The sequence below is a fragment of the Amphibalanus amphitrite genome, unplaced genomic scaffold, assembly GCF_019059575.1.
Source record: "Amphibalanus amphitrite isolate SeventyFive unplaced genomic scaffold, NRLGWU_Aamphi_draft 000009F_arrow, whole genome shotgun sequence".
Classification (NCBI taxonomy): domain Eukaryota; kingdom Metazoa; phylum Arthropoda; class Thecostraca; order Balanomorpha; family Balanidae; genus Amphibalanus; species Amphibalanus amphitrite.
Window position 1 is genome coordinate 1,550,361 of NW_024881505.1, and position 72,089 is coordinate 1,622,449.

General features: G+C 48.5%; 2 protein-coding genes across 2 annotated transcripts; both read right to left on the bottom strand.

Annotated features, from left to right (window-relative positions):
* Positions 1-12,111: 12,111 nt before the first annotated feature.
* LOC122380423 (pro-resilin-like) lies at positions 12,112-20,568 on the bottom strand. Its single transcript, XM_043363577.1, has 4 exons — positions 20,292-20,568; positions 14,351-14,437; positions 13,329-14,069; positions 12,112-12,965 (listed from the first exon to the last, which is right to left on the bottom strand). Exons 1-4 carry the CDS (start codon positions 20,496-20,498, stop codon positions 12,792-12,794), a joined length of 1,209 nt encoding a protein of 402 aa, XP_043219512.1. The 5' UTR covers positions 20,499-20,568; the 3' UTR covers positions 12,112-12,791.
* Positions 20,569-25,974: 5,406 nt separating this feature from the next.
* On the bottom strand, positions 25,975-35,707 carry LOC122380432. The gene is made up of 3 exons (XM_043363588.1): positions 35,517-35,707; positions 34,084-34,221; positions 25,975-27,610 (listed from the first exon to the last, which is right to left on the bottom strand). The coding sequence occupies exons 1-3, from the start codon at positions 35,526-35,528 to the stop codon at positions 26,810-26,812; spliced, it is 951 nt and encodes a 316-aa protein (XP_043219523.1). The 5' UTR covers positions 35,529-35,707; the 3' UTR covers positions 25,975-26,809.
* Positions 35,708-72,089: the final 36,382 nt, after the last annotated feature.

Here is a 72,089-nt window from a genome sequence, read left to right on the forward strand (position 1 = left end):
CTGACCTGAGGTGACCTGTGACCTGAAATTTGGTGTGAAGGTGTCGAATTGATGCCCGGTAAGGTATGTACCTAAAATTTGGCGGCGCTGCGCGCCGCCGTTTTTTCGCTATTTAAGAAAAACCACAGGGGGGGGGGGGCAAAATGCCCCCCCCCCCATCAGGGCGCGGGTTAACACAAATTTTGATTTAGTAGCAGCATCTTAATTGACAATGAGGTATTCTGCGCAATCTTTGTCTATATTCACTTTAGACATCTGACAGCCTCTTCGAAAAAGCTGTGAATGTTTATCGTGAACAGCGTCAGCAATCGTCAGTCGATGAGCCATCAGTCGATTTCAAGCTTTAACACTATGGAGAATAGGGCTCCGTAGCTTTTATCAGTCGATGAGGAGCTAGTGTTGAGTGAACGAGGAGCCACCGACTCTTCTACTATTGGCGGCTCACTGTATTACCGTCTAGTTTTAGAACACGAATGATGCACACATTTGGTCTTTATTATTTGTGAGTTCTCGTGCAAGGCCGCGCGTGTCGTGCTGGTTGCGATTCAGAGTGATTGGATCTGAATATTTCTGTACAATTTTGGTATGCCTACTTTTTGTTGTGACGGATTTATTTCTTTTTGCATGTTCTCTGCGAGTTAAAGGTGCTCTTCTTCTCTCCAGTGTGTACATCAGGGTAGCAATATCATAAGCCGCATAGGTAGATATCTCAATCTAATTATAATATATTGATGTAGACATTAGTTTGGCTAGTTTTGATTTTTTATACATAACTCAGGCAGCTCATGATTTTCAAAATTATTTGCCCGCCATCCTATTATACTTATTTCTTGCATTAGTTACTGAATTTTTGCTTAACCCGCGCCCCAGTGGCGGTCTCAGCCAACTTCGCCCTAGTGGGGGGGGGGGGGCATATGTTACCACCCACCTCTAACTCAAAAACTAAGAGGGCTAGAAAGACGCGGTAAAAAGCAATCGATACCTCTCAATGCGTACGTTTGAAAGTATTTTTTTGTCATTTTTCATCTTAGAGCAATATTGGGGTCACTGGAGGTCATCAAAGGTCAAAATTTGCCAAATGTCATTATATTTTTCCGAAAACATGCATTTATCTCAGGAACTATGATATTAGGAAAAACCAATTGAAAAGCAATCGATAGCTCTTGAACTCTTCTTTCGACAAGGTTATCATCAAAATTGACCTCAGGTCAACGGTTTAGCCTCCAGAGGGCAAAAAACTCCAAAAATAGCTGTTTTTACGAAAAGTGTTTTTTGACAATAACTTTTGACTAAAAAACGCCACGACATTTATATTGCCAGAATCGTGTTCCTGTCGCCGAGACGCATCGAATGAACTATAATTTGACCTTGCAAGGTCAACTTGAAAATTTGACCTCAGGTCAAGGTCATGACCTGACCGGAAAAGGTCATGTTGCATATCAGTCGATGCGTCTCGGCAAGACAAACACAATGAGACCATCTCCAGCGTTCTATCTCTTTCCAATCGAGAGTTATTGTCAAAAATATGTTTTTAGCCTCAAATGACCTCGGATGACCTCTCTAGAGGCTATCAGCAAAACGACACCTTGGTCGTCACGGGTGGTCCAAATCATTGTGATTCTGAAATACTTGGACTGTTCCTATGCGTACACACGGATCTAGAGGCATTTTCATTTTTCTCCATTGACTTATAATGGTAAGGTCACGCCACTGACCTGACCTTAGGTCATGGATATAAAAAATCCGAGATATACAAATTGTAGGTGCCCATAACATCATGCAATCCACCAAGTTTAAAACCTTTCTGACAAACACTGCAGGCTGGACATGATTGCAAACTTTTTTCAGGCTTGGTCAATTAACTTGACCTGGTGACCTGACCTGACATGACCTGGGGTAAAAAAATTTCACACATTGTCCAAAATTGATGTGCGAAAAGCTACCCTAAGCGGGGCGGCGCTACGCGCCGTGTTTTTTTTTATTCACACGCGAAAAACGCGACAGGGTGGTAACATATGCCCCCCCCCCCCCACTGGGGCGAAGGTTAATTGATTAATGTTTCCCATTTCAATTTTTTTGTGTGTCAAGCTCAAATTTGAAAATAGGATAGCCTATTTATGTAAGCTATCATGATATCTTTTCAGAAATTTTGTAACAGAAGTAAATGTTGGACTGATAATGCCCTTGGTGCTTGAGTTCCGAGCTCAGTACAACATCAGCATGGATATATTAGATGTTGAAGAATATGACTGACCAGGGGAAGAACCCTTTGCTGGTGGGAGAGATGATAACATTTCCTCTGTTGGTAAGTCAAAATTATTATTTATATACCCCAATTTTTTCTGACTGTCATCAACCAACTTAGACAAAATTAGAAACGTCGTCTACATCTTTTTTTTGTGTATGTGTGTTTGAGGCGAGCCAAAGTCCCACATTGAGGCTTCATCAGTGAGCTAAAAAAAAAATTGATGATGTTTAAACTGATGCCAAAAAGAATGTCTACGCCGCTTTTTCCAGCTCATTCTGTAAGGAGCCACTTTTCATCCAGGAAAATTTGGTCAGAGCCACCAAAACCATTTTTACCAGCCCTGCTCACGGAACGGTCCGGCTAGAGGGAAATCGCAGAGGCTGAACCCAACCTCTCTGCCACCACTGCCTTCCCAGAGCTGTCGCCGACGGAGTCCTGACCTCGGTGCAGCTGGTAGGTGGCACCTGACACGATAGGTCGACCCTTCCCAGAGAGGCGCAGCGCTGGCAACAAGAACAATGGGGTCGACGACATCGGCCGGCGCCAGCAGCCGGCGCTCCCAGGGTCATAAATCGGAGTCACCAGCCGCGGCCACCTGCCCCCCCGGCCTTTACGAGCCGACAGACAGACTAGCTCAGTCTGTCTCTTGGCGGAGATGGAGTCGGAGATGGAGAGAGGAGAGAGGGAAGAAGGGATAGTTGGAGAGACGGGGAGATGGAGAGACGGAGAAATGGAGAGACTGAGTGGAGAGACGGATAGATGTAACGACAGAAGGACGGAAAAAACGGGGTGGAGAGACGGATGGATGAAGAGAATAATAGAATGACAGACGTAGAGACGATAGAGGAGACATAGGCACGATACAGATGAAGACTGAAATTGAGCAGTGCAAATGTCATATAAACCATTTTTTCATTATAGAGACTAGTTGATGGCGATTATAGAGACAGAAGTGGAGAGGTACCGAGTAGTGGAGACAAACGAGGATACGATTTAGAGACGTTGCTGCTCGGATATGTTCAGTATGAGCGAGGCCAGTGCGGTGTGTCAGTGTAATTAGCATGTAATGATTGGTGTCGTTGTTGTTCCTAACAAATTAGCAATGCATTGCTCGCGTCGTTATTTGACAAGCGTGATGTCGCTTGTTTGCCTACCGCTTATAACTTGACGTATGTAAGCCCGTTGGCTGCCAAATTTGACTGGTCCGAGGTGACAAATCTTTGATCGGCGTTCATTGATCTTTTTTTTATTGATGTCATTGGTGGTCAGTCAGTCAGTGGTCAATGATCAGTTGCCAATGATCAGTGGTCGGTAGTCAGTGATCGTTGATCAGTGATGATGATCAGGGTCAGTGGTCATTGGTCCCCGGTCTCTGCAGTCCCTGTGAACTGTCACCCAATACCGCTCGACCGAAGGGCCGTCCGTCTGTGCTCCGTGTCCACTGTCCAGTATCCAGGGCTCCGGCATCCCGGGGGAGGGCGAGGGGGCAGAGGGGGAGGGGTGACCTCGCTGGCCAGCCGGCTCTGGCCACTGTCAAAAGGTCAGCCGCACCGCGCCGCCTTCTAATGAGACGCTGCAGGGATCTGGTGACATCCACGAGCCGCGCGGAGCAGACGGGGATCGGCCGCCCCGCGACGGGACGAGATGGGACGGCTGACGGGACGGGACGGCTGACGGGACGGGACGGGACGGCTGACGGGACGGGACGGGACGGCTGACGGGACGGGGCTGGCGGGGAGGGACGGAGGCAGGGAGGGACGTGGGGTGACGGGCGGGTAGGGACAAGACAGGGTGGGGTGGAAAGGAAGGGATTGGACAGGATGGGATAAGACGGAATGGGATGGGACGAGGAGACAGGATAGGATGAGATGGGACGGGACGGGACGGGGCTAGCGGAGAGGGGCGGGGCGATGTTGGGACGGTGCGGGACGGGATGACATGGCACGGTATGGGATAAGACGAGATGGGACGGGGTAGAACAGAATGGGACGGGACTGCGGTGGAGGGACTGGCGGGACGAGACGGTATACGAGAAGTAACGGGCTTTCAACGCATTTATCACTTGTTAACCCGCGCCCCGTAGGGCTACCGGCGGACCCTACCACCCGTAGGGGGGGGGGGGCCGTTTCGGCCCCCCCTAAGATCTCGGAAAGTTACCGGCCGATTTTCAAAATTCAAACGGCGTTCGATAGCCCCACCCGGGAACTACCTTGTGACCAAATTTCATTGACCTAGGTCAAACCGATGACGTCACAGGTCAGGTCAAAGGTCAGATTTTCACCGTTCGGGCACAGGCAATTCAAGAAATGTGCTGTGAAAGCGAGTAAATTGGTAATTTATTGAAAACCATCGATGGTACATTGTTCGTCAAACACATACTTTGCTATCTGAGGTCACTGATACCAGGTCAGGTCACAGCGAGGTCAGGTCACCGGGGGTCACAATATGAATGTGTCGTGTGATACATGTTTTATGGTCCATTTTACATGACAAATGCGATTATGTGGGTTAGGCAGCCTTTGGGGCCAGCCTAGGTCACGTTTTGGTGAAGTTCAGGTCAAGGTCAGGTCAAATTAGGTCAAATTTCAAAGTTGATATTTTTGCATAAAATGGGTATCGATTCGATGCAGCTCGTCACGGGGAGTCTAATGGTGGTCTTCGTTTTGCTCTACGAGTTCTAGAATTGCCAAAAATTGAGTTTGAAAATTTGACGTCATCATTTTTGAACAGTTTTTTCGCTATAACTTGGCCAAAAAACGAGGTATCGATCTGAAATTTGGTATGTAGATAGAAGACGTTAGGCACTATCACATATATTCAGTTTTTTTCGAAACTCAAAAAACTTTTTGGATTTTTTGGCGAATATATCCAAAAAAATGCTTTTTTGATTTTTGGGGGTCAAAACTCAGAAATTTCAAAAATTCGAGATAGCAGTTTTGTAGCCCTGTCAATTCTACACCTTTTATGTCTTGATCATTTTTCAGTATCTTCAAAGCTGTAGTCCTGACAGGTCTTCTCGCAAAGGTCTTTTTTCGGTCGAAAATGACAGAACATGACGTCACTCTGACGTCATTTGTGGCCAACCAATCATAGCCTCTGGAAAAAATTTTGGTCACAATGTGTAAAATTGATGCCCGGAGGGGTCCTGAAAGTTTGGTGGCGATATCTCCAGCCGTTTAGGAGATATCGACCGAAAAGGACAGGGGGGGCCGTTTCGGCCCCCCCCCCCTACGGGGCGCGGGTTAACACTCATGCTATACCTGTTACGTCTTGGCTTTTTGCAATAACATGCATGCATTCACACCGCATTTTATTCGCATTTTATATGCATTTTATCACATGCATTTTATCCGCATATAGAAGCATTTCACCTGGGGTCACTTAAATTCAGCATTCGATCACCTAGTTGGACAGGTCCTGAACAAATATAACGTTACATTACAAAAATGCCTGGGAAGAACTACGGAAAGAATGTTTGCAATGCAATCCATTATACTGTGCGACTTTTTTGTCTTCCCGAGGTCAGAACGAAATATTTTTAGGTAGGTACCTACTTTCATTGGTCATTAGTCATTACTGCAGTAAAGCTGAAAGTTGTCTGGAAGGAAAGGCATCAACAAGATTCACATGCATTTCAACTAACTAACTAGTACCTATCTGACACAGAATACTCATAAAATACACTGAATGCAAATTGCAACCGTAGCCAACACTGTGGCTGTGGCCTGGCCGCCCCAGCCGGAGAGCTGCCGAAGGCTCCTCCCGCCCGATGGCGCTACCGGCGGTATGGTAGATGGCGCTGCCCACCAGCGGTGGCTCTCGAGCCTGTGCACTGCACAGTGCATAGTGCACACTGCACACTGCACAGCCACACACACTGGCACTGAAAAGATGCGAAATAAACAGGGTTGTATACCAATCAAGTTGATTGAATTGATTGATTTGTTTCAACGCGTATTTTGAGTTGATTGGATTGAGTCGATTGACTTTTCGAGATGACTGGTTGACTGACTCGTTTGACTTTAGCGACTGGTTGACTGATTTGATTCCCGAAAATTAGAGTGACTCGTATGATTGAGTCGATTGAATGGAAAGTTCAAATAAGTTTTAGTTGACGAAAAATAATGACAATAATTGATGACATCATAGATCACAAAACTACACTGAAAACTGCTTGTCATCACAACTGCAATATGGGGTAGATGGCCAAATAAAGAACAGGGCCTAAACATGAACAGCCAACTTTGACTTTCAACAGCAATAACTGCTCCAATCCAAATCCTGGTGATAGAACCTGGCGATGCACCTACCTCCCTGTCTGCACTCAGCAGGAAACGTTTTTTTTTTAATCCAGATGATAAAGTGCAAGGCCCTATATACTAATAAAGTGTGATTAATTAATAATTCACATCTCCACATCTCCTCAGAAACAACCCACTGAACTCTACAAATGTCTGAAACCCCTACAAAAATAACTGAAACAAAAGCGCCGTTTTTGTCTCGCTAATTATGTTTACGTAACTAATTAATCTAATTTGCTGCATTGTTTAATTTGCAGCAGAACGTTTGTTGATCCTTTTCTCCTGAGAGCCTAAGCATAACATATTTAATATATTTCATTTTCCTTAAAATATTTTACGGAATATTATTAAGTGGTTTTATTTCAAATGAAATAAGAATTAAAACGAAATTGGTGTTGTACAACCGATTTATTTTATGATGATCTACCATACTACATGATAATCAATGACGTCATCTTACCAAAAAATCAAAAGACGTCACAAATTATAAGCTTTTATAAGGATTTATAAAAGCTTAGCCCCATCCCACGTCTCAAATTTTGTGTGGAGAGATTTTTCAGGCTGCCCGTCAGTCTCTGTCTAACCGAAACCGTCAGATGCAGGTAATATATTTATTTCTATTTCCCTATGGTTACTATGTTATTGATGCATATTATCCATTAAAATAGACATAGTGTAGGGTAAATGGCCAAATCACGAACACTGCCAAAGTCCGAGCAGCCAACTTTCAACTGCAATATCTGATATTTAGTGTAAATGGAGTTGGAATATGGCCAAAATTAAATTGACAACTTTTAGGTGAAAGGTGGTGATTTGGGTTAAGGGGCGAGTCAACTACTGGGTTATTTTGCACCCATTAAATGAAACTTCTGCTCCAATTCTACCCATTGAACCTCAATATCATGATCCACCTGTCCATCGCTAGGTATCCTTCCTTATTACATATGTAGAAGCTTTGAATGGTATGGCAATTTATAATTTTAAATGACAATATTTTTATGTTTCTTCTGTAGGTAGGTAGGTTGGTAGGTACACCAGACTGCTATGGACACTTTTCCAAGTTGGTGGGGCAAAAAACCTAATGTATGTCTTGGTTTGAGTCGTTTGATTGAGTTGATTGATTCCTTTCATTGTCGCGTTTGAGTCGATTGAATCAATTCCCGAAAACTGCTCTGACTTGATTGATTTGATTGGTTTCCCAAATTTGTCGTGATTGAATTGATTGCTATTGATTGAGTCGTATACAACCCTGGAAATAAACTATTTGCTCCTCACGAGCCGTGGTGGAACATACCAAAGGTCGAAGACTAAAAAAAAGGTCGAAGACTAAAAGCTGCGATCAGATCAAAGTGAAACGGATCGTGCCGTGGTTGTCTACCAAAGATTACCTTACTTTATCGGTACTACTGTTATCTTATTAGTTGATTAGTTGATCTTCGAATGAAATTTTCCTCGATATCTATTTAAATCGCAGTTAAAGGTGAACATTTTATTTCCTTGGCAAATATTCGAAGTTCGAACAGTAGTTCATCAATCTAGTTAAAAATTGACACGTTTTTCGCAGTGTTCCTCCAATGTTTCTCGAATGTTTGCAATGCTCATAAAAAGATGTTTCCCGTGAGAACACTCCGTATATTTCATCAAATATATGTACCTAACTTCGACTGAGTGGAAGTGTGCCACTGCCAATCTCTTCCTAATCTTTGCCTGTTCTTGAGTCCTCTTGATTGGTGTAGGTATGTATCAGTGCCCACTGCCCAGTGGAAAGTTGCTAAGTGAATGATGAAGGGCTCAGCTCAGTAAGCACATAGGTCTGGTCATTGATTCAAGGCAGTTTTTCGACACACGTCCAATTTTAGAGCCGCGGCAACCGAAGGACTTATTGCGTTTCTTCTAATTCCACCAATTGTCTATGCCTGAAACCGCGGAATCATATATGTCGTAATATATGTCGTAGACTATATTGAATTGTATTGTATTGTGTTGACATCGCGGCTCATCCACTAGTGTGGCTTTTCATGAGAACAGGTACAGATATAAAATGTTAACATGGATGAGTGGGAACAAAATCACATCACACTAACTATGCACTCCATTGACACACATGATGTTCAAACATTCGGTCAATCTAGCATCCCTTGTGATTGTACCAAGTGTTCTTTCAGACGTCTTTTAGACCCCCCACGAACAGACTGGGGCAGCACATTGTACGCGGAGACAGTCCTGTACATACATAAACTGCCGCCGGCCAGTTTCTGTTCTGATCACCGGCGGTCGCAACTGTTGCTGATAACTGGCACGTGTGCTCCTGTCGTGGACCTGGCTGGTGGTCGTGATCGACTGGGCGATTGTGGCTGGCTCGCCGATGACCAGTGCTTGACGCAGCAAGCAGATACAGCGGTACATACATAGGCTGTGAGCGGAAAGCCAGCCTGACTGTGAGAGCACGTCACTAATGTGATCGTGTTTGCTGCGCCCAGATAAAACTCGGGCACAGAAATTCATAACCTTCTGAATGACATGCATGGCCTGCTTTGGAGCGCTGCCATAGACGGGAGTACAGTATCGAATGATGTATGTATATTCCGTGCTAAAACTGTCAGTCACGCGTAGTTTCAGCACACGTGCCAGCTTTGATGGCTTGAAAAGTTATTTTGAGCATTATGCTTATGTTTGTGACAGATGATAGCCTTGCGCTCATGTCTAAAGGGGGTCTAAAAACAAAATTTGCAGGACATTTTTGTTGCCTGACCATTTTTTGTATATAGGCAGTAAGCACAAAGCTATCATTCATAGCCCATAGGTGTCTGTCACACCCATCGGCTATTTCAAAAGAGTTTATTTTTGTTATTTGTTTTATTATCATATATTTATAGTTTATTTTTATCAATGTCATAAGAGCTTTCAATTTAATGGCAAAATCATTGCAAAGATATAATTTCCACACAATGCACGGTTGATATATACAAGAGGCTGCAGACGTTGTTTGCATTCCTGCTGCAATTCAGCCAGCAGGTGACGTCACAGGTGGTCGGTAACTCAGTCTATGTGACGTCATAAGACCACCTCGGTAGCGGCGAGGAGGATCGAATACGGCCGCTCCTCCGGTCACTGCGGGATGGCGACATCGGCCCGCTCACTTTCATTCGATTCCAAGGACTATCGGCGGCAGCCAGTCATGGGAAAAGAGGTCAAATATTTGAAAATGAGATAATCGATTCTTGGCCAAAATAAAACAAATAGTGGTAAGTGCTAGTAAAGATCGTTTTAACAACCAGTAAAACGCCTTTTGGGCGAAGAACGAGCGAGCGAGATAGTGAGCCCTGCACGTGCGCAAGGGCGAGAGGGTACTTCCAACGGGCTTGTGCAAAGCACCCTTCTAACCGGTCGCTAGCGTTGTGCCAAATTTGAACGCAATCGGCCCAGCCGTTCCTGAGATCTGGAAGCGGCATTCTGCACGTGCGCACGTGCAAGCGGGGTCCAAACTGACTTTTGCACGGCACCCTGCTAACTGGTCCCCAACCGTGTACCAAATTTGAGCGCAATCGGCCCAGCCGTTCTCGAGATCTGGGAGCGCCCCCTGCACGTGCGCACGTGCTGTAGCACCCCAACCTTAACACATGCAGATGAATTATCTGATGGAGACCTAACTGTGTACCGAGTTTCAATTCAATCGGCCCAACCGTTGTGCCGTTATTGAGGTTGCAATTTTGGGGGTTCTTAAAAAATGTCCAACTTTACCACGCGCCACGCAGGCGCGTAACCACGAGTCTGAGGTTACTGGGGACCACATGGAGGGCCGCGAAGACCAAATATTAGGTATATTTCAGGATCAGCGTTCGCCTGAGGGGGGAGAGGGGGCGTTTTTGGCCAGACCTGCCAGTTTTTCTGCGCGTGTAAGGAAAACCGCGGCGCGCACCGCCACGAAACTTGGTATATGGTTATGATACCTCAATTTCGCATCGTCTGTGAAAATTGTTACCCCAGGTCACCTATGGTCAGGTCACCAGAGGTCAGCTATACTAACAGAAAAATAGCCGCCTGACGCAATTTTTCTATATAAAAAACTCTGACGAGTTTCACCAATCAGGCGAAAAATATCCGCCGGCGTGAAAAAAATATCAGCCAGAAAAATAGCCAACGAGTTTCACTAACGGCAAATGCGGCATTAATGAAACGCTAGCCTGGAAGCTAAGTCGTTGACCTTAGGTCAAAGTTAAGAGCATTACTCAGATAGGCATTTGAAACAGCTACCGAATGCGCTTTCCCGCAGCACTGCAGCTCTATTGGTTCCTGACTTATGCGCCGATTTGTGTGAACAGTTGTCAAAATTGGGAACAAAAGTTCGTGAAAAGTTTACCTTTAGTGACCTCCAGTGACCTCAGCGATGACCTGATAAAACATGACATAGGTAATTCTTGAAAGATACTGTAGTGAGCTCTCTGTTGCTTTTTACCGCGTCTTTCTAGCTTGCTTACTTCCCGAGATAATCTGGTGTGGCCAAAAAGCCCCCCAACCCCCATGGCGAAATTGGCTAAGGGGCCCACCCGGGCGTTGGCTAAACAAAACATCCATTGTGTTGTTTCCGTTGACTACACATTACTCTTCACGTCGATTTAGAGACAATATTTGGCTATTTACGCAAACTGAGGAGGTCATCGGTTTTACTGGGGACGGTCCCCAGTAACCCAAAAGTTACTGGGGACCGGTCCCCAGTGTCCCCAGTGGTGGTTACGCGCCTGGCGCCACGTGCAGTGGTTGGCAAGAACGCATGGTGGCCATCACACCACAGAACTTTTACGTCCAAGTGACATTCAGTAAAGAAGACCGCTTGTCAATCGGATGTCCCGTTCCTAAGATATTAGCTTTTGAAGAGCGTCCCCACGGCCGGCCGGCCGGCCGGCCGCTCATACTCAGGATTTTCCCTTAATTCAGTATGAACTCGCTCGCTCGCTGCGCTCGCTCGCTCGTAATAATGAATGTTGTTTAGTTGCTGTTAGCTTCCTTTCATAAAGGACGCCTAAGTTCTCAAACATTTACAAAGCGGAATGTCAACGAAATTGACTTTGGTCTATTGGAATTGATTATGGAAAGTGTACAAGAAATAGACAAAAATGTTAGGTTACCTAAGAAAATTTGGCGTATGTATTCTAAAGTAGTTTACAGCATTAAGTTTGTTAGATCTTTCATCTCAATTACAACACATAGCAACCCAGCATGTACAAATGCATATAGGTCGCAGAGGACAATATGCAATCGCAGAAGAAAATACATAACTTAGGTCACATATGTAGATAACATGTCGAATTGTTGGGATCATGAGCGAAGACTTATAGACTGCAAAAGCCGAAGGATGGTCAGATAGCTCTAACGATGGATGTATGGAGTTCATGACAGGCATGGTTTGCGATTGGTGTGATCAGCCACAGAGAATGAAGTAAAGGGTGTGAAACGTGTCAAAATAAACAATTTCTTAAATTCCTTTCACATATCAGCTTAGGCGAAATCCTATCGGGTAAAGTAATGCATGGTGCCGAATCGGCTGCCATGAAAAGGAAACGGTAGTAGATAATGCATGTATTCATGAAAACATTCCAGAAACAACACTTTTTTGCAAACAACATACATTGTAAGAAAATCACGATCAACCACACTCATTCCTGACTAAATTAGATGAAAGATCATGAAGTGATGGTCTAGTGCGAACTACGTTTTGCATGGTAAATAGTCTTAAAAACGCCGGACAAGTAACAAAGGCATGAGTTCGGATGTTATTATGAACGAAAATCGATCTTCCAATGATAGCCGCTCCACTTTGTAACGTTCTTGCACCATACATGATGATATTTTATCAGAAGCAAAAATACACACTCCAAAGCTCGCTAATCCTCCCAGAACACTCAAATGATCACAACTCAAGCCAGGGTGCCCATTGCCCAGTCTTTCTCCGTCAGTTATACTCGTGACATGCAGTCTCCTTCTTTCACACACCGATCACCCGTGACAAAAATCTTCGATCACCATCAAGTGAGTATTACGCCAGGCGCCAGCACTTCTTCCTTCACCGACGGCACGCACCATTTATACCTCTCACCCCAACTTATTCTCAACACAGCTACCGCAGGTCCAGACAGCTCCAGACAGCCTCACCCGCTCTCATCGCACGGCCCGGGGGCTGCCCAGCACGGGCCTGACTTCGCACATCACAGATATAGTGGCGTTTTTTGGCGCCCCTTTCGACCTCAGGGCAGATGACCCGCCGACCGCCGGGTCCGACCGCCGTGCGTGTTGAACTCCACGGCGTGGCCGATGATTTTCTCCTTCACCTCGAAACGGTTCGGCTCCGTTCGCTGGATGCTGAACGTGAAGGCGGGGCCGTGGAACTCGAAGGGTTTAAACTCTTCTGGCTTGGCGGCCTGTGGAAAATAACACAAGGTTAGAATGATGTGCTTGCAGCCTAACCGCTCTTTGTGACATTTGCTGTTACTTGCATTAGTAAGACCGAGTGTCAGGCTGTAATCGTAAGTATTGCTCCGTTGCATGATGCGACGTTTATAGCGCTGATCTGCTTTCGAGCGAAATCACAGGCCGATTAACTACCGAATGCAATGAAATTACCGCTAAATAAAGTTACCACCCGCGCCAAATAAGGTAACCCTGACATAAATCTCCAGATTTAACGACCAGTTTCTGTTTAATTGGACCATAAATGCCAGCTGGGCTTACGTGTTGTTCCATTATAAGCTGCCATCTGCCCACACCGCTATGCATTCACTGACCTGAGAGGTGATGGGTCCAATCGAACCTCCAGCTGACCCGGATCCCGAAGCACCACCGCCTGCTCCTGATGAAGACGCAGAGCCTCCCGCTGAAGAGCCGTCTTCAGAAGAGCTTCCTCCGAGGGAATCTCCCTCTGAATCACTGCCACTGCCTGCTTCTGAGGAACTTCCACCATCTAAGAAGATGACTCCACCATCGCTCGATGTGAACTGGGCATTGCTTGACAAGAAACCGTCGGACGCAACGATCACCTCGCTATCTCCGTCACCAAATCCTGCCTGGAGGCCGCCGGAGTCGTCTCCGAACCGGCTGCCGCCTCCGGCCGAATTACTACCATCCAGCAGTCCTTGGCTCGACCCATCGTCTCCGAACTGCCCGGCGCCTTCAGCCGAGGACTGGTCGAAGAACAGACCACCCTGACCGGCTCCGGCACCTCCGTCAGAAGTTGACCCAGCATCTCCTTCGCTGACACCTCCCTGGGAGAGGTCGCCGTCCGCCGACTGCCGTCCGCTGTACGTCGAAGGGTCGGGCGGAGGAGGCGCGAAACCGACCATCACCTGCTGGTCGGTGATGACGAAGCCGCTGTTGCCCTCGACGCGGTAGAACAGCTTACGGAGGTCGCCGTTGGGGTCGACCACCTGGAAGTTGCCGACCACCACTCCTGCGTCGTCCCGCTGTTCCGTGTGGGACTTCTGGTCGCCCGTTTCCGGAACGTTCACATCGTACTGGTACTCGTACGGCTGTACGGAATTGGGGGTAATGAGCGTCAGCAAGCTATCAAGTCTATCGTTACGTTGATGGCATGTTAAAGCTTCGATTTTTCAATGAAATAGCATTGTGTGAAATGGAAAATACTTCATTCATGTCACAAGCATAGATTTGATTGTTCAATTGCCGAGCATTTGGTGAACAAGGGTTCTAAAAATGCGAAATATCCTTGAATCCGGGTTAACGCGGGATGTCCTTGAAGAGATATGTCAGCCTCACTTCCAAAGTCTATGAGCACATCAACTGTATTTACCTGCAGGCTGCCCGGGTCAGACACGGCATCTTGGGGTGCCGGTCGGGCCCATCCGAGGGCGGCCGTTACGACCAGCAGCACCAGGACCTGCCGGGGAGGACTCGGGCTCAGACTCAAACTCAGACTCAGACTCCTGTGGAATTTCCTGAACGGGCTGTGACAGCGGAAATGCGATACCGATGTCTTATGTCGGACAAAAATGAAGCTATGCAGAACTATTAATCAATCGATGTTTAGCTATCACATAGCTGGAATTTAGGCCATTCGATTGTTTCGTACCCGACTTCGAGAGTGCTTCAAACAGACATGATCTGTGTTGTCAATGACATGTCAGATATTTTTTTGCTGTCTATTTTTGTTGATCAAATCTCTTTGATCTTATTGTCCTATTAGACATGTTGCAGTATACAATTTACATCAAGTTCCACCAGCGCATCTGACACACAAACCTCTCCTGTTCCAAACCTCTTGCTCATTCCTTGCTTGACCTGAATGGACAATCCTCAGACGCATCGCGGTTACAGAGTAAAATAGAGGCAGTATTGCATACGGCAGCTGTGGAAACTCCTACAGCCACCTCAGATACTATCTGGTTTGTTTCCACATATCACGTCTAAACCCCACCCCTTGCCCGACGTCCGAGGCTACCGCTGTGCCTGTCACGACACGGATTGTCAATGCATAGCCAAACCCCATCTGTAGCTGGAAAGATCAATATCAAACATATATCTTACCCTGCTGTCAGTCTCGCAACTGCTAACATCTTGTGGTTTTCCAAGATAAAACGTAGTAAACGTGAGCTATTTGCGTGCAATCTGTCTCAGAAATGAGCCATTTCTGTGACTTATCCGGGTAATGAAATCAAAGTATGGTTTTAGATGGCCGATAAGCTTTTGCGGATGACCGATTTTTACATGCAAGCGTTGTGTATTAGATGGATTTTGTTTATATTTCAGAGCACTGGGTGGAAAGATAGCCCATGGAAGTTTCCCATATGTAGGGGAGGATGGGGTAATTTGGACGCTTTTTTTAGAAAACGATGTAACTTAAAATTGACGACACATTTCTGCATTTTCTCAACGCTGGCAGGTGTCGCATACATTTTACTTTACTGGACAGTGAACTTGAAATAATAGAGTAATAATTACTTATATTGAACTTGTGACGGATTACAAAGGTCCGCAAGGCGGCCAAATTGCCCCACTAGCAGGGTTATTTGGCCGGGGGTGTGGGGCAATTTGGCCGGTGTTAGTTTGCGGTCGGGATTTTCTGTTATATTGCGAGTCAGCCTCAGATTCAGCAATGACGTGTGACCTATGACGCATTTGCCGCATTTTGAAGGTTGACTCAGGGGTCACAGGGGTCAAAATAGCCAAATTAGCGGCTCTAGATGCGAAGACAGTTTTTTACGAATAACTTTTGAAGTAATCAAGCTAGGCCAAAACTTCGAGTACCATCGTAATTCTCTCGTCAGTCCGCATCGAAACATATATGTGTTGACCTCGAGAAGTCAAGGTCAAAGGTTGACCTCAGGCACGTTACCTCAGGTCGCTTGACCTTAACCCGCGCCCTGATGGGGGGGGCCATTTTGGCCCCCCCCCCCTGTGGTTTTTCTGAAATAGCGAGAAAACGGCGGCGCGCAGCGCCGCCAAATTTTGGGTACCTTACCGGACATCAATTTGACACCTTCACACAAAATTTCAAGTCACAGGTCACCTCAGGTCAGGAGTTATTGAGGTCAAACTGAGGTCATGTTCGAGTAAAAATGAGCAAAAAACATGACATCTTGAAACGCTCACCAATTCTACAGTTAACAAGCAATTTTAAAGTTCTTGATGTGGTTGTGTAGACAAAAAACGGCGCTACAAAACTGCTATCTCGGATTTTCGAAATTTTGGGATTTTGACCCCCAAAAATCAAAAAAAATTGATTTTTTTAGAAAAACTCAAAAAATTTCCAAAAATTTTTAGAATTTCGAAAAAAACCGGAATATATGTGATAGTCCTTGCGCTCTTCGATATACATACCAAATTTTAGATCGATACCTCTTTTTTTGGCCAAGTTATAGCGAAAAAAACTGTTAAAAATTGATGACGTCAAATTTTTGAACTCAATTTTTAGCAATTCTAGACCTCGTAGCGCAAAACGGAGACCACCATTGAACTCCCCGTGACGAGCTGCATCGAATCGATACCCATTTTATGCAAAAATATCAACTTTGAAATTTGACCTAATTTGACCTGACCTTGACCTGACCTTGACCTGACCTTGACCAAAACGTGACCTAAGCTGGCCCTAAAGTCTGTCTGACCCACATAATCGCATTTGTCATGTAAAATGGACCATAAAACATGTATCACACGACACTTTCATATTGTGACCCCCCAGTGACCTGACCTCTGTGACCTGACCTGGTATCAGTGACCTCAAATAGCAAAATATGTGTTTGAAGAACATTTCCCCATCGATGATTTTCAATGAAATGCATTTTACACGATTTTACAACGCATTTCTTGAAATGCCTGTAAACGGTGAAAATTCGACCTTTGACCTGACCTGTGACGTCATCGGTTTGACCGAGGTCAATGAAATTGGGTCACAAGGTAGTTCCCCGTTGGGGCTATCCAACACCGTTTACCGCTTGTCGCTATGTTGCGTGGTTCTCGAGATCTGAGGGGGGGGGCCAAAATGGCCCCCCCCCCCATCAGACCGCGTTGCTCGGCAGACCCCATCTGGGCGCGGGTTAAGGTCACGTGATTTTAAGGTCATCATGCATATCATTCGATGCGCCTTGGCGAGCTGAACAGAATGAGACCATTTGTGCGGCTGTACCATTTTTATATAAGGATTTATTAGCAAAAAACGTTTGGTAACCTTTGATGACGTCACATGCTCTTACAGTTGACCAATCGGAAGTAAGGCATCAAAGTAGTCAAAGTTGGTCATGAATCATGTCATTTATGGTACAACTGACCATGAAAACTCGGCCGTCCCAGCATAGTGACCATGAGCGCACCAGCCAAGTTGCCCCGCTAGTCCCGGCCAAATTACCCCATATTGCCATTCTGAAAATGTTTGTCTATAAAGTCATCACGGCTATATGGAATTAGATGAAATTGGTCTTGGAACCGCTGAACACCCCCAAGAATGGCGCTATAATGTCTGAATTCGTTTTTAGCCCAAATACTACATGTTATACAACTTTGTAAATAGAAGTAAAACTTACCATTTTCTAATGAAATTAACGTTTTATTAATTTTGAATAAAACTACGAGGGGCAAAGTTTTGGCATTTGTCCTCCATTTATTTCTACCCATGACAAATGAATAGAGACTAGAGTTGTTTCATTCACTTTTATTAGACATCGTACAGGTGGGGGCGGCCAATTTACACCACCGGCCAAATTACCCCACTCTCCCCTACCTTTCTGAATGATGATTTTGCGTGGTGAAGAGTCATGAGCACGTATAAAAAGTCCCATGCTTTTAAATACTTGTATGACTGCCTACCTAAACACCTTTGCGAATGGCTGGTTTCACTTAAACCGTCGTTGATTAACGGTATCTGTAAAATTGATTTTGATTATATTGAACACTGATGTTGCCTTAATTCTTGTCTTAACCCTCGCCCTGGCAGGGGGGGTCGATGCGACCCCCCCCCCTAAGGTTTTTCGAAGATAGCGTAAAAACGGCGGCGCGCAGCGCCGCCAAATTTGGCACAGCCTATGGGGCAACCTTTTTACATATAACCTGAAAATTTCAGGTCCGGGTGACCTTGGGTCAGGTCACCAGGTCAGAAAAACCGGTACAAGGTCATGGTCAACTTTCAATTTTCTGTTTGCACCTGTCCAACTCACAGTTCTTGACTGATTTCCATCAAACTTTCAGGGTGTGCTAAGTTCACCGAGTTGTATAACATATAGTTCGGGTTTTTTGAGGTCACTGACCTGAGGTCAGTTAGAGGTCATTACGTCATAATGTTAAGCCTATGGGAAAATACTAAATTCGGAAAATACTGGAGATATCCGCTTCTTTCTATCACTTTTGTGCTTCGAAACCACAGTACTTAACAGCAGGTCACTTGGTGCTTCTTTGTTTGGTGTACTTATCCATGGGTCAGGTCAAATGAGGTCAACCGAGGTCAAATGACGTTTTTGCCAATAACTTGGCACATAATGAAGCTAGAGCTTAAAAAATGGTGTCATTGTGTTCCTTGTGATCAGCCGAATCGAATGATATGCCATATGATGCAATTTGGTTAAGTTGAACTTAATTAATCAATTAAAGTTCACTTACAATTTAAGAAAAACTTTAAGTACACTTAAGCAAGCTAAAAAGTATGCCATTCGACGCGCCTTGACGTGCTGAGTTCACTGGTGCTTTTCGTTTTGCTCTATCTTAAATAGATCAAAAGTTATAAGCGGAAAACTTTTGACATGTTTTTAGCGAAATTTTTACATTTATACCCCCCAAAACCCCCCTAAATATTGACCCAGAGCAACCAAATTTGCACAGGGGCGAGAACTCCAGGGGGCCCACCTACCTACCAAATTTGGTGTTTCTAGGTGCCATAGGAGCCAATCGCGAGGGGGGGGGGTCGCATCGACCCCCCCCCCTGCCAGGCCGTGTTATGAAAAATGCCCTGCCAGGGCGAGGGTTAACCCTCGCCGGCCGATAGGGGTGTTGCCCCCCCCCCATATTTTTTCACGATAGCTCAGAACGCGCCGGTGATAGGGAGCTGAAACTTGGCATGCTTGACCTTTGATCCAAGCCGGATCTACGGACCTACACTGCCAAGTCAGGTCACTGACCTATGACGTCATAAGTGAACCTCTGCACGGTCCTAAAATGTTGCAATTTCTCAACGCCCCCAGTGCCAGAGAAGCCTTCACAAGAAGATAAAGCTTCCAGGACCTATGATCATACAGAGGTCTCACATCTTGTACATCTCAGATTTTTCATTAACGTCACATGAGGTCAGGTCTTTCACGTGACCGCATTATTATCAGTCAATGGGGAAGCATGGATATTGTTATTTTGGCGACGGGAATAATCTAAACCTAGCTCAAAGATATGGGATCGTGATTTCAGCACTACTTGCAAGGTCCAATGCTTCACTTGTGCATCGTTGACCTTGCGTGACGTGATTTATGACGTCACTAGGGTCATAAGAGTTTTTCCTCAATAATTCCCAATCGAATTGAGCTGGCGAGTCGAAAATGCCACGAATGGGCTTGGGAAGGCCGACCGAGTCGAATGATATGCGATTTAACCTCCTTTGACCTTCTTCGTGACCTGAGTGGCTCTGACCTTACTTTGGCCAGAGGTAAACACCTTACGTTGACCTCATCAAAAAAAGTATGCCATTCGACGCGCCTGAGCAAGACAAACACGATGGTGACAATGCCAAGATTCTGTGACAATTTTCGGCCAACTTATTTACGAAGAACAAAACCCGTGCCTTGGGGTACTTGACTTGACCTCAGAGGTCACCGATTCACCAGAGACCTTGGATAACAATCGATGCCTCTCGTAACGGCGCACACCCCCGTTTTTTTCCGCGAGGCTCTAGCACTACTGGGGGCGGAACGGCGAACAGGAGTCGTACCAACCTCCCTCCTCGGCCTCGATTTGTAGAAAACCAATAGGTTCGAAGAGGATTAAAAGTTGCTATAATATGCTCGTAAGTAGCTAATGAAAAAGTTGTTTCTTATGTTTAAATATGAAAACACGGAACAACTAAAGTGAGAAAAATTGAGGAGCAAAGTATATCAATAACCAAGGGTTATGCCCCTCATGACTATGTATATCGTGCAAAAATAAGCAAATTGTGTATGTTTCACATGCTCACGGCTTTTCTGGGTGGCATCTAACGCTTCCCGCTGCTCTCGCACAATGTCACTTGTTCACTCGCGCTGTCTGACACGGGTCACTTGGCTCACCTGTTGCATGGTATCCGAATTGATGCCAGATCCGAGAGGCTGCACCAGACGCAGCACTTGCAGGGGGTCATGCGACAGCGTTTTTATACGTGCAGCATACCATGCACGGCCGACGGGCCAATGAGCGGGCTGAGCGCGGGGACGGGGGCGGAGTTTGGGCTCATCCTCGGGGAGACGAACTGACCAGGGCCGAGGGGTCATCTCCATACTGCCCGGCCCTGCCAAAGCCCGACGCTAGGTGGTGTCTGCTGCAACAGTCTCATGCAAATCCCGCCCGCTGTAAATACAGGCTAATTAATCTGGTTAAGGTGATACAATCAGTCGCGCAGACATAATGACAGTGTAGGCATGTATGCACCGTCTACTGCCTAAGAAACTATCACATTAAACAAGGAGATAAGCAGCGTTCTCCAAAATAGTGCCTTCGATGGCGGTAAGTATTCAGGGAAAACGGCATAGGCAAAAGAGGGGAGGGGCTGAACTAATAATGTTTGCAAGAACATTTCTGGCGACAAGGCAAGCAACAGAGGCAACACACAATAAGTTCAATAAACAAAAAACAATACCTAAGTCTTTTGAATACCATAGGCGCATCCAAGGAAGATTACGCGGACGGATTTATGGAAGGAGGTTAAAATAAAGAAGAAGAAAAATTGGGGAGCAAAAATGTATTTATCCCGCACGGAAGACAGTGTTTACAATTGCTTCACGTGCAAAGAGAGAAAATTATCAGGTGTCGATTAACTGATTTGTTAAACGTTAGTGACGATTAACAAACTGTTAACCCGCGCCCTGATGGGGTCTGCCGAGCAACGCGGTCTGATGGGGGGGGGGGGCATTTTGGCCCCCCCCCTAAGATCTCGAGAACCACGCAACATAGCGACAAGCGGTAAACGGGGTTGGATAGCCCCAACGGGGAACTACCTTGTGACCCAATTTCATCGACCTCGGTCAAACCGATGACGTCACAGGTCAGGTCAAAGGTTGAATTTTCACCGTTTACAGGCATTTCAAGAAATGCGTTGTAAAATCGAGTAAAATGCATTTCATTGAAAATCATCGTTGGGGAAATGTTCTTCAAACACATTTTGCTATATGAGGTCACTGGTACCAGGTCAGGTCACAGAGGTCAGGTCACTGGGGGGTCACAATATGAAAGTGTCGTGTGATACATGTTTTATGGTCCATTTTACATGACAAATGCGATTATGTGGGTCAGGCAGACTTTTGGGCCAGCTTAGGTCACGTTTTGGTCAAGGTCAGGTGAAGGTCAGGTCAAGGTCAGGTCAAATTAGGTCAAATTTCAAAGTTGTTATTTTTGCATAAAATGGGTATTGATTCGATGCAGCTCGTCACGGGAAGTTCAATGGTGGTCTCTGTTTCGCGTTACAAGGTCTAGAATTGCTAAAAATTGAGTTCAAAAATTTGACGTCATCGATTTTTAACAGTTTTTTCACTATAACTTGGCCAAAAAAAAGAGATATCGATCTCAAATTTGGTATGTATATTGAAAAGCACAGGGGCTATCACATACATTCCGGTTTTTTTCGAAATTCGAAAAAATTTGTAATTTTTTTAAGTTTTTCTGAAAAAATCAATTTTTTTGATTTTTGGGGGTCAAAATCCAAAAATTTTGAAAATCCGAGATAGCAGTTTTTGTAGCGCCGTTTTTTGTCTACACAACCACATAAAGAACTTTGAAATTGCTTGTTAACTGTAGAATTGGTGAGCGTTTCAAGATGCCATGTTTTTTGCTCATTTTTACTCGAACATGACCTCAGTTTGACCTCAATAACTCCTGACCTGAGGTGAGCTGTGACTTGAAATTTTGTGTGAAGGTGTCAAATTGATGCCCGGTAAGGTACCCAAAATTTGGCGGCGCTGCCCGCCGCCGGTTTCTCGCTAGTTAAGAAAAACCACAAGGGGGGGCCAAAATGGCCCCCCATCAGGGCGCGGGTTAAACGTCTAGTTTCTCCCATTTGACTGTCTCGTTATTTTCACCAGTATGTACAGGAAAACGCAATGAAACATCATTTTCCTTTTCTTTTTCATTTGTATTTGCGACTTGAGCTTCAATGAACCTGTCAATTTCAGACCGATCACATTGTCGACCGTTTTTCAAAGCTTTATCTGTCTCTGCTTCTCTTTGTCTCTGGCTCTGCTGAAATATGTCGTATTTTTATATAAAATGTATTTTTTACCTTTAAGCTCCCGAAAGGAATCAGCGGCTGTATCAATAGCCAATGACTATGCCCACTGCCCAGTAATATTGAACACTTGGAATCGCATCTCTGCAATGTTTCTTGCAGTTCAATGCAAGAACTGACGCAAATTTCATTGCATTACCGAGTGCTATTCATAACCCGCGCCCCGTAGGGCTACCGGCGGACCCTACCACCCGTAGGGGGGGGGGGGGCCGTTTCGGCCCCCCCCTAAGATCTCAAAAAGTTACCGGCCGATTTTCAAAATTCAAACGGCGTTCGATAGCACCACTCGGGAACTACCTTGTGACCAAATTTCATTGACCTAGGTCAAACCGATGACGTCACAGGTCAGGTCAAAGGTCAGATTTTCACCGTTCACAGGCATTTCAAGAAATGTGTTGTGAAATCGAGTAAATTGGTAATTTATTGAAAACCATCGATGGTACCTTGTTCGTCACACACATACTTTGCTATCTGAGGTCACTGATACCAGGTCAGGTCACAGCGAGGTCAGGTCACGGGGGGTCACAATATGAAAGTGTCGTGTGATACATGTTTTATGGTCCATTTTAGATGACAAATGCGATTATGTGGGTTAGACAGTCTTTGGGGCCAGCCTAGGTCACGTTTCGGTGAAGGTCAGGTCATGGTCAGGTCAAATTAGGTCAAATTTCAAAGTTGATATTTTTGCATAAAATGGGTATTCATTCGATGCAGCTCGTCACGGGGAGTCTAATGGTGGTCTTTGTTGTGCTCTACGAGGTCTAGAATTGACAACAATTGAGTTTGAAAATTTGACGTCATCATTTTTGAACAGTTTTTTCGCTATAACTTGGCCAAAAAACGAGGTATCGATCTGAAATTTGGTATGTAGATAGAAGTCGGTAGGTACTATCACATATATTCCGGTGTTTTCGAAACCCAAAAAACTTTTTGGATTTTCTCGCTAATATATCCAAAAAAATGCTTTTTTGATTTTTGGGGGTCAAAACTCATAAATTTCAAAAAAACGAGATAGCAGTTTTGTAGCCCTGTCAATTTTACACCTTTTATGTTCTGATCATTTTCTGTATCTTCAAAGCTGTAGGCCTGACAGGTCTTCTCGCGAAGGTCTTTTTTTCGGTCAAAAATGACAGAACATGACGTCATTCTGACGTCATTTGTGGCCAACCTATCATAGCTTCTGGAAAAATTTTTGGTCACAATGTGTAAAATTGATGCCCGGAGGGGTCCTGAAAAGTTTGGTGGCGATATCTCACGCCGTTTAGGAGATATCGACCGAAAAGGACAGGGGGGGCCGAAAAGGGGGGGGGGGCCGTTTCGGCCCCCCCTACGGGGCGCGGGTTCACACCTAACACAGCAATAAATTGATTCAAAACAGCATACAAATATGAAATACCACGTGTTTCTTTTCGGCCGCCTGAGATAATCTCTGATGCACATTCAATTTTGCTTTTATTTTCAAGCGCGTGACTTATAATTTTATCAAAGAAGCAATGCCTACGAATAAAATAAAGGTATAAAATACGAATAAAATAAAATAAACTTTAAACCAACGTATTATCTATATCAGAACTGCACTGTTTTAGATGCCTGAGATCGTCCAAGTGACAATGTTTGCTTTGCATAGCAAATATACACCCACTGGTCATAGGAATATGTTGTTAGGGTCCCACAAAATTGCTCCAAAAAAGAGGAAGAGGACCAAGTAGGTACTACTGAATCTGTATGTTCCTACATATGTTCGCATTACGAGAGATCTCAGGTGAAAGACTCTAAAGTAAGCCCTGGAGCCGCCACTTATGCACTATGCAGTTATTAACTTGAAAATGTCAGGGAATGTACCGTGTTTAGCTTCAAGAAAAAGCCAGAAGATTATTGCACATTATCTCTCGTCGTTTTGGAGATATTGAAGAAAAACGTGAGGAAGAGATGAAAATTACACTGTTTACAATGCAATGTTTAGGGGTTTTTTGTGTGTAATGGCTTTGAAATGTTCTTGCTGCACCATCTACATAGTAAAACGCTCTTTTTCTTTCTGGTCATTTCTTCCGTCTCCGTCGATATTAATCTAGCTATCTCTGTCCGTCTCTTTCTGTCTCTGCCTTTATCTGCTTATCTCTGTCTGTGTCTGTCCGTCTCTGTACGTCTCTATACGCCTCTGCACGTTTCTTTCTGTATCTGTCTCCATATATCTGTCTCTAAAGGCCGCCCACACTGGAACTCGCATGCGGGTTGTGAGTTTTTGGGTTTTCGGGTTTTTTTCATAATCAAATAATACAATCCAAGCTGAGTGACCCAAAATACCATGTAACAAGCCACTCTGCATGTTTTTAGCTTGCGAGCCACCTTGCATCGCATTCCAAAAGTTGATTTTGAGTCAACCTTTTTTTTTGGCTTATGAGCTCATTGACTACTTTCTATCTTATGATTATACCATACCTACATCCTCGCTCCCTTCTTGTCTTCTTTTTATTTCTTTTCCATTTCTTAGCTGGGAGTGCCGCGACATTGCTTTTTTTGTTTTTCTCTGGTGTTAACGTAAGGGTACTGTGTGTCGCTGGGTTCGAGGGTGCGGGCACTCCTGGTCACCTATTAATGGGTGGCGGCGTAAAAATAAAAACTTTCGATTTTCCTCGCTGCGAGGTCTGCGAGTTCTGCGAGGTTTGCGGGTTTTTCGTTGGAGTCGAATTTTGGTTCGTTGCGCTGGTATTGCGACTACATGTGATTTCCTGAAGGTGTACCGGCTTCACTGCATTCATGAAGTTACCATAAGGGAACGGTCTAATCACTCTATGAATTAGTTTTATGCTCACAAAATCAAAACCTGCAAACTCGCAACCCGCATGCGAGGTCCAGTGTGGGGCGGCCTAACCCTCACTGTCCTTTTTGTCTGTCTTTACTCTTTCTCTGTCTCTGTCCTCTGTATACGTCTCTGTCTGTCTCTGTCTCTATCTGTCTCTGTCCGCCTCCGTTCGTCTGTGTGTGTGTCTGTCTCTGTCCGTCTCTGTCCGTCTCCGTTCGTCTCCGTCCGTCTCTGTCCGTCTCTATCCATTTCCATCTGTTTCTGTTCGTTGCCCTCCGCTCTTGTCCCTTTGCAGGTGGACTGTTCGAGCCGGATGCAGTGTTCGCGCTGCTGTCCTCCAGTTGGCCTCTGCCGTCAGACGTTAGGACGAAGGGGGCGGGGTGCGGCCGCCACCCGTCGCGCCGCACGCATCTGTAATGACCCGGCAGTGACAGTGACACCGCCGGGCTCATCCAGACGATGGTCTAAGCCGGTACAGGACCGCTTTGGCACTCCAGACATCACGTCTTGGCCTGTCCAGCCAGTAGCCGCCCCAGACCGGTTTCTGATACCACCACCTGCTTACAAGTGATGCTTTTACTCTCATTCAAGCGCCCCCTTGATTGAATTGTGCTGAGTGACTTTGGTATGTGAATAGTAGGTTGGCTTCTCCATTCACGAAGTGTGGTAAACATGATGGCTACATCATTTATTTCTTGTATCTATGAACATTAGTCACACTGCCACCTGTGCTCCTCATATAGCATACAGCAGGCGCGGTTCGTTTGCATCCAATGATAAATGGATAACTCAGCAGACTGCTACACGGTGTAAAAGGCGAACGGTGCGACTGTCGGCAAACACACGGTTACCAAACAGGGTGACACCTGTTCCATTGTAAGCACAGTGACGGCTTGCAGCATCACCTCTAGAAATAACTCAGCTTATTCCACGCTCCCCCAGTGTCTGAGGGGAGAGGACGGATTGCCTAAGTCTCGCCTGGGCAGACCCACCAGGCAGCTATAATCACCCCTCCACCTTTGACTCGGCTTTGGCTCTAAGCGCTCTGCCGAGTCGCTACGTGAGAAGTCACCGATTAAATCCCATGGGCCTTGGCTCTCCTGTCACCTTTGAGCGGTGCAGCTACCCGCTGAGCAGAGAACATTAGTGAGCTTTGTCGGCTAGGTCACTACCTGCTGTGACCTGTCACGCTACAACTCTATTGAGCTCAGTTTAATCCGCTAGAAATAATAGAAAATCACATCTAAGGCTATGTTGCAGCGTTCCGCAACCGAGAAAATATCATGTTACTCAGAAGAAGGCTGCAGATAACTGGACATCGACGTTCTAAGTCAGGCACTCGTTAGGCAGCACTCGCTGACAGGCACTACAACGCGACACTATCAAATCTTCTGAGAACTTAAGGCAGTATAGCCTAGCTCTCAACCCAGTTCTACCCTAAACCACCCCACGCCTTCGATGTTGAAGGCACGTCTGCCAGTCACAGTCTGCCAGCCGCTGCCACAGGCTCAGTAGGCGATGTTGATGCCCCGTCCTCGAATGCGCACGCCGGCGGCGGGAGGTACGAAGGCGGGTCGAGCCGGAGGTATGAAGACAGGCCGAGCCGGAGGTACGAAGGCGGATCGAACTGGAGGCACGAAGGCGGGTCGGCTCCTCAGGAGGGTCAGCGTGGGACTCTCCACCACAAGGGGCGCCGGCACCGCCAGCTGAGGCTGAGCCACTCCGAACAGCCGTCGCAGCCGCTCCCGCTCCTTCGCCGCCTCCCGCAGCCGTTTCAACTCCTGCAGCTTCCTGTTCAACTCCTGGTCTTCTTTCAGCTTCTCTTGCGCCTGTTTCTTTTCAGCTTCCTCTCGCATTTGCTCTGCGTCCTCCTCCATTTTTCTCTTTCCGTCTTTCTCACTTTTGTGCTCCGTATCTTCCTTCGTATGTTCGTTTTCCTTTTCCTCATGAATGTTCAGCTCTCCCTCAACATTTACAATTACTTCTTCCTCCTGTTTCCCAGCATGTTCTCCATACCCAGGATTCTGTCCCTCCTCTGGTGCCATCGTCCTCACCAGTGGCGCTGCGCCGGCAGCCCGGAGTGCGCTCCTCACCGGCGGTGGGTCAGCAAAGCCCAGCACGAGCTCCTGTTCCACCACGAACCCAGTGCTCTCGCTGGCCGAGTAGCGGACCGTGCGCAGCGCTCCAGTGGGGTCCACGTAGCTGTACTGGCCGCGCACCACGCCGTCCTCCGAGCGCGTCTCACTGGCCGACTTCTGGTCGCCGGTATCCTCAGAGGCTACCTCGTATTCGAACCGGTATGGCGTCGCCTGTGAAAGGAGAGACGCATGTCAACGGTGACTTCAGGCGCCAGTGAGTGACAGAGGCGGATCCAGCTCAGAGTTTTTTTTTTGGGGGGGGGGGGGCAAAATATAACAATTTATCGATGCTTTCCATGCCTCGTCCATAGGCGTAATGTTAAAATTATGTCGTTTGGGAGGGACAAATGCCCATTTTGCCCCCCCCCCTGGATCCGCCACTGGTGAGTGATGCGATGTTGCATGCAGTGATGTATGTCTTTCTACCGTGATTATTGGATGCCGTAACTTATATGATAAAGCGCAAGATATTTCACACGAGTAAATATTTCAAATGATCATTCAGTGTTTGTTCAATCAATCCTCTACTCCACCCTAAGAATACTATTTGATAGTCTCTGTCAGTATTATCCGCGTTCATCTATGCCATGATTCCACGGACGCGAAATCAGTTTGCACACCGTACACGCTCACAATAATTTTACAATAATCTATCAGTTTGTGCAGACACCGGTAAAACGCTTCTTGAGAGAGATTTGCTCTCCTGACTGGCAAATTTACGGTGGAATTAAAGGTAGACACTTTTATATATCCAATGGAGACGTACCCATATGGAATATAAACAGTCAAGAACGTTGTGTATGTACTTATAAGCATCAGCATTCAGCACCATTCAATATTCATATTCATATTTTTTCCTTTTGTGTGGACTCCGATATTGGTACATTTCCAGCTAGGCATTGCTGATATTTGTGAGTAGCATGATTTCATTTCAGTTGATTCAGGTCTCAAGCATTCACTAACCATTGAATGCAATGGTCAGCATCATCCTGAGCCTTTGCAGACAGCGGCTACACCTAAGTCATATTATATGTATCTCTTTGCAACGCGACATCATCAAACCGATTATGGCGCCGGGTATTTCTTTGGGGCTGTTAGCCATGAAACTACTTGGGGCTCTATTATGGGCCATAATTCTATATGACTGCGTCGCCGCCACATTCGTTTTACTACAGCGCGTTCCGCTTGTCGTCAGCGGCCGACCTTGACAGCTGCTGGCGGGGGGCATCCGGATCCCGGATCCAGGGACCAGTGGCGGCTCGGACGGGTCGGCCGGGTGATCCGTACGGGAACGGTCATAATGGACTCGGAAGAGACTTATGCAGTTTAATTTGAACTTGATTTCTTGCGCTTTAACCCTCGCCTGCACAGGCCATTTGAGTCCTTCGACGGCACAGGGGGGGGGGGGGGGGGGGGGGTTGGTACGACCCCCCTCGCATTTGGCCCCTGATAGAGCTAGAGTTTCGAAGAAAAAACGAGCGTGTTGCCCGTCACAAGAGAAAGCCAATGATACCCAATTTTAAGGTCCTAGGTCATCGGTTGACCTTCCAGGTCAGGTCAATGACCCAAAAATCGGGAATATCGGGACCTGTTAGAAAGTCGTAAAGCGTGGCTGCTAAGAGGTTTTCCGGGGTGCTGATCACGAATATCGTGTTAGTTTTGATCACAGATGATGTCGTTAAGCGTTTAGACCAGGTCGGGTCAGGTCAGGTCAGGTCAGGTCAGGTCAACCGGTAGGGGTCGTGACGGGTATTCGTAGAACCTGTCATCCGCCTCTGACAGCTTCGTAACATGTTACGAAGGCACCAAAACTACTTCGTAAATGTTCAAATGGTTGCTAAATTCGAATTCAGCTCCAAAAACTAGCCTAAAAACATGTAAAACTCGAAAAAGTGAACCGAGGTCACCAAAGGTCAATGACCTGACCTGACCTTCAGGTGACCTTGACACCCACCCTAATGCATGGGAGCAACATCAAATCACATATTTGAACGTTTGAAACCACGAAAAGCTTGCAAACACGCGGCTAATGCGAGCCGACATACGCCGAATCGCGATTTCGACCAAACAGGGCCACGGAAAAGAGGTCACAGATCAAAGGTCATTGGGGTCAGGGTCATGATATTTTCAGGGTAGGTGTAATATTGATCAATGCGAGGGTACTAAAAGTTTCGTCGCGATCAGCTGCTTTTTACGAGAGTTATTCGCGAAAAACCTTAGGGGGGGGGGTGCATCAACCCCCCTGTGCCGGCGAGGGTTAAACAAGGAAGTTATGTTTTTTTTTTAACGGCCAAACAAAAGTTTCAACAATGTATTTCTCAGTACTGGAGGGAATAATGCCCTGTGATCAATCGTCATCGCAAAACATTTCTTGCCTATAGTCTGATTTCCAACACTTCACTTGTTATAGTTGAGGAGACCCTATGCCAGCCAGTTACTATCCATATTTACATACACCAGTTAAAGCTGTCGTAACGTGAATTTGTTGTGTAACACAAGAAATGACATTGCAATAGAGTGTATGAAATCAAAGAAACAAGTCTAGCGACCCACACTTCAATGTTCTTTGACCAAAAGAGACATTACGGTTGCCTATATCAAATATCGAGATAAAAGAAGTTGTGTGATTCCGAATGGTTGCTGTGCCTCGTCAACACTTTGAATGACACAACTATCCCTGTTTTGGCGACCAGCCATGTAGCCTGGCCTAAGAGTCAATTCAACTGCATTGCTCACAGCAAAATACATCCCATGTCACTCTCTCCACCCATGCTTCTGAATAGCCAATAGCCAAATAGCCCGTAGACGACCAACAGCCCAATAGTACACCTGTCCTTGACCCAAGGCGCTCATCTTCCACCCACATCTTCCCAGGTGCTCTTCTGACCAGCGAGGGACCCACACCCACGCGGCCCGGCTGTCCGGTCACTCTGTGACGTCACTACGGGCACACAGCGCGTGGCCATTCAGCGTCTGTGCTGAACGCTCGCAGCGGCGCGGCTGTCGCATCAATCGGGCTTACCGCACGCCGATGATCACCGTCTGACTACAGAGAGAGGCTGGTGAGATGGGAAAGAGCGCGGAGGAGATGGGAGGCTGGCGACTGGAGGCTGGACAGCTGGGAGAGAGGGTGGGAAAATTGGACAGCGGCTGTCGGGCCGGGGCAGAGGCTGGGAAAGAGATTGAGGCAGAGGATGAGACAAGAGGATGAGAGGTAGGACAAAGCCTGGGGAAGAGTCTGGGATGTAGACTGCATAGTGCAGAGGTTTGCAGACCGAGGAAGTCGGGAAGGACAAGAAAGAGACTGGAAAGACCGGGAGGATCTTGGAAGAAAGTCGCGTAAGCGTTCCAGGCTGCGACAGCGGCCATGGGACAACAACTGCGACGCGGCTGCAGTAGAAGCCCAATGTCAAAAACTGGAAAGCTCAGACATGTCCTCGGGCAGAAGCAGATAAAGAAGCTTGCAAAGCTGGAGTACATGCCGGGAAGTCTGGCCTGAAGTCTGGAAGTCTGGGGAAGCGGCTGAGGAGAGGTCGGGTGCAGGGTTGAGCACTGGCAGACGGGCTGAAACCGAGGGGTGAACGGGCGTACGGTCCCAGACGCGCCCGACGCGGTTTGCAGCAGGGGATTAGAGACACAGGCTGCGACCGGCCAAACGCTGGGACCAATACTGCAACATCGAGAAGGCCTTGGCAGACATGACATGCCGCTCGCCACTGATGTATCACCTCACCTCTCAACAAAGGATACTTTGCAGTTTGCATTGGTCCCGTTACTTTGAGTTCCTGTGATGTCAGACTCAGGAGAACATAAGCAAAACATTTTGAAAGCTTTGAATGAGACAACAAAAATGAAAGTTAAATGCTTAGGTACTCCCTATGCCTACAGTTGTTAATTGTAGGATGCTATTTGTATTTACCTTGCAGCAACAGGTACAGCTAAATCGGCGATTGTATACTATCGGGCCGACTTATGACGTAACTCAACAAGGCACCCACCAACCATGATCGGCATTTGCAATTTGGGTACATCAAATGGCCACTAAGTGAACAGAGAGCCAGTCACCAGCGCCGCGATGTCACACAAATCCTCCCATTACTCCACTCCCTCACCCCAGACAGGCGTGATGTAGCCCAAAAGGCGGCGATAAATAAAACATCGGCCCCTATTGCAAGCTAGCAAAGTGCAAAATTGGTACTCAGTGCTCTCGGCTCAACGGGTCGGTAAAAGGTGAATCCATGGTCTACGCTACGAACCACTGCACTGTATGTAGACAAACGCTGCTCGCGATGTCAGACGACCGGGCAGAGGCCGAGGACGGCTAGTTTACGGTCATCGCGGCGCGGGTCATCGGGTGTCGACTATTTTCGGGAGTCCAGCTGAGCTCCTTCGTCGGACGGCGCTCTTAGTGATGCTGATCGCCGCACAAGTCAAGCGTATCCATAAATAGACGAACAGTTATGTAGGTATTATCGCCTGGGCACGGGCTCACGTGCGACGTGCCAAGGACCAGCGGCTCGTGGCTCGACCCTACACCTGATGGAAGATGAATGAACTATGAGCAATTTGACATAAAATTAGTTGGGGAGCGGATGTGTACTGTGCCGAATCCATAGGGGATAAGATAGCGCAAATTGGTTACACTAGATAACAATTTTACGAGAAAACTGCTTAGAAATTCCGGTAATTAGGATCAAAGCCAGTAAACCTGATTTTGACGCCTATCCAAAGATGGTCGTGCTCCCCGTTCAGACGGTTCGGTGGCCGTGCCGTGCCGTTCCATCATCCCAGTGGCCGTGCCGTGTCGTGCCGTTCTGTACCCCCGGCCCTTTCCTCAGCTGTGTAGTGTCCGCCGCATGACGTACCGTCGGTCCGGCGCCCGGCCGACAGATGCAGGGGCGGAGGGCGGCGCTCGCCGGCCGCGCTGTCCACTGTGACACTCGCGACAAGTCCGATAGATGACCGGCGCCCCGCCGGGACCTTCGGAGCGACAGGCGGCGGCTCCGGATTAGAACGTCTCCGGACTGGGGGCGGCGGCGGATCCGGGAGCAGCGCCTCGCGGACCGACGGCCGCCGCGGGGGGCGGCTCCTCAGCGCCCGTGTCGACCCCATGTCGTCGACTGGGTGCGGCGACCTCCGACCCAGGCTGCTGGCTGATGAACAGGGTACCACCGGTGACCCGGGGTCGTCCACAGTTCCGACATACAGCTTAGCGTATCGACAGCCCGGTGGTCCTTGGAGCCCATGATTATTCAGGACCGGTGATTCTGCGGGACAGGTGTCCGGTAACCGTTCAGGAAGTTGTTCTCTCAGAAGGACAGACCCATCGCCCTGATGGGAGGATAGCACTGGGACAATTGGCAGCGCCATGTAAATGGACCTTGTCTCTCACTACGTAAGGATCTCTTTTCAGTCCAGACTCGTCAGGACTATCCTTGTATTGAAGAAAATTGCAGAATGTTGAGTGAGAACGCCTGGCACGTGTCTGACGTGCCACGGTGAGTCTGTATACCGGTATTTTTAGAAAGGAATCCACGAATGAACCTTGGGTGGAGGGGGACAGCGGGAAATAGCGAGCGCTATTTTGTCGCAAAGCCTTGTGAACTTCGTCCCCTAAAACATTTGCAAAACATACAGCATTTCCAGTTTCCAATGAAGGCTACATATAGCAATTGAATATAGCAAAGTATGCTCGTATAATCATTTACAAAGGCTGGCAAACGAATGAACTTTTTCTCACGAATCGCCCGGTTTGTTCTTAGAAAAGTTGACGCAGATAAAATGTTAGCACCGATCAGTCCACCTCGGTGCATATCGGCATACATTGACTACTGATTTCCCTATCAACACCGTGACCCGGCCATACATCGACTGCGGATCTTCACATCAACACTACTGCACAGGCGCATTTGTATCGCATCGCGTCATCCACCACCACGCTCCCTGCACAGGGAGCCGCCTCTCGCTGCTGCGACCATGAGAGACGCCGGGGCGCCATGATTTACGGTCCTGTGGAGCATTAGTGGTCACCACGGCCGTCAGGATCGATCAAATGTCGGCCGTCATATTTGGAAAACTGTGCAGGACCCGATCAGACCGGCCTCGTGACATGCATAGCGGCATGAAACCTCGTCGGTGGTATCAGAAGATGACATGAACGATTGTCAGATGCGTTGGTACGATAAACAGCCGTGGTCTGAAGAAATGGGGAAGGATCCAAAGCGCTGGGTATGGAGACTGCACTAGGAGGGCAGATGAAGGCTATGAATTCGGCGAGCTATCCAGTACTCGTGATGTCCGGTTCTGACTCGTGCACGCCAGAGCAGTGACAGCCCGCAGATCACAATTTATGGTTGAATCTCTTTAGAAGATTGTCGAGTTCCGAAGGAAAACCCATTTCAATCTTGCATCCCGAAAGGTCATGCATTCAGACATTGGCATGAAAAGGACTCAAGAGCTGTTGCAAAAACAAAGTTTACAATGCGAATACGAAGTTTACGACAAAAGTTAAAGATGCGCTCGTTTCAAAATCCACGAAGTTAAAATATGACCAGGCGTGGACCCCCCCCCCCCGGTCAGAATCGCCGTGCAGTCAAACTGCACCTCGGGGCGTTATGACGTCACATGGCGTCACTCCCTCCTACCTTGGGTGAAGACAGCGCCCTGGCCTCGGGTCCGGAAGCGGCCGGCTTGGGCAGCGAGTAGCCGCTGACCGGAGGCTCGTCATCGCCATGTTTCTCATGCAGGGCAGAGACTGCGCTCAGCAGGAAAACCACCAGCAACTGAAACAATGAACAGAGACGTCAGAATTCGGTATTCGGTATCAGCTGCAGTTTTTGGTGTTTCGCGTAATTGAAATATCACCGTCCCAGGTCAAGTACGTACCTCGAACTTTCAGAGGTTTCGCTCTTACCTCTGTTACCTAAATGTTAGCAAAATTTTAGTGGGATGAAAGGTAGCATTTGAAATGAAGTAACGGATTTATTGATGAAAGGAAATCAAAGGCAGTCTACCTTGCAAACTGTAGTAAATGGCTTCAAATGGTGAACACCTTTTCCTGATAGCCAGGGGAGCATCTAAAATATGTGCAAACGCCAAACATTATAGGTGCATCATGCATATCCATGAAATGGTTGTAGCACGATAACAGCATTAGGCTGACCTTTTCAATCGCTCGGACTTCTAAGTAAGGTCACTAGTACTCTAAATATATACAGCAGAGGCTAACTAATTCAGCCTCGGAATTTATCAATGAGCTGTATACGCAACGAGGTCTGTGGTGCTTTTTGAGATGTTATCGAAAACGCATTCGTTAATGGCGAATACATCCAATCGCTTAATCAATGTTAATTCGATTAGCCACGGTTAAAGCTGGCTTAGTACCTACCCATAAGGACTGGCAACTGCTTTGAAGCCTGATAGATTGTCACGAAACTTCAATATCCTATTAGAAGCACAACACAAGAACACGACTTTAATTCATTCACTAGATTCATTCATTCATGATTTGAATACGCTGAACCTGTTATTGAAACAGGAAAGACAATGTCCTCTTTAAGTTTTTACAAGTTTTGCCTAGGAACAAATGAAAATAATGCAATTATCATGGATAGACCACAAACTTTCAATTTCAAACATTTCATTTCACCTATTAGATATAATTTCATCTACATAATTTTGACACATCTACGATTGCTATTCAACTGCTACGCTGCGTTGCAGTTGATCAAAAGCATTTGCACTGATTGGCATAGCCTTGAAACAAACATATAGCTATAATATATATTTAGATGGAGCTATGTATCTAACAACCAAGATCCCTCCTTGTTAGATGGAGGGATCTCGATCCAACCAGCACGGACCTATGTCAGGTAAAAAAGAAACGAACAATGCCGTACAGAAGATTATGAACAAAGTTCAACAACCCAGTTTTAGGTTGCAATTAGACAGCCTATGAATATATAGGTACCAATCAGGGGCAGGTCGTGGACACGACAAATCAAACATAAATTGTCAAAGTAGTAAGTAATCAGTATTCACGCAGCTTCCTCATCTCTCCCAACCACCCAGAACTCACTTTTGCAGACATCCCTTGCACTGCACTGCACTGCACTGCTGCGTTGTGTTGTGTTGTGTATCGCGCACTGCACTGAGCAGTGTGCGTGCTGTCACGGTGTTAAATAGACACCATCGTGGCACGCACTGGGCCGGGTGGTGTTACAGACCAGTCTGCACAGCCCACTCAGTAAACAGCGCTCGTAAACAGCCGGTAATTAATGAGTGTCATTTAGCCGGCCCGTGCGAGAGGACATTGTTATGCGACTGGGTCGGTGGACCGGACAAGGAGGCTTATAGAACAGAGGAGTAGCGATGTGCATTGTGCAACGATTGCACCACGAGCAATCGAAGGCAGAATCTCGTCGACTGGTGTAAATACAAATACGTGTACCTATAGTGCATCCAATGATCAAACCTTTACTCAATATGATAACTGATTTATTGTATTGCACTTTAACTTGTTTCCAAACATTGCGCATAAAGCGACCTGTGATGCCAGCAGCTGATGGGACTGACAGGATTTGAGTAACAAGTTGGACGCAGTTGACCAACTTGTTAACCAACTTGACGCAGTTGATATCGGACGGAGCTGATGGCTGGATCGGCTGAAGAGCCCCCGGGGTGGGGAGGGGTGGGTGGGGTGGGGATGGGGGGGGGGGGGTGGAGGAGGAGCTGGTAGGGTCGGGAGACAGTGGGAAGGGGGATGACTGGGATCGGTGGACGGGACGGGACAGAACTGACGGTGGGGGCCGGGCTGACAGATCGACTGGCCGTGGGGAAAGAGCCGACAAGAATCGCCTGCCAGGGCGGTGAGGAGCGGACCTGGTGACGGCACCCTGACCTAGCAGGAAGGTCGACATCCGTCAGCTTCTCGGCTTCTTCCCGAGAAGATGCGACGCGAGCTGCGACCTTGAGCTGTCGTGCGATGGGCGGAGGCTGCCACAGCTCTCAAAGCCTGCAGAGTGCAGATATGCAGAAAACGGGTCCCTGTAGCGCTGTGCTGCCTCTAAACATGCACTTGCACGGACTAGATGGCAGTTTTCTGCAACTTGAAGCTATTGAGTTCGAAGACATGCGATGCTGGGTACTTACAAGTCGACTTTTTGGAGGTGATCAGTGGATGATCTGCATTCCAAGAAATCATTAAAGTGTTGTAGAATTATTTTAGCAACTAAGCGGCCCAGCCATTTCCTGTCTTGCCCACACGTGAACAGTTACTCCCCACATAACACTACCAAAACAACCCGGAGACGCTTTAACCCTCGCCGGCCGAGAAGGGGGGAGCGGGTGCCGCCACCCCCCTTAGGGTTTTTTTCTCGCGATAGCTCCGAACACGCTGGCGATAGAGAGCTGAATCTTGGCATACCTGACCGATGATTCAAGCCAGATCTTTTGACACCAACTGTATTTTCAGGTCAGGTCAAGTTACTGACCTATGACGTCATAAAGTGAACCTCTGCACGGTCTTCAGATGTCGCAACTTCGCAACGCCCTCACTGCCAGAGGATCTTTCACAGGGAAATGAAACTTGCAGGATCTAGTATACATTAACCCTCGCCCGCACATGGGGGGGTTGCCACCCCCCCAGGTAGTCTTTCTGCTCTGCACTCAACATTTTTAGAGCTAGAAGGCTGATTTTTCGTATAGCTGCTCCTCTACCCTTTCTTGACGTCCACTGAAAATTTCAAGTTTCTGTGGTTTTTAGTTTCGGAGATATGACCTTGTTTTTCAGGTCATGTCATGACCCAAATGGCCAATTCTCAACATCTTGCGTTGGCTATGGGCCTTGTGAGCTTTTGACACCTTGATTTCGGCCTTTTTTGCCAGTCTTACCTCCCACCTATCATGGAACATGTTGTTCGACGATGTACAGATGTCAAGGTCAAGGTTAAGGTCAACCTAGGTCATCTAAGATAATTGCGTTTTAGCGAAGCGGAATTTACTTTTTGTGAAGTTTTTTTGACCGCATTTTTGGTAAAAGCTTCTCAGATCATGATTTTATGTAATACGGACCCAAAAACAATCGTTGCACACATCAGTATACACACAGACACACACAGACATACAAACACATATAATTGACCTTGACCTAACTTGACCTGAAATGACCACAGCAGCAAAAACCTGGTCGGGTAGTGTGACAAAGAGGTTCTAATTGGCTTGGCACCAGAAAACGGCATCGTCATCGGTATATGATAAGCAGCGCACTTGATATCCAACGGTGACCAAAAACAGCAACATTTTTTAGTTTGACCTGACCTGGAAGGTCAATGACTGACCTGAGAAGGTAAAACTGGTTATCATTGGATTCGTCTCTTCCCAAAGAATCTTTTTGGTCTTTACCGCTAAGCTCTATCTCCAACAGGAACGAAATGGCGCGGGGGGGGGTGGCAACCCCCCCCCCCCCCATGTGCGTTCTAGGATGGGAAAATGGCATGTGCGGGCGAGGGTTAAGATTCTCACAACTTGTGTACCTCGGATTTTTCCTAAAGGTCATATGAGGTCAGGTCATTTTCGTGACCCCACCATTATAAGTCAATGGGGAAAAATTAAAACTGCTATTCTGGCGCCGGGAACTATCTCCAACTATCTCAAGCACACAGGATCGTGATTTGCTGCACTCCGTGCAAGGTTAGATGCGCCACTTTTGCAATGTTGACCTTGCGTGACGTCATTTGTGACGTCATCAAGGTCATATTAGTTTTCGTCAATAACTCCCAATCAAATTGAGCTAGCAAGTCGGCAAAGCCACCAATGGACTCAGGAAGACCTGCCGAATCGAATGATATGCGACATGACCTCTTTCGACCAACTTCGTGACCTGAGGGCGCTGACCTGACCTTGACCTGAGGTCAACACCCCAAGTTGACCTGACCCAAACAAAAAGTATATCATTCGACGCGCCTGAGCGAGGCGAACACGATGCTGCCAAAATCACGGCTCTGCGGCCGATTTTTGCGAAGTTATTCACCAAAAACTGAACCGTACCTTGGGGCACTTGACCTGACCTCAGAGGTCACCGGTTGACCTAGGACCTTAAAATCGGGTACCAATCTCTGCGTCTCGTAACGGCGCACACGCTCGTTTTTTTCCGCGACGCGCTAGCCCCACCAGGGGCGAAACGGCGAGCTGGGGGTCGTACCCCCCCCCCCTCGGCCGGCGCGTATGTAGAAAACCAATAGGTCCGGCGAGAGTTAACCCGCGCCCCAGTGGCGGTCTCGGCCAACTTCGCCCTAGTGGGGGGGGGGGGGGGCATATGTTACCACCCACCTCTAACTCAAAAACTAAGAGGGCCAGAAAGACGCAGTAAAAAGCAGTCGATAGCTCTCAATGCGTACGTTTGAAAGTATTTCAGTCATTTTTCATCTTAGAGCAATATTGGGGTCACCAGAGGTCATCAAAGGTCAAAATTTGCCAATTGTCATATTTTTCAGAAAACATGCCGTTATCTCAGGAACTATGGTAGCTAGAAAAACGCATGGAAAAGCAATCGATAGCTTTTGAACTCTTCTTTTGATAAGTTTATCAGCAAAATTGACCTCAGGTCAACGGTTTAGCCTCCAGAGGGCAAAAACTCAAAGAATAGCTGTTTTTACGAAAAGTGTTTTTAGACAATAACTTTCGAGTACAAAAAGCCACGACATTTCTATTGCCAGAATCGTGTTCCTCTCGCCGAGACGCGTCGAATGAACTATAATTTGACCTTGAAAGGTCAACTTGAAAATTTGACCTCAGGTCAAGGTTATGACCTCAGGTCAAGGTCATGACCTGACCGGAAAAGGTCATGTTGCATATCAGTCGATGCGTCTCAACAAAACAAACACAATGAGACCATCCCCAGCGTTCTATCTCTTTCCAATCGCGAGTTATTGGCAAAAATCTGTTTGTAGCCTCAAATGACCTCGGATCACCTTTCTAGAGGCCATCAGCAAAAATGACACCTTGGTCATCACGGGTGGTCCAAATCACTGTGATTCTGAAATATTTGGACTGTTCCTATGCGTACACACGGGTCTAGAGGCATTTTCATTTTTCTCCATTGAATTGTAATGGAAAGGCCACGCCACTGACCTGACCTTAGGTCACGGATATAAAAAATCCGAGATATACAAATTGTAGGCGCTCACAACAGCATGCAATCCACCAAGTTTAAAACCTTTCTGACAAACACTGCAGGCTGGACATGATTGCAAGCTTTTTTTAGGCTTGGTCAGTTAACTTGACCTGGTGACCTGACCTGACATGACCTGATGTCAAAAATTTCACACATTGTCCAAAATTGATGTACCAAAAGCTACCCCATGTGGCGCGGCGCTACGCGCCGCAGTTTTTTATTCACACGCAAAAAACGCGACAGGGTGGTAACAAATGCCCCCCCCCCACTGGGGCGAAGGTTAAAGTGGCTCCAGACGTCGATTGTTAAGGGGAAAGGAAGGAGCCATAGGACACTTTACTGGCGAAGTCCTTTTTGCAAGAAAGTTTTTCATGATTTAGATACGATATTATATCTAAAACCGAGCATGATATCCGTTTTCACGAGTTAGCTGACGAATGTACTTACCAAACGTGAAAAATTGCACCAAGTCTCCTTCACAACAAAGATATTCATATGATGAAATTATTTGACTATAACAAATGATGTTTATATCGTAAATAATGTTATATATCGAAAATAACGTTTGATAATATGAAAAATCAGGTATATGAGTAACCGTGCGACCCAAGCTGATAATGAATTAAATTTAATAAATTTGAACATGAACGGTTTGAGGTGTGTAACGCTATAATTTGTATGGAGGGGCCTGTATAAGCTCAGCCAGAGAAGAGGAGGGCCCCTTGCACCCCACTCGGAGATCCCCGCCTGTCATTGCGACTTCTGAACACGCTCATCTATCCTGCGCGACTCGGCACCTGTCCTTGTGCCCCTCGCCACTCTGATGGGGCGACGAGCACATAATGAGTGTGACTCATGTGGGTGATCCTTATCTATCAGCACATCCTTTTATCCAGAGAGCTGGGGCATTTCGGGGCGGCGTAATCGTTTGATGTCGTATGAACTAACCCTGTTCGCTCCAGGGCGGCGGCTAGAGATCCGTCTGCCAGCCGAGACCTTATCTGTTCGGACGGATAGCGACGCTCCGAGCTAACGACATCGCATTCAATCAGATCCTCAGCTGCTCGCTAACACAATGATACACATTCAATGACGCAAACACACGATGAATATTCAGTGCTGAGCATGCGATTAGGAGCTGAGCGTCCCCCGCACATTACAAGGAGATACTTATCGACAGGGCGGGCTGTAAATTTGTTAGCGCGCATGCCCAGCCGCCGCCAGCAATGTAGCCCCCTGTCACTGAAGGATGAATTGTTGTCCTGAGGCCAGTTTTACCAAAAAATACCAGCCGGCCGCCGAAATAAAATATCCAGCCGAAAAAATAGACGCCACACAGCCACGAGTTTCACCAACAAAAAATTCCAGCCGACTTCGGGCGGAAATTATTTGTCGCCGGTAGTCAGCTGATATTCTGTTACGATATCAAATTACGATATGTCAAGGAGATAAATAAATCATTTAAAGCATGTTTTCAATCAAATTGAAGCGTGATTTCTAACGCAAATGCTATATACATTTCGAAATATTATAATCGTAAATTATTACATTATTTTCAAGAGTAATAACAACAAAGTAGAGCATTATAAACTTTCATATCTATATTAACATTCTGGTGCCCAGCAAAAGCCAATGGAATACAAAACTACCAAATTGTAAACATAGGCACGTCATTCATAAAGGTGACGTAAGGAAGCTTGCATTTAAGGCAAATTTAAGATGGATCTTTTTTCCTGTAAGCCTATTATATTAATTTTTACAATACCTTCAACTTGTTATGTACCTTTTTGTCTGTTTTTAGTCGCACCTTGTAGAAAATCATCGTGTAGACCGAGAACGCAATGTGTGGACCTCCAGCTATGAGGTGGGGACTAGATGAGACCCACTCCAGTGGCAGCGGAGCACCTTCAATTAAGGGGGCACTGCCGACTTTTGGTCCCATTCTTTCCATGCAACGCCCATAGGGCTAATATTAAATTGTCAAAATCAAAGGGGGGCACGGTGCCCCGGTGCCCTACCCGTTCCGCCGCCTTTGAGTCCCGCTCCCGACAGATCCGGGAGCCGCACCTCTTTCCTAGCTTTCAAATGAGCGGCAAATAAGCGGTCAGCATTGCTCCCAGAGACGCCACCTGAAGCTGGACGGACGACGGACAGTTCCGCTGCCGAGCGATTGAAGTTGAACTGCGGTGCTACGAGGTGGCTTCGCATGCACTGCATTAGCACCTTCTAGCGGGAGTAAGAGGGCTAACGAACTCGCCAAGGCCTATATATGTAAAGCATTGTGCAAAGGCGAGTGTCTTACCTTAGGAAAATAACTACCCAGATTAACTGCTGCACCGCGGTCATTGCAGGGCTGAGGGTACGTCGTTCGCTCCGCTTCGGCGAGGTGGAGGTCAGACTGCCCGGCTAGGTGGTTTTAGCCGATATGCAGGCCCCGTTTGCCGGGCCCGGTCGAGAAGAAGGAACGCCACAAAGCAAAGAATATTTGCTCCGGGCCCGCTACACTGGTCCGGCTCGTAAGTCGTAACAAATTAACAATACCTGCGCTAGCGTCGTCGACCGTCGTTGGACTGCGCCCAGTACCGCTCAGTGGAGAGTCCTGCCGAACTCCTCTGCGTGTGCCCAGATCATTCGTTGCGCGCGGACACAATCGTCCGACGGAGACCGCTGTGCATTATGATCGGGTGGTCACCACCTTGGTTGCCGGCTTTCACACCCAGCCGAGCAGTCTGGCTACGCCCCAAATGATCGTCTAAGCCTTTCGATTGGTTTGTAACTCGGGTCTAATATCGAAATGTTTGGGAGTTAGGACATGTTAAATCCGTGTTCATGAACAAACATACATTATGCAACTAAAACGCTTTACTTACTTTAACTTTTCTAGGCTGATGACAAGGCATACATCTATTTCATTGCAATATTTCGAAAATGTAAATAAATCATGAGCAATGAGCATAAAAAACAACAGCGATCCACTAGAAGCTAGTGTGGAAATCCACTGACGTAGGTCGCCTCGTACTGGCGCAGCTCGTAGCTCGTCCAGCAGCGCCAGCGTCTCCCGCACCCGGCCGCCCGCCTGCACCATCAGCCGCTGGAAATTGCTGCGCTGCCGCTCCAACATTAGCTTGACCGCCTGGCCGGCCCGGCGGATGCGCGCCGTCCGACGCACGCAGTGTACGTCTTCAACAGCGCCGGGATGTCGTACGACACGACCGCGTCCACGGCGTCCACGTCAATACCGCGCGCTATAGCCTCGAGCACACCAGCGCGGCCATCTCAGCTAGCGCGCGCCGCCGCCGGCACGCCGGCACTACCCCACAGAACTCAGTCACGCGCGCGCCCAGCACAGACAGCGGTAGCTCCAGCTGGTGCGCCACCTCGTTCCAGTTGACCAACACGAGCGAGCGTCGTCAGTCGGGCTGTCGGAGCAAATGGTGCATCAGCAGCGGCTTCAGCGGCTGCGGCGCCACCACGTTGAACGACTCGCTCAGCTCTGCCGGCGTGGTGAACCTGCCGACGAACTGACCGGGCAGTGCGACGGCGGCGGCCGCCGTGCCGACCACCAGCAGTCGCGGCTGGAACAGCGACATTCGCTCCAGCTTCTCCGGCCTCCGGGTTCTGTGACAGGGTGGCCAAGAATGGCAGCTTCTGAAGCGGCAGGTGAGGCGCGCAGACGGCGGCGGCCGTCAGCCGGCCGGCGATGCAGGGCGGCGGGCCGTGGCCGCCGCCACCCGCTCCACCGCTTTCAGCCAGCCCGTCTCGGCCATCTCGATCACCCGGTCGGCTTCGTCGATCACCAGGTAGCGCAGGTGCGGTAGCGAGAAGCCCTCGGCGCTGGTTATGTGATCCATCAGCCAGCCGGGAGTGCTCACCACGATCAGCCAGGGAGGCCGGGCCGCGCGGCCCCACCGCCACCAGTTGGCGCCCCCTCGTGCCACTGTGTCTCCACCCAGCAGCTGGACGCAGAGCGGCGTGTCGGCGTCGTACTGGCGGAACACGGCGGGCACCGAGCGGCCGGCCGGCGCCGAGACTCAGAGGTCGGCCGCCAGCAGCTCGGGCAGCACGGTCACCTGCACCAGGAACACCTGTTCGATGCCCTCGGCGGCCAGCCGGGCGCGCAGCTCGGGGCAGAGCGCCGGCAGATTGGCCGGCGCCGGCCGCCGGTCGCCAATCGGCTGCGGGTGCGCCAGCCAGTCGGGCAGCGCACGCGGTGCACGGTCTGTCGGCTCGAGCGCTCCACCTCGTCCAGCACGGTGAAGTCGTCAGCGGCGGCGTCTCCGTCCGACTCGGAGGTGTCCTCACTGTCGTTATTGGCGACGGCGGCTGCCGCTGTGCGCTCAGTCAGGTCGGCCATCACAGCAACACTCGCCGATGATTGGCGTCATCGAAACCGTCGGACGATGGTGGATTCATCACCGTTTTTGCAGCAGAGACTGGAAAAACCTCAGCAATAAACAAGGAAAAACCTCACAACATGCCACAGCCTGCAATTGTGCATATTGTTATTATCTTTCTCACATGACAGAAAATATTGGCTGCTTTATTCTAGGAACTGGCATGAAAAACATAAGCTAAAATCAAGCTACGTGAATTATTATTGTATTTCAACATGAGACTTGGAAAAAATCCTTGTCACTGTCAACATGACCAGTGTAATGGATGGGCTGCATGAACATTTCGGCGCATGATCTGAAAACTCTGTGAGCAGAAATTTCAGCGCTGAGGTGAACAAATAACATTTCGGCTGCAATTTGCCTGGTGCCTCCACAATTTTGCAAAACTAACAATACTTACAGCCAGTTTTAACATGATCCCTGCATGACTCATGCATGCAAGATACACATGCATTCAATATCAGCACAGTGCACACACAACAGTTATGGATTCATTTACATTTTACAACATAACTATTATTTTCTTTTCCTTCAATATTGGCAGCATGACTTGCTGAGCTCAGTGGTGCACAATCTTATGACAGCAAGTTTGTTCGGGTTCGCAACCATGCAAACTTTGCACGTTTGGCTTCAATAACAAGCCTTTATACATTTCTTTCATGCTATTCAATTTCTTTTTTAAATTTACTGTCATTGATCTTGAAAATCTTGCCATTTTGGGTCTTAGCCATGTCAATTGCACCTTCCCTATTCCGCACAGCTCAAGTAAGTTCCACCCAAAAGTAGTGGTGGTATCAGTAGTTGGCGCCTTGCATTGTCAAATGTAGCTGAATATGTGAAAACAGTGACATATTTATTTAAAATCTTGAGTCCAATGAGCCTACCCTCTCTGCCTCTCCTTCCAGCATTTGTTCAAGCACTTTCAATTTTCGAAAATGATCTTCCATCATTATTTTCCACTTCCGTGCGACTCGCACGAGCAATGAACTTGTAAGCTGACCACTAGTTAATAATGTGCTATCATCTTGCTGTTGGGTGCTTGTAGCAAAAAGATAATATAAACGAAAAAACTAACACCACAACACCAAACACCAGTCTTGTTGGTTCCTTTTGGTCCTGCCTGGTGACAAAGGCTCTTTCTTTACGCAATATCATCAGTATTCCTCTTCTAATCTTGAAGCCCAGATGCTTTACAAATTGGCCATGAATGATACTAAATTATTATATCAACTGGGAAGCGCAAATCACGATAATTAGTAACAAATGAGGCCAATTGTTCCAACACGACATCAAAAAAATAGACGGGGTCGCCCGTCTATTTTTTGGGCTGTTTTTCTACAAATAATGGCGCAAAATAACACTCCATTAATGCCGCATTTGCTGTTGGTGAAACTCATTGGCTATTTTTCTGGCTGATATTTTTTCACGCCGGCGGATATTTTTTCGCCTGGTTGGTGAAACTCGTCGGCTGGTTTTTGACAGAAAAATTGCGCCGGGCTGCTATTTTTCTGTTGGTAAAACTGGCCTCTGTACTATATATTCTCACTGCATTTAGTCTTTTGTAGAAGCCTTATGACAATGCTGTTGGTGATTTGCTTCAGAATCATGAAAAATTATTCCGTCAAGACCGGTCAAAAGTAAGACACTATCAAAAGTTTGAGATTGCAGTCTAAACGGCTCAGATGTAAGGAGAGGCTAACTATATCACGATTTGTAGTTTGCACGTATTGCGAGTGATCGACAGTGATAAACTGTCGATGATAAAGTGATGATTCTGCGAGAAGAGATAAACGTTATTGCCGTATTTAATGCACGACAGCATTTTCATAAAGCAGACATGAGGCAAGATGCGAATGTTGATGAACAAACACCAATTTCAGGAGCAATAACATGAGCCCTCAAATAAAATGCTTCGTTAAAAGTATGGCTGTTTCACTCAAAACGCCAACAAGGGCAAAAAGAAAAGCTACATCAAGAGTGATCGTGACGTTTGTCGATTGCAACGCCATCCTCTACTCTGCCCTGCACAGTGCACATTGTCCAGATTATCCATCACATTGTCCATACGTGTACTGTCGTTTGTCCCGTGTGCGAGGGCGGCGTCCCGTCTGTGGCGGGTCTTCTCTATAGCCAGGAGGAGAAGTCAACCGATCCTGACGCGGTCATCTGGGTCAAGGACAGGCGGGTGGTGGGCACCGACGTCCACGGCCGTTCCAGGGGACCCTATCGTCCAACGCTGTTTTGTATTCCACCGCCGCGCACCGCGGACGAGGGACGATCCGAAGTATCCGCCGCGCGTGATGGGACAGGGACGCTCCTGAAGTGCCACGACTGTAGCGCACGAACAATGGAGAATATTACAATATTTACTAACAGCGCCACTCAGTTTAGACCGAGCGATTACTAAAAGTGGGAAGTGCAACAAGCTCTTCCCACTGCCCCCATCTAAGCCGTGATCCTCAGGAAACTAAATACATATACAGATGATTATGTGTTTAGCCTTGTGCTTTTTCATTTGTGTTGTCGATCGCTGCAATAGTGAGCATATTCAACACAAATATATAATCGAAAACATAGTAATACCGAATACATAAATCTTTTAGCAAATCTCCTCCAAAGTCCGCACTCCTCAGGCCCATAACTCTCTGCAGAGGTAGGCTGCACCGCAACACACCAATGCTCGCCCAGACGACTGACGAGACGTGGCGACATTTATTTATAGTCACCGTGGCGACATTGTGTTCCGAGCGATTTGCTCGGGGCGGGAGAGTGAGATGATCTTCACCATCGCCAACGGAGATCTGAGCTTCAAAGAAAGGCTTTCTACCCCTAACGTTTTTTTTTTCTTTTGATCTGACCAGTAACCACACTATTTCAGAGCAGGCACGTAGCCAGGATTTTGCTCAGGGAGGGGCCACAGATCGCGGCCTAGTGTCGTACTCCCTCCAAAAAAGGAAAAATCCTCGGATTCGGCCCACTATTTTTTAGGGTGCACCCCAAAAAAGCTGTTTTAATTTATTTTATTTTTACTTCATTGTATAAATTTTATTTTTCGCCTTCAGGGAGGGGGGGGGGGGGCATGGCCCCCGTGGCCCCCTTGGCTACGTCCCTGTTTCAGAGCTGGAATGATGATAGGAATTAGGGGAGACATTGGTCTGGACGAGCACCCTAGTGAATCGTCGGGACTGAGCCCGTCCAGTGGACAGGCCACCCAGCCCCGATTACACTCATTGCACGCGGCTACGGGCGTGCTCCTATCCTATTGGAGCCTCAGGATAGGGTTAAGTTGACCAATGCCTGAAGTTGCCCGTCCAGCCCAGGGTAGGGGTCGAGGAGTGGAGGAGAAGGATGGCAACAGCCTGAGGATGGGACCGACAGATCGCTGGGAAAGAGTAGTCACATGGCAGATAGCGCACCCGTGGCCTACATTGAGTGTAATGGAGATGTGGTTGTCTCATGTCTGTATGTAGAGAATGGTCACAGCCTGAGCGCCCCCTGGCCGATATTGAGTGGAGTAGGGAGACCCATCTGGGGGGAGGGTAACACTGAGCGCGCCCTCTGGCCAGCGCTGCGGTCGCACAGAGAGTCATCTGGTGAGAGACTTCACTACTTTGAGCTGCACTTGGGAGTGGCCAGTATCTATGGCAGAGTCATTCATGACTCATGAGTGGTAGGCAGCAATGCTTGTCATGACCAATCAGTATATATTTGCAAATATGTCAATTTGCATTTAACGTTTTAGATCAAAGTAGCGTCTGTAAGGAGGGATCAAACACTGGCGGAGACGAACGCTTTCGGCTCCGAGGGGTAACAACTAACAACAAAAAAACAAATAGGAGAGAGAGAGAGAGAGAGAGAGAGAGAGAGAGAGAGAGAGAGAGAGAGAGAGAGAGAGAGAGAGAGAGAGACAGACAGACAGACAGACAGACAGACAGACAGACAGACAGACAGACAGACAGACAGACAGACAGACAGACAGACAGACAGACAGACAGACAGACAGACAGACAGACAGAGAGAGAGAGAGAGAGAGAGAGAGAGGGAGAGAGAGAGAGAGAGAGAGAGAGAGAGAGAGAGAGAGAGACAGAGAGAGAGAGAGAGAGAGAGAGAGAGAGAGAGAGAGAGAGAGAGAGAGAGAGAGAGAGAGAGAGAGAGAGAGAGAGAGAGAGAGAGAGAGAATGATCGATAAATTCAATTATTTTCAGTTGGCTCTATTTTTCTAAACCAAGAACTTCATCAGATCTGCATCGATCTAAGGGGTTATCCCCTGTCCAGTGTCCACTGCCTATGGGGTGGGGTGGGGGACAAGCTGCTTCCCCAGTTCCCCTTTCGGGCTATCTTTTGCTTGTTTTGTCATGGTGCCACTGCCGACATATCTTCTTGAGGATAGGTCAACACTGAACACCTTTGTTTTATATGTACATGTTAGGGCACGGACACGGTATACAAATCCGTCCAACCGATATCTCGACCAATTTTGACCTGAATTTTGAAACATATTTAAAGGGACCCTTCCACCTTCAAAAAAGGTTAATGAATTGGCATGACAGTGATGTCGCTCGGTTCAGAAAGACTAAAGAGCGAAAACGAATATCTACCAAATTTCATCGAAAAATATTCACCGGTTTTCAAGATATTAAGACTTTAACTTTTGCTTACTTTCTGGGATCTCCGCTGTTCCTAGCGACTATATTTGAAAGTGCGGCACTTGTTGCGTGCAAAGCAGCATACATAATACCAGAGGCGGATCCAGTTTAGTTTTTTTTGGGGGGGGGTCAAACCATAACAATTTATCGATTCTTTCCATGCCTCGTCCATAGGCGTAATGTTAAAATTATGCTGTTGGGGGGGGGGGGGCAAATGCCCATTTTGCCCCCCTCCTGGATCCGCCACTGCATAATACATATTACATATACCACCTCGTGCTACCAAACGTTTTAGTAAAAGGTTTAAAATCGTTAGATCTGCGCTGACGTCACACATTCAGAGGGGCATTCTAATGCATTAACCCCTCTGAATCCAAGTGCTGGAACTTTGAAATGAGATATTTTCGATATGAGGCATTTCTCGATGTGAGTGCTCAAACCGGTAAGTACAAGCCAGGGACCCCATTTCGGCTATCTCAATTCAAAACTAATGTTAAGGTGGGATGTTCACTTTAAGACCTCCAGATCAGTTAGAAACGCAGTCATTTCAGATGCTATGCCTGCACCAGCATAAGCGTCGCCACGGGGGGGCAAGCGGGGCAGCTTGCCCCCCCCCAACCTCGGACCGGGCACCCCCTGAGATCGATACAGATCCGATGAGATTTTGGAGTCGGGAAAAAATGGGGGTACCTTTCTGAGAATGCCTGTGAGGTCAGACTCGGTTGGAGCGTGCAGTTCAAACCAGAGTCTGACTCGCAGTCGCCAAAATCTTCAATACTCCGAGGCCAGACTCGGAAATGTCAATGCTGTGATTCATTCCATGTTCCTTGTTTGTTCTTTATTACATTTTACAGCTGATTTTCATAAGTTTTGGAGTGCTGACACAATTATCGTTCAAAAGCGTGAAACGAAATCTTCGGGGCCTTTCTCAACTCTCGTCAAATGTCTCCGACAGGCTCAAGTACCGTACGAGTTTCGCAGGGCTAATGAGATTGCTTTAAACAAAGGCTCCTAAGGAGCTCCACTGAGCCCTAAAGAAGCTTTCAGAGGGCCCAAACCGGCCTCTGAAAGTCCCACTGGTGTCCATGTTCTCTGAGGGCCCATACAGGGATCTTTGAGCATTCGAACATTTCTGAGAACCTTAACTGGCCTCTGATAGTTCAGCCAAAGTTTTGACGCGACAGACTTTGCTAACCCCAAGCCGGCATCTGAGGGGTCACAGCTCACGTGTCCCTCTGAGGTCCGCAACACATGTTTATTATGTCCCTACATAGGGTCCTTAGGGATTCGACACAGACCCCGAGGGTTCACTCACACTGTTATCCGAGGGGTCCAGGCTCACCCTGGGCCTAGTCTCTTAGCGCCCGCCGCCCACACTGGCTTCTGAGGGCCCCACCTTGGGCTCGGAAAGCCCTAAAGCACCACGTACACGTAAATATTTGAGGTGACCCACGCCGATCTCCGGGATCCTAAGCATGCTTCTGAGAGTCAACTGACCCTGAGTGGCCTGAAATGGCCTGGAAGTCCCAAACCTATCTCTAAGGGATCCCTTGCCGCTTTGCCGTGCGTAACTTTTGGTTCCGTTTAACAGTTTTTGTTCGCGTTTGCAGCGCTTCCCTTCACACGAAAAACGAGAAACTTTTGTTCACACTCGAGTGAACAAAACACTTCCTCTCACTGGAGCAAAGATGAATTACTTCCGATTCACACTTCCGACATTCACTCTCCGCCGAATGCCCAACGTAGCTACGATCGGCGGCTGGGATGAGTCCTAACTCCTATGCATTTCACGTAAAACCTCTGCATGCATGCGTGAATGGAGGTTTTAGCAGGGTGATCCGATTAAATGGAGCGTTTTCACCTTTTTCCGGGCAATGATCATGAGCGTCGAGTGTGTGCACAGGGGCCCTCTGCAGTGCGTCGGCAATCGCAGCCACTATATACTATAATTCTACCAGTTGTTTTTGTCATGAAATTTCAAAATTTCGAATTTTTCTGTAAAAAATTACATGTTGATGTCATAGCTAGAAGGAAACCTTTGTCACCACCGGATTCCTCGCACCATTGCGCGTCGAATGATATGTAAACAAGTGAGTAAAGACTGGGGAAAGGCAAGTTTTAACACAAAAGTTGATTTTGCCCCCCAACCGAAAATCTCTGGCGACGCCTATGTGCACCAGTCACGGACCTTGAAGCTATCAGGGGCGTCGGCGGCGGAGCGCGTCGAGTGCCTTTTGCTGCCGCCTGCCAGCGTGACGCCTCGCTCTGGCGGCGGAGACCCGAACTACGCACGGAATAAACAGCTCGGCTAGAGATGCAAAACGGTGCGGTATTTGGGGGAGATTCTCCACCCTGCACCTCACTGATCCAACCCAGGAGCTCGAAATTCACCAAATTGCTAGTAAAATGAAACTATAATATGTAAGCGAAACTTCACATTTTAATTTAACAGTTGGTGTTTTGACGCAATGGACGTTGGGTGGCCTGTAAAACGGAGCCCACATCTCGAAGCACAAAAACTGGCACGGTGCAGCGTCGGGCGGCGGCGGCGGCGGCGGCGGCCGGACCGGTCTGTCGTTTTCCTGTTTCGTCACACTGCGCAGCGGGCCAAGGATACAGCACAGAGCCTTGGCACAGAGCAGAAGGGACGGGCCCCGCGGACGGGCGCGGCTGCCCGCCGCCGCCGCTGGAGTCTCCGCTGCCATTGGATCAGCTTCTGCTGCGCACAATGTGAGTAGAATACGTGGTGGAAAGTTTGTTAAAATCACTGATATGACAGTTCCGGCTATGGATAGTTCCACATATGGTCAAATTATTTTGCGATCATTAATGGTCAGAGAGGCAGGCATATCTGAAAGAACAGCTCCGGAATATCAGACCATCTGTGACTAGTTTTCTTTAGGTATAAATCAAATGTTATTGCATGAAACTACCAAACGACGAATCGTGTACTGTGCAGTGTTGAACGTTTCACAGGGTGTCTGCCAGAGCCGCTGCCTGACCGTAAAGAAGACAACGTGAGAGGAATTCAAATCGACTGGATTGGTTTCTTTCCTCACTAGCTGCAGCGACTGTTAACGATTATCTCTTCAGACTGGCTTTTAGCTCGCTTTCCAATGTATAGTTTTCTATTCATTCGTTGCATCCATTTGCAGAAAATGCACAAGATGAATGCTCGTTTTTCATACTGTCGTCATAATTTATCCCAATGTTTTCGGTTCTGTACTCCATCGCAACGCATTTTTCAACAGGCTTTGTTGCATGGGCTTTACGCAGGAAACCGACAGGGAATGATCCAGGTTTTCGCTGCATATATTGACTTTTCTTATCTCCTCGTGTTGTGTTGGAACACACGCGGGCTCTTATCTCGTCGTTGAACCAAATATTACTGAGCTGGCAGACGTTTGTCTGTAATGCTGCTCTTTGCAGTTTTTTTTCGTTTGCCAATTGGATGCGTGTTTTCTGGATTTTTGCCGAACTGTTTCAATGTCGTTTGTTATTGCACTCATGGTACTCATGGCACTCATGGCACTCATGGCACTCGTTTGTTTGCAGAACCATGGTATCCACTTCCCATCGTGGCAGCATTCACACTTGCTTTTTGCCGTTTCATCTTGCCATTCACCTTAAGTTAACTACGATGATTTTCCACACACATTTGCTACGCAACATTTTATTTCTGTTTGCAATTACTTTTCACGTGTTTCCAAGACGTTTCTTATTTGTTATCGATGTGTTTCCAAAATTTGTTTCAACGTTTTTCCATAAGCCAGTCGTCGTGTTCAGTTTTCAATCAGTTCAGTTACTTGACGTGCAAGTCTGAACTCTGAACCGTATTCGCTGTGCAATTGGGCTGCACTTTGAGTTTCCACAACAGTCTGAGTGGCATCTTTGAGTCTCACCGTCGTTGCAGAACCATGGTGTACACTTCCCATCGTAGCAGCTTTCACACTCTCTTTTTTGCCGTTTCAGCTCGCCTTTCACCTATAAATAGCGAGCGATGATTTTCCACACACGTTTGCTACGCATCATTTTATTTCTTTTTGCAATTACTTTTCACATGTTTCCTAGAAGTTTCTTATTTCTTATCAACATGTTTCCAAAATTTGTTTCGACGTATTTCCATTCGTCAGTCACCGTGTTTAATTTTCAATCAGTTCAGTTACTTGCCGGCAAGCATGAACTGAATTTGCTGTGCAATTGGGCTGCAATTTGTATGTGTTTTCATATCTACAACTTGAGTGACATCTTACGAGTCTTACCGTCGGCTTTCACCTCCTGCGCCACCATGGATATCTTGCGCTTTTATTTGTTCATTGGTCACTTCTTGTCACAAACGACTACTCTGTAGCTTTTATGTGGTCACTGTCTGAGTGAAACCTTCAAGATAGCTGGAGATAACGTCACGTGATCTTCGGTTACAGACATAGCACTCGTGACACGGGACTATATGACCTAGTGCGACACCATTTCGAGAACATGTCCGAGACATTAGCCGACATTAAACAGGCGTGGCCGAGCCAAGTGAATTCTAGGGATCTTCTCTATCTCTCTAGGGATATGGACGCCATGATGGCGCGAATCAGTCACAGTCCACTTAGTTCGTCACTTCACAAACCATACGCCGACAGAAAGAAGATTAAAAGCATTCCGTCCTAGGTATGCGCGTCGGTAGTGCGCTGGGCAAGCTCCGACGCCGTCCGGCGAGCGACGAACACTCACGAACATGAATAAAATATGAGATGCTCCCAGCGCGGCTGCGAATTGAGGGGTACCATCTCACCTGGTCAGCGAGAAGGGATCCAGCGGGAGGGTAGCGACACTACGTCACTACATAAAACGAACATAGAAAAACACCAGCCTCACCACACAGTTGTATTTCACTACCGCGACTGGCACTAGCGCTGACAGCTTCTGCAAATAAAACAGCCCGACAAGGTAGCGATCCTCGATGAAGAACAATTCTTCTGAGTTTTTCAGTCATGGTTCTGGTCATTTTTTTATTTTCAATGACTCTTTGGCGACACTCTAAATGGCCTTTTTTGCGCTGCTGAGGATATGCGTCGCTTTCTCACGTTTGATGGAATATTGCGTTTCCACAGCTATGTCCTATATTGATGCAACGTACGGTCACAGTGATTTTTCAATCTCTTTTTCATTTATTTTCTTGTGTTGTTGCAGTATACATACGTGTTTTGCATGCTGGCTGCTCCAAAGTTTTCTCATTCAAAATGTCTTCCATCATTCTGCAATATTATTATACCATGTCTTTGGCCAGTCTTGCAATATTCAGCTACCTTGCCATTGCGACCCGAAGCAATTGTGTATTGGCCTCGTCCTCCGCCAGGTAGTACGGCAACACCTGCCACCGGTCCAGCCACCGGCTGGCAGCGTCGTAGGCCGTGCGCAACCTGTCACCGGATAGCATCTCACATCTTATCTCTGGCAAAGACGACTGTTGAACCACTTGATATATCAGCGTTGGATACATGACCTGATATACAGCACAAGGTCTCGTCCTCCGCCAGGTAGTACGGCAACACCTGCCACCGGTCCAGCCACCGGCTGACAGCAGCGTCGTAGGCCGTGCGCAACCGGTCACCGGATAGCATCTCACATCTCATCTCTGGCAAAGACGACTGTTGAACCACTTGAGATATCAGCGTTGGATACATGACCTGATATACAGCAGAAGGTCTCGTCCTCCGCCAGGTAGTACGGAAACACATGCCACTGGTCCAGCCACCGGCTGACAGCAGCGTCGTAGGCCGTGCGCAACCGGTCACCGGATAGCATCTCACATCTCATCTCTGGCAAAGAAGACTGTTGAACCACTTGATATATCAGCGTTGGATACATGACCTGATATACAGCAGAAGGTCTCGTCCTCCGCCAGGTAGTACGGAAACACATGCCACTGGTCCAGCCACCGGCTGACAGCAGCGTCGTAGGCCGTGCGCAACCGGTCACCGGATAGCATCTCACATCTCATCTCTGGCAAAGAAGACTGTTGAACCACTTGATATATCAGCGTTGGATACATTACCTGATATACAGCAGAAGGTCTCGTCCTCCGCCAGGTAGTACGGCAACACCTGCCATTGGTCCAGCCACCGGCTGACGGCAGCGTCGTAGGCCGTGCGCAACCGGTCACCGGATGGCATCTCACATCTTATCTCTGGCAAAGACGACTGTTAAACCACTTGATATATTAGCGTCGGATACATGACCTGATATACAGCAGAAGGTCTCGTCCTCCGCCAGGTAGTACGGCAACACCTGCCACCGGTCCAGCCACAGGCTGAAAGCAGCGTCGTAGGCCGTGCGCAACCGGTCACCGGACAGCATATTTTGTCTCACATCGTGCAAAGTATCTCCGGTGTACGTATAGTCGTACACAACCCTTCGAGAGGCTCCTTTGTCTGAACTCAAGTCCTAAGATATTACTCATGCCCCCTCAGTGGCAGCGGCGGTAATTGTCCATGCTCTCCACTGTCCGTTAACCCATGGTAAGATACTGCGGAGTCACCTATTGCTAATGAAGGGTTACCTCAGGGGAAGGGCCGTTCCCCTCTCCCTGGATATCTGCAGTGCACCTGCATAATAGTTTGTTGGGTTTGCTCAGGCAAGCAAACCGACATCGGGCACCATTGTCGCGGAGGCACCGAAGGCTAGAGACAGGTCCGAACGGGCCGAGAGTTGTATTCAGAATCCGTACAGTTCGTCAGCGTCGGTGTCGGCGCAGAGCAGCGGTGGTTACAGGTTACCGGCCGGTCCACCGACCGAGAGCTATGTTTGGGTCGGCGGCCGGGCCATGACGCGTGAGGGAGCGCGCCTCCGAATGACAGCTGAGCTCGAAAGTGTGTTCTCTTTACCACTTTATGAGAGAAGGGAATCGGCCCCACAATATCCTCCCTCCCCCATGAGAAGCGTATGGGAACCGAAGCGACCATGATAAAGAGAGCAAACATCAAGCAAACATCTCTGGCCCTCGAGAAGAAGTTATAGTTGAGCGTATTGCAAAATGGTATGAACAGATAAGTAGGTGTTTCGTGGCAATTGCACCTACTACCTGCCACGGTGGCTTGAATGGTCGTTAATTTTATTAAATGGTAAGAAAAAGGACTATTGCCGAATCGCTTTGCGTGTCCGTCAAGGTTGTGGAGCTTACGGCTGGGCGAGTCCTCTGCTCTTTGGCAGGGCTCGTCCCATGGGCATCTCTGGCCCTCGGCAACTTTGGCCGTTTTTTTGGCGACGTATACATATAATTTCGGTGGTTGAACCACGATTTGCACATAATTGACTGTTCAATCCGTTTACAAATGCTCAATTTATGTTAAGTGTCGAAGTGATATACAGCAGAAGGTCTCGTCCTCCGCCAGGTAGAAGGGCAGCAGCTGCCACTGGTCCAGCCACCGGCTGACAGCAGCGTCGTAGGCCGTGCGCAACCGATCACCGGACAGCATATTTTGTCTCACATCTTGCAGAGTATCTCCGGTGTACGTATAGTCGTACATAACCCTTCGAGAGGCTCCTTTGTCTGAACTCAAGTCCTAAGATATTACTCATGCCCCCTCAGTGGCAGCGGCGGTAATTGTCCATGCTCTCCACTGTCCGTTAACCGTGGTGAGATACTGCGGAGTCACCTATTGCTAATGAAGGGTTACCTCAGGGGAAGGGCCGTTGCCGCTCTCCCTGGATATCTGCAGTGCACCTGCATAATAGTCTACTGGGTTTGCTCAGGCAAGCAAACCGACATCGGTCACCGTTGTCGCGGAGGCACCGAAGGCGACAGACAGGTCCGAACGGGCTGAGAGGTGTATTCGGAATGTTCACAGTTCGTCGGCGTGTGATTTAAATTGGTCCTTTTGTAGTGTGATTTAAAGGGACCCTCCCACCTTCAAAAAAGTTTATGAATTGGCATGAAAGTGATGTCGCTCGGTTCAGAAAGAGCGAAAACGAATATCTACCAAATTTCATCGAAAAATATTCACCGGTTTTCAAGATATTAGACATTTACTTTTGTTTACTTTTTGGGATCTCCGCTCTTCCTAGCGACTTTATTTAAAAGTGCGGCATTTGTTGCGCGCAACGAAGCATATACCACCGCGTGCTACAAAACGTTTTAGTCAAACATTTACGGACGTTTCGAAAGCCTGATGACGTCATAAGATTCCCGTAATGGTTAAGAGATAGGGACCACGCTGGTCCCACCCTGCAAGTAAAGGGAAGAAATTTCTTGAACACCATAAAGCTGCGGGGGTTGCGACCAGGGTAAATGGTGGTTTCTGAGCCTGGCCGCAAACTTGGCTATCTCAACTCAAAACTAATGTTAAGGTGGGAGGGTCCCTTTAAGTTGGTCCCTTTGTATAGCCTTCATTGCATCCTAGCTACTTATCTGTTGTCTAGGGGATTATTATCTTCAATGTTTTACTCTATGTGCTACTGCTGTCTAGGGGTATTACTGCAATGGAAACAAGATTGATATAGGTATGGGTGTGAGTTTCTTCCTCTTCCAACGCCATCCGTCCCATCATCAAACAGACGTGAAAAAGAGTTAAAAGTAGATATATTGCAATTAGCCGAAAGATGGTGCTGAAACCGAATCAATAAAGAAGCGATCAAACAAGGCCGAAAATCAGTCCTGCACGAGTTGCTGAGGCACTCGGGGAGGCCGATGTGAAAAACCGAAAAGAGTCCAAAAATCAGTCCTGCACGAGTTGCTGTCGCACTCGAGCAGGCTGATGATAGCAGAGTCGAAAGAACGACTATTGTGTATTTTCCATTTCAGTTTTACTAACAGCGGCTAACAGGGTCGCCATCCACTCCGCCGCCTCCTGGTCCCAGTCTCCGTCATTTAGTGACGGAGATGGCGGAGTGACGCGGAGGAATTTGTATGACTCGGTGTCTGGGTCATATTCATCCCCGTCGGTCTCGTCTGCAGTCTCCGGTCGGGTTGCGTCGGACCTCGTCGGACCTGCAAACAAATGTCGTGCATTAGTCACCACGTCTGTGTAAGGAAGTACCGGAGTCATACTCTTGATTTTATGAAACATATTACACTTTACTATCACAGCTGCTAGAGAGAAAAAAGTCGTTGACGTAGCAGAATTTCACACACGACACTGCTACACTCACTATATAGAATAATAACATAACCCAGTGAAAGTATGCTGGAATCAGCGGTTAGGATACGCGGAGTGGGCATCAATGCGAGATGGAAGCAATAATAAGTGCAAGGGATTCAAGGGGTTGACACATATGCATATGGACATGTTAGTTGGTACAGACAAATATGTTTCTGAACTAACGCCACTTGGACGGACACCATAAATCACATCGCAACATCACGAGGTACACAGGACAAGTTCTGTTCGATAAGAAGCTAAAATCTCGTTCAGGGTAAACAGAGGATAGGAAGATGTGGACTATACATAGACGATAGCCCACCTTTGGTCGATCCCACCGACCCTGTATCAAATATTTACATGTTGACGGTTGTGTGGCCGGAGCTCTTGGGGCCGAATCGGAGCACTGTACACCGTGACTCGGACCCAAGAGCTGCCAACTGGTCTGAAGGAAGCCTTCTTTATACTGCCCCGAACTATCGCCTCAGGATCTTCTATGCAAGAAGTAGTTGTCGAATAGCGATGCTTTCGAGTTTTTGTTTATTCTTTCTTTTCCGGCTAATCTTGACTGATGCTCCTGCTTCTATGGCAATAACCCGTGTCAGTACTTACATGTTGCATTCACTATCACCGCACTCGCACACACTACTGTTGCTGTCCGCACTCCGCCGAGCGTTGCAGCCGGCAGAGTCTGGGCCGGCGTCTCGTCTCTGCGTAGGGCTGTTACAGTCTGGCGAGGCCTGGCGTGTCTATCGCCGCGCACCCGCTTTTTATAATGGCGGCGGCGACCCGCTTTCTCAGGCTAGTCGGCCGCCGCCTGGTCTTGCGTCCAATGAATGCGGCGGCCCGCCGCCAGCCATGCGTTTTTGCTCCAGCGTTTTTTTTCTTTTTATCTCGCTTCCCGGCTCCGGCGAGTCACGCCCTCCGGGTGCTGGCGGCTCAGTGTGACAATGTGAGGGCGGGCCGGCGTGACACGGCGCGGCGGCCGGTTTTGTGTGCTGGGTCGGGCTCGGCCGACGTGGGTTTGACCCGCGAAGAAAAGACGTTGAAGGGAGTGTATTAGCGGCTAGCTGTGCTTGATACTCGTTGAAGATACGGGTGATCCTTTCTTCTCCTGCTGCTGCCTGGGCGTTCGCGGCTTGTCTTGCCTGGTGCTCCGCGGTGATTCGGCGGAGTCGTGCGGCTCTGGCCGCCCTCAGTAGGCGAGTGCTCGCCGGGACTGCGGGGCAGTCGCTTTGGTTCAGTGAAGAGAAGTGAAGCGGCGTAGGTCCGGAGCAAGATGATGTAGTCGAGCGCCGAGAGGTCGGAGGTGGCGCGTATGGCTCTGTGTCGGTGGTGGTTGCCTTTGTAACACGGTTAGTCGGCCTTGTAAGTGTATTTGGCTGTGGCTGGCAGCTCTTGCAACCCTGCTGGGGGCGGCAGCGACACTGGCTCTGTTGAGCTGGTGGGTTGTTCGTCGGCGTTGAGTCCCCCGTGTCGGACTCGGACAGGAGGTCAGCAGGTTCCGTGATCCTTCCGTCCAAGATAAGTGTCTCTTTTGTTGATGATTGATAATAGCTCTAGGCGTTCGGCCCGCTCACTAGAACTTATATCGAATAGGTCGGCTTTGTTCATTTCGGCGCGCCATAAGTTGAGTTTTCCGCCAAATGGATTGATCCTTAATAACTCTCGGTCCTTTGCAGGCTGGCGTTGGGGAGCACTAGGGGTTTTCCTTGTTACCTTCACCGCGGATTTGGAGGATTCAGAACCAGGAGCATGCAGGTGTGACGAGCTAGATTGAGCCATGATTGACACGATTGAGGCGAAAGTATCGGCACTCGATCCATCAAATATGACTTTACCGATGTCCAATGCATCTCTGATAGTTTGACTATTTCCCAACCGTTGAACTGATCGTGCAAGCTCTATGGAAGTTGCTTGTTCCATGTTGATATTTTGCTTAAACTTTTCTATATCTGACTTTGATAAAAGTTGCGTTCTGTCGCTGTTGGTGTGAGGCACGTACCTGCTCTGTGGCGATCGGTGCTTTGCGACGGCGTCGTCTCCCTCACTGGTCGGTTCTCTCCCGGATGGTCGGCAGCGGTTGACGGGGAGTGACCACTTGATTCCGGCCTGTCTCCTGACGGTTGATGTAGTTCTCGGGGAATGGTGGGATTATAGCCACCGGTGTTGGCGGCTGTACCGTGGTACCCTCGCTGTCTGGTACTGTGATGTCGTCGATGTCGTAGTCGTCTCCGATGTCTGCTGCTGTAGAGTTGATCTCGATGTCTTCGGTCGTCGTTGAATGATCCTCAGGCTGGGCCTGGTGTGGGGTTCCGAGGCCTGTTTCCGTACGGTCCTCCTCCACCAGAGTGGTGCAGTTATAACGGCTGGGCCAGCGCTTGTTGACTGGCGGTGTTAGAGGATGTTCGATGTTTGTCCGTAGTTCCAGACGGGTTACAGGGGCTTCAACAGCTGCGTGATATCTGTGGACTCTTGTTGAAGGCGGGTAGTGGCAGTACCCACAGTCGAGGCACCTCTGTGCGTCTGGATGGTAGTGGCACTGGCACTCGGGGGTCTGACTCAGGTTGTAGCGTCTTGCCAGGTATTGTTGGTGATATTGACAGACCTTGTTTGATGTTATAGCCGGGGCTTGGAGCAGGAAAATCGATGGGATGATGGTGATCCAGTACAGGCACTGGCCGTTGGGGTTATCAATATCTTTAAAACCCGTACCAACGTTGGGTCTTCTCAGCCCGTTGTTTGCTGGTGTGGGCTGGCCATTTCGGCCGCCCTCGTCGGAGCCGTGGTCCGCTAATTTGGATACATCTGGACGAACTCCATGTTTGTCCAATATGAAACCCAAATATTTTATCTGAGATTTCATAAATTCACATTTCGCGGGGTTTAGTACAAAACGAGTTTCCTCTAACCGTGAGAAAACACGGGCGAGTTTTTCCAAATGTTCTTCGTACGTTTTGCTAGCAATAAGAATATCATCCACGTATAAGAAAGCATCTATACCCTGAAGACCACCAAGTGTTGACCACCACGAAATGTTCTATTAAGAGCAGAAGAACCTGAACGAAGACCCATTGGTACGACATTAATGTGATATTTGCCGTCTCCAGCTGAAAAAGCAGTATAATGTCGAGAAGATTCATCTAATGGAATTTGGTGGAATGAACTGAATAAATCTAAAGTTGAGAAAACTTCACATCCAGAAAGTTGATCAATGACATCAGATGCAAATGAATGAGGAAATTTTTCATCTTTGATCTTTGAGTTGAGAAGACGTAAGTCTGATACGAGGCGATAGCCACCATTTGATTTCTTCACAAGAATGATTGGAGAGTTGTATGGTGAAATGGATGGTTCTATAATTTTGGCTGCCAGCATGCGATCTATTTCTTTCTTGACTATCTCCCGATGAGCGAATGGGAGACGATATGGTCTTTGATAAGCCGGAGTATGATCTGTTAATTCGATGTGATGTTTATAGACATCTGTCTGTGTTATGTCCAAGATGTCGTTTCCAAAAGCATGCCTATGTTTTTTGATGAGCTCGCGGAGTTGAGAACGAAAGGGTTCCGGGACATGTTCCAAATCAATGTCAGAGACAGACTTGTACTCTGACGTCCTCTGAGTAGAGGTCGTCGGTTTGTTTGTGTCTGTCTTGCGTCCGGTGCTTGATGCAGCCAAGTCCGGCCCAGCGACCGTTTTTTGTTCTGACGAGGCGCTGGCGGATGTTGGAACAGACGGCACTGTTTGACAGTTGGCACTTGCTAAACCAGACAGAGCAAGGTCAGAGTCCTGTCTGGAGGGGAGGGGTCGGTCTGTGACCTGACCCGTGGGGGAAAGATTGGAATGCTAACTATCACATAAACTTCACCTACTATGTCAATTGGATCACCAGTAACGCCAAGAATGGAAAAAGTTGGAGGTTCGTAAGCTACTTTCAAATGGTTTTGTCGCAAATATTGTTCTGATACCAAACAGATGCTACTGCCGGTATCGTACAAGGCTGAACAAGAGTGACCTGATATCGAAACGTCTCGCAAAACCGGGGGATTTGCTGCACGGTCCCTTTCATCTGAAGCGACGCTCACGCACGCACTCATCCCCTAGGCACTCATCCCCTAGTGCAGTGAGCGGAACCCGTTTGGGCTCAAAGAACGAAAGTTTCGACGCGGTGAAAAGTTCCGGTGACAGCTCGAAAATTCATGGTGATAAGAATTTGAACAATAATGACTCCTTTCTTGACAACAATGATGCGAAGAGTGAAGTGATTTTGAGCGAACATGTCGATAACTGTATTTTTGCTGACGAGATTGATGATCACGTCCTCGGCTCTGAGATTTTGATTGATTTTGACTTTGCTGAGCAATAAGCTCCTTTGCTACAATGAATTCTAAATGAGCAATTCGCCTTAAAATATCTTTCATCTGGTTGCTATATTCAACACTAAAATTCCTGGTAGTATCTTCCATGGTTAGCCTAGCAAGTAATGAAAAAATCACATAGATAAACGAATGGAACTAAATATAAATCTCAAATCTCAAACATCACAAATAGCAAATAGAATTAATTTTAAAAGAGAACTCACCTGAAGCCAAAAGTCCTCCACCGACAACCAACCACCACCGCTGGCACCAATTGTGGGCTTGCGCAATTTCGGCCGCCCTCGTCGGAGCCGTGGTCCGCTGGTAGTGTTGGCGGTACAGTCGGTAGAGGAGAAGTGAGAGCGTTTATTCAGAGAACATAGGTTTTTATGGGGTGTCGGGACGCCGTCACGTGACCGGGTGACCGACGGCCGACAGCCGACGGTCCCGTGTTGCCGGGCGCCCCAGACACCCCGACCGAGATACAAAGTAAAACCAGACAGTGAAAAAAGGGAGACAAGACATTGGGGCCTCCATCGGGAGTGGGAGGCATGATTTCCTTCTCCACACTGGTGCTGGAAGCACGGGAATGGTGAAACGTACCTCAGGGCTGGGCGGCGGCAGTGACATCGATGTCGTTGACGTCACTTGATCCGGGTCACGGCACCAATGTAACGTGGCGCCCCGTGTGCTTCTTGATGTTGTCGAAGCAGACTCGGCTCCGAAGAAAACTCAGGTGTTGGATGTTTCTTCTATTTAGCCGAGCAGGGGACACGCTAGCGTTACGACCTGGTGGATCTTGCGCCGCCCGTCTCGTAGCAGAGGTCTTTGCAGTGCAGTGCCTCTGGCTGAACTAACCTACCTCGCGTCGGCCAGTTTTTATGTGTGCTGGTCACGTTTCTAGCCTCGTGATCTCTTTGTCCGCACCCTGCTGACGCAACACAGATGTTACCTAGTATACACACAACGTCCTCATTCGTTTCGCAGTTTAGACATAAGGCGCCAGGTAGTACTGCAGCATCTGCCACCTGTCCGGCCTCCGGCTGATGGCAGCGTCGTGTCCCGTGCGCAACCAGTCACCGGATAACATACTAGGTCTCACCTCGTGCAAAGACGACCGTTGACACACTGGATGTTTGTGTCGGATACATGACCAAGAGTTGCTTACAGCAGAAGGGTTCGTCCTCCGCCAGGTACTACTGCAGCATCTGCCACCTGTCCGGCCTCCGACTGATGGCAGCGTCGTGTCCCGTGCGCAACCAGTCACCGGATAACATACTAGGTCTCACCTCGTGCAAAGACGACCGTTGACACACTGGATGTTTGTGTCGGATACATGACCAAGAGTTGCTTACAGCAGAAGGGTTCGTCCTCCGCCAGGTACTACTGCAGCATCTGCCACCTGTCCGGCCTCCGGCTGATGGCAGCGTCGTGTCCCGTGCGCAACCAGTCACCGGATAACATACTAGGTCTCACCTCGTGCAAAGACGACCGTTGACACACTGGATGTTTGTGTCGGATACATGACCAAGAGTTGCTTACAGCAGAAGGGTTCGTCCTCCGTCAGGTACTACTGCAGCATCTGCCACCTGTCCGGCCTCCGACTGATGGCAGCGTCGTGTCCCGTGCGCAACCAGTCACTGGATAACATACTAGGTCTCACCTCGTGCAAAGACGACCGTTGACACACTGGATGTTTGTGTCGGATACATGACCAAGAGTTGCTTACAGCAGAAGGGTTCGTCCTCCGCCAGGTACTACTGCAGCATCTGCCACCTGTCCGGCCATCGGCTGACGGCAGCGTCGTATTCCGTGCGCAACCGGTCACCGGACAGCACATATTAGGTCACAAGTCGTGCAAAGACGACCGTTGAAACACTGGATGTATGTGTCGGATACATGACCAAGAGTTGCTTACAGCAGAAGGGTTCGTCCTCCGCCAGGTACTACTGCAGCATCTGCCACCTGTCCGGCCATCGGCTGATGGCAGCGTCGTATTCCGTGCGCTCACCGGACAGCACATATTAGGTCACAAGTCGTGCAAAGACGACCGATGAAATACTGGATGTATGTGTCGGATACATGACCAAGAGTTGCTTACAGCAGAAGGTTTCGTCCTCCGCCAGGTACTACTGCAGCATCTGCCACCTGTCCGGCCATCGGCTGATGGCAGCGTCGTATTCCGTGCGCTCACCGGACATCACATATTAGGTCGCAAGTCATGCAAAGACGACCGATGAAACACTGGATGTATGTGTCGGATACATGACCAAGAGTTGCTTACAGCAGAAGGTTTCGTCCTCCGCCAGGTACTACTGCAGCATCTGCCACCTGTCCGGCCTCCGACTGATGGCAGCGTCGTGTCCCGTGCGCAACTACTCACCGGATAACATACTAGGTCTCACCTCGTGCAAAGACGACCGTTGACACACTGGATGTATGTGTCGGATACATGACCAAGAGTTGCTTACAGCAGAAGGTTTCGTCCTCCGCCAGGTACTACTGCAGCATCTGCCACCTGTCCGGCCTCCGGCTGATGGCAGCGTCGTGTCCCGTGCGCAACTACTCACCGGATAACATACTAGGTTTTACCTCGTGCAAAGACGACCGTTGACACACTGGATGTTTGTGTCGGATACATGACCAAGAGTTGCTTACAGCAGAAGGGTTCGTCCTCCGCCAGGTACTACTGCAGCATCTGCCACCTGTCCGGCCATCGGCTGACGGCAGCGTCGTATTCCGTGCGCAACCGGTCACCGGACAGTACATATTAGGTCACAAGTCGTGCAAAGACGACCGTTGAAACACTGGATGTATGTGTCGGATACATGACCAAGAGTTGCTTACAGCAGAAGGGCTCGTCCTCCGCCAGGTACTACTGCAGCATCTGCCACCTGTCCGGCCATCGGCTGACGGCAGCGTCGTATTCCGTGCGCAACCGGTCACCGGACAGCACATATTAGGTCACAAGTCGTGCAAAGACGACCGTTGAAACACTGGATGTATGTGTCGGATACATGACCAAGAGTTGCTTACAGCAGAAGGGTTCGTCCTCCGCCAGGTACTACTGCAGCATCTGCCACCTGTCCGGCCATTGGCTGATGGCAGCGTCGTATTCCGTGCGCAACCGGTCACCGGACAGCACATATTAGGTCGCAAGTCGTGCAAAGACGACCGATGAAACACTGGATGTATGTGTCGGATACATGACCAAGAGTTGCTTACAGCAGAAGGTTTCGTCCTCCGCCAGGTAGTACTGCAGCATCTGCCACCTGTCCGGCCATCGGCTGACGGCGGCGTCGTATTCCGTGCGCAACCGGTCACCGGACAGCACATATTAGGTCACAAGTCGTGCAAAGACGACCGTTGGAACACTGGATGTATGTGTCGGATACATGACCAAGAGTTGCTTACAGCAGAAGGGTTCGTCCTCCGCCAGGTACTACTGCAGCATCTCCCACCTGTCCGGCCATCGGCTGATGGCAGCGTCGTATTCCGTGCGCTCACCGGACATCACATATTAGGTCGCAAGTCGTGCAAAGACGACCGATGAAACACTGGATGTATGTGTCGGATACATGACCAAGAGTTGCTTACAGCAGAAGGGCTCGTCCTCCGCCAGGTACTACTGCAGCATCTGCAACCTGTCCGGCCATCGGCTGATGGCAGCGTCGTATTCCGTGCGCTCACCGGACATCACATATTAGGTCGCAAGTCGTGCAAAGACGACCGATGAAACACTGGATGCATGTGTCGGATACATGACCAAGAGTTGCTTACAGCAGAAGGTTTCGTCCTCCGCCAGGTACTACTGCAGCATCTGCCACCTGTCCGGCCTCCGGCTGATGGCAGCGTCGTATTCCGTGCGCAACCGGTCACCGGACAGCACATATTAGGTCACAAGTCATGCAAAGACGACCGTTGAAACACTGGATGTATGTGTCGGATACATGACCAAGAGTTGCTTACAGCAGAAGGGTTCGTCCTCCGCCAGGTACTACTGCAGCATCTACCACCTGTCCGGCCATCGGCTGACGGCAGCGTCGTATTCCGTTCGCAACCGGTCACCGGACCGTGGCCGGTTGTGTCAGGGTTCGGACCGGTGCTTGGGTTCGGACCAGGCGAGCTAGTAATCCAAAAGGTCTCGCTGTAGTGAAGCCGGGTAAGATGGCGCGTGTCTGACATGACATGACCTCTATCAGTGATTACGATCCTGGGTGCCTGAAATTGCCCAGATATTCCCTGGCACCCTTTGTGTCTTTAGGCCTTTCCTTCTGCAAAGACGTCTTCTGGTGAACTGGTGTATTGTCGTCCGATACATGACTTTATATGTATATGGTGGACGCACTTGTACGAAAGCAGGACGCGTGGCGACACACGTGTATTGAATGTAGGACGCTGGGCGGCCGGCCATGGGCGCTGCGAAGTGCAGCATCTAATCACCATTATTATGGCACATGCGTGCGGGCCGAAGCGCCTCATCCGTCACACGATTAGCACCGAGAATAGGATTTTGCAAGGTTGAAAGTGTAATCTGTGAGGATGCAGGATGGTACAAGGCTCTGCGACATTATCTTACCCTCCCCGGGATCCGATAATTGGAGGCGTCAATAAACACTTGCAACAAGACATGAGAGTATTGTTACATTGGATCCCGTTGGGTGAGAAACCAGTTGAAGAACGATATGAGGTGTATTCCGACCCCGGGAATAACAACTACGGAACAAATATAAATGCGAAACAAATACTTAGCTGTCACACGTTGTTCAGTACAATACTCACTAGTCCGCTCGGCGCCCCGAGGCAGTGCAGCGCGGGTGGAGACATACACTCCGCTCGGTCACCGAGGCAGAGCGGCGCAAGCCCCGCGAGAGCCACTCTGCTCGGTCGCCCGAGGCTGGGTGGTACGAGCCACGCGGCAGGCACTCAGCTCGGCGCTCCGAGGCAAAGTGTCCGCGGTCGTACTGGACTCTGTACCCGAGGCCCAGAGCGAACCGCCCGGCCGCGCTCCCCGCACACGACTGCCCAGCCGCCGCGGCGCGCGACCCGAGGTCGACCACGGCCGGTCACGTGACCGGTTTAGAGCGGCGGAATTAGACCTGGCGGATTTCGGCGCGGCAACATAACCGAATACAGAATGCACCGAACACAGGTTTAACTAGGACAACACATTGTGCTGCATTACTTACATTAATGCAACACAACAGTATGATACACAGATCGACATCGACAGTAGCGGCAGCTAGAGATCCCATGATGGTACTTGAATACCAAGTGTAAAATTTTACGTTAAATTTAACTAACTAAAAAATATAGAACAGGATAAAAATCACACAACTGTGTGAGGCCAGTACCTTTTAAACGCAGTCTGTCGGGCCAGTCGGCGCGTCCGATGTGGGCGGTGTACGCAACTTCCAGCCGTATGAGATCGGCGGGAGTTCGGGATCGTCCCAACCGGCGTCTGCAGCTGCCTGGGTTCTGGCAGCTATTTGGGCTTTGTGTTCAGCGAAGATACGGGTGATCCTTTCTTCTTCTGCTGCTGCCTGGGCGTTCGCGGCTTGTCTCGCCTGGTGCTCCGCGGTGATTCGGCGGAGTCGTGCGGCTTTGGTTGCCCTCAATAGGCGAGTGCTCGCCGGTGCTGCAGGGCAGTCGTTGTGACTCGGAGATTGAGGAGAGTGCTGGAAGTGGAGCGGCGTAGGTCCGGAGCAAGATGATGTAGTCGAGCGCCGAGAGGTCGGAGGTGGTGTGTGTGGCTCTGTGTCGGTGGTGGTTGTCTTTGCGCAGTTAGTCGGCCTTGTAGATGTGTTTGGCTGCTGTGGTTGCTGTGGCTGCTGGCAGTTCGGGCAGCGCGGCTGGGGACGGCAGCGACACTGGCTCTGTTGAGCTGGTGGGTCGGTCGTCGGCGTCGAGTCTTCCGTTTCAGACTCGGACAGCAGGTCCGCGATGACCTCTGCGATCACGACGGCAATGTATGTAGATGTTGGCTGCGAGTAGTTTGACGTAGTTGCGCAGCTCGGCCGACATCTAGACGGTCGCGATCCGGGTCGAAGGCACCAGTGTAACGGCGGCCGTTTTAGTGTGCTGGGTCGGGCTCGGCCGACGTGAGTTTGACCCGCGAAGAAAAGACGTTGAAGAGAGTTATATTTTCTTGTATTTGCTTGTAGACAGCGGAGAGCAGCGAAGATCAGGTCGAAGAGCAGAGGCAAACAGTCACTGGGCCACTGGTCACCAGAGTCGAGTCTCACATGTAGTGCACTGTTGAGAGCCAGCCGGAGACTGCTCTGAAATGGTGGGAATGCTCCGAGCTAGCCTCGGGCATCCCACCTCCTACGACCCTAGTGGTCAGCGATGAGCGGAAACGAAACGCTAGTGGCTAGAAAAATGGGTACGGGGCGGAGTTTACACCGATGTACTGCCCCAGGCGCACCTGGCACTAACTAAGTGTGACTAAACCATGATGGACAAGTATGTAAACGGTAGATCTAAGGCTTTGTTCAGTAACAGTCAGAGTCGAGATAGTTGAATAGCGAGCAGAGCACCGCTAAACCCTCCGAAGATGGGCATGCGTGCAATCGTGACGGACATGCCTTGGGCAGCGGCGCGGCGCGCGGGGTTGGCGCAGCTCGGCCGGAGTTCAGCAGAGTCGGCAAAGTCGGCCCCGCGCGGCCAGCGCTGAACGAGAGACATGGCTATATGATATGAAAACGAAAAAGAGGCGGTAAAATAAACATCGAGTAACACAAGCGGGTGGAGACGGTAAAATTCAGTAGGTGTTGCAGCTGGAGTTCAGCGGCGATGAACAGGTACTTGTCAGTTTTGAGTTGAGTAGTATGTTTTTTTTGCCTAATTTGTAAGCCATTAATTATCCATAATACGAGTCGTTTAGTATGTCACAGTTTTCAATTTCCGTGGCAGAGGAGTCCTCATGTAGTGAGGCCAGAGACCGCTGAAACTCTTCCTCCTCGGCCTCGTCATCCCAATTGCTCCCGTCCGACCAGGGCGATGCGCACTGCACTATTTGTCCGACTGGTTCGCCCGTCTTCTCCGGTTGGTTTGAGGACAATTCCGCAATATCCGATTCTGGGGTCGTTGTTGCATCCTCGTCGGAGGATGCCTCGTCCAGCGTCGGACTCTGACTAGTCGGTCGGGGTGTCACAGGGTTTAGGTCCGTTCCCGTCTCCGTTTTGGTTTTCCCGTTCATGCTGCAAGCTGAGAACGCACGGCTACTACCCGTGTTCGTCGTGAACGGGAGCGCGACCTTTGCATTGGTAGCCCAGCGTTGTGTTCGGCGGCGGCGGCGGTCTCTCGCCTTGGAGAGTGATTTTTGAATTCCTCGATCTGGAGTGGGGGAGTCGAACGTACAGCGACATTGGCTGGTGGAGTTAATGTTACATTCGGCATCATTTGAGTAGCGGGAGAATGCCGTCGAGGTTTGTAGCATTTACGCCAGCAGCAGCGTCCTATACAGCAAAGAGCAGTGACGAAGACGGCTAGGATCCAAACGGAGACGATACTGCGTGCTAAATGTGCGATCTAAATAATAATAACGATACTGTCCTACATAATCACGATACGAGGTTGGTCATAAAATCGATACTAACCTTATGAAAAGGTCTGGTCTCTTGATTATTTTCTTGCAGTGGGCCCTTTCCCTGGAAACCCGCGGTTCGTTGCTCTCATTGCAGACATGATTTCACTTGACGATATACGTCTTCATTCGGGACGGTCAAAAGTAATGATATCGAATACTAGCTGGCCTTTGCCCCCACCCCTATGTCCCCCCATGGCTCCCTCATGGTACCCTTGAAGTAGGCCCTCTGGGGTCAACTGATACTGGCGGTGCCGTATTGGCCCCTTTGCGACGTGATCATTTTTCGTTCGTTCATGATTTTATGAATTTCCAAGTTCTGATGTTGCTCTTGCAACCATTCCTCTAGGGAAATGAGAGTCCTACCTGCATCACCGCACACACGGGCTGTTTGGTTGCGTCTGGATCTATGTCCGCCACCAAGCCCGCCTCCTGTGTTAGAGTTTGCCAGGAGACGTGGGTAAGTCCGTCGGCGTGTGTGTTCTTGTGTCCTGGGACATGGCAAATACTGAAATCAAAGGCTGATGGCATCTCGTGCAAGACGAGCGCTCGTCGTCTTGGGTTCCTACTGATTTCAAAAAGTGAGTCACTGCCGCATTGTCGCAGTATAAGACAAACGGCCGTCCCTGCAGATATTTGCGGAATTTATCCGTGATTGCTTACACGGCCGCCATGGACTCCCGCACATAGATGGGCTGCCACATTTCTGTAGAAGTCAGCATTCGGCTGGCATGCTCTATCGGGCGTGTCCCATCTGGGAACACCTACTGCAGCACCGCACCGACGGCGTTGTCACTAGCGTCCGTATATACCTCGAATGATTATTTTCCTGAGAAGTGTGGAAATCGCAGGACTGGTGCGCTTGTCAAAATGGCTTTTAGTGCTTACTGTGCGCTCATCACTGCAGTTCGTTGTAGCACACAACGCACGAATGTTCACTGTTCCGAACACTAGTTCAATAGTATCCGGCCCGGAGGACCAATTTGTTATCGACACAATCGCACTATGCCGGTAAAAATGTTCGTAAAAGAGTTTTTGATAAAAGTTTATTGTAAAGGGCCGAAGTCCAAGCACTTGCCGATACATGTAGAAATAGTTTGAAAGGAAAAACGAATATCCAGCCGATACCGGTGCGTCAGGGCGGCAGCACACCGTCGCGTCTTCGTGGGTGCGCCGCAGCCGCACCCTTTCGCAGAACGGCCACGATCACAGGAACTGAGGCGCGACACTGTGCGCCTCTTTCAGGTCCCGTCGTTGTACTACCAGCACACGCACAGCCGCCGGCTTTTAACCGACGGGTGAAAGCGAAAGCACAGCATACACAACATGAAACGAAAGCAAAAGTCATTAGGTGTGCCTCTAGCGCCGAGTAAAATGTTCCGAGTGAAAACACAAACAAGTAGAAAGTAAACAGTTGTCGAGAGCGTGGCCGCCGCCCGGCCCGGTCGCACCGCGGACAAGTTTCGTCGGTAACAACAACCTTACATAAATAGGTACCCCCCTCTTCAGCCGAATCACATTATAGAGAAAACCTACGGCGATACAGCAACCGTACAACCTACAACCTTACAATTGAAGACGTTTCGACGCTTCAAGGGCACGATACACATTACACACGTCACACCTCGCACTACATTCTACAATACTACCGCAGGACTACAATAACATGGGCTCTCAGCGCCGTGCATACACAAACACTAGCACGCACACTTGGGGAAGGGAAAGATAGAGGCCTCACACTTCTGGCGACAGCCGCTGAGACGGCGTCAGTCGATGTCCGTATGGGCCGTCGTGGCATATCGGTCGTGGCACTAGACTGAGCGCTGAGTGATGCGGTGAACCGTCTACAGGATCCACGGGCACAAACGTGTTCCATCATCTGTAGCCACTTTGTGAAGGCGTCGGCGCTCGAGCCTCGATCCGTCAAACGTTTTCCTAGATTCTAATAAGCGAGCTATTTTCTGTCCTCTTTCCAAGTCTCTGACTGATCTGGCTTCTCGACGGGACTTGCGGCGTCTCGGCGGGTCCTTGCTTTGGCTGGGCTGGGGTCGCAGTTGTTGAGTTCGGGCATCTGACATTCGACGGCGTCAGTTTGAGGATGATATGCCGGCGCTCCTGGGTAAAAATTTGTTGGCAGGTGGGTCTTGAGGCTGTCTGGACAGACGGGGTGCAACACCTGGCTAGACAATATCTGCAGGAACATCGGTGGAAGCCGGGCGCGGAGGTGGTGACTAGGTCGCAGCCGCAGCTGTGGCAGATGCCGTTATGTTACAACTCTATTTGCGAATCAGTGAGTGCGTGTCTTCGGGTTAGTGTTTACCTTGTGTGTGTATTTTATGATGTGGTATGACTTCGCCTGTT

What these genes read in the sequence shown, in the direction of transcription:
- LOC122380423 (XM_043363577.1), bottom strand. Translation starts at nt 20,498, where the DNA reads ATGGAGATGACCCCTCGGCCCTGGTCAGTTCGTCTCCCCGAGGATGAG. An exon ending in CTGACCCGGGCAGCCTGCAG is followed by an intron (nt 14,070 to 14,350) that starts GTAAATACAGTT and finishes AATTCCGTACAG; the next exon opens with CCGTACGAGTACCAGTACGA. An exon ending in TTGGACCCATCACCTCTCAG is followed by an intron (nt 12,966 to 13,328) that starts GTCAGTGAATGC and finishes TATTTTCCACAG; the next exon opens with GCCGCCAAGCCAGAAGAGTT.
- LOC122380432 (XM_043363588.1), bottom strand. An exon ending in GGGCGCTGTCTTCACCCAAG is followed by an intron (nt 27,611 to 34,083) that starts GTAGGAGGGAGT and finishes CTCCTTTCACAG; the next exon opens with GCGACGCCATACCGGTTCGA.